This window comes from Polypterus senegalus, chromosome 7 (genome assembly GCF_016835505.1).
Source record: "Polypterus senegalus isolate Bchr_013 chromosome 7, ASM1683550v1, whole genome shotgun sequence".
NCBI classification, from domain to species: Eukaryota; Metazoa; Chordata; class Cladistia; order Polypteriformes; family Polypteridae; genus Polypterus; species Polypterus senegalus.
Genome location: NC_053160.1, coordinates 133,973,751 through 134,045,839, shown reverse-complemented (window position 1 = coordinate 134,045,839; position 72,089 = coordinate 133,973,751). Strand labels below are relative to the sequence as shown.

Here is a 72,089-nt window from a genome sequence, read left to right as displayed (position 1 = left end):
CTGAACACCAGCAAGACCAAGGAACTGGTAGTGGATTTTAGGAGGCCCAGGCCCCTCATGGACCCTGGGATCACCAGAGGTGACTGTGTGCAGAGGGTGCAGACCTATAAATATCTGGGAGTGCAGCTGGATGTCAAATTGGACTGGAGCACTTACAGGGTTTGTAATTCAATTTCCCACTTTTATTAATGACTTTTAAGTTTTACTGAATGGAGCTACGCATCAGCTTGAACAGAACCCGTGGCGGTGGCCTAAGTTGTCACACTTCCAGAAAATCACAGCTCTGCTTGCACCCCCTGTCTCCTCTTCCACCATACAGACACAAGTTATTCCAGCCAAAGCATAGCGGGCATCAAGGTCATGACTGCTTACTTGGCTTGTTGAGGATTCATCCTGACAAACCAATTCAAATTCAGTTGGGCCACCACTAATGCTTCCTCTAAGGTGGACAGTTGGGCAGGATGGACATGACAGCACAGCTGTATGGGAGTCACCCCATCCATAAAAGCATCTCTAGCAGGCTTGGTCTGCACCAGTCTTGGAGAGTACAGATATAAGCAACTCATCAAACCTTGAATTTTGAATGCAAAGGTCCCCAGTTGCACTGCTGCATGTCTAACCTATTCATGTAGTTGTACTGAGGAGAGACTCGCTACGTCTGAACCCCTGCTCGATTGCCTGGAAAATACATCAGATCTACTCATGGTACATTCTCCAACACTTTAAGTGCTCTCCCTCTAAGGCTGCCATCAACCATACTGCACCATTCCTAGGTGTCCCGTTGTTGGTGTTCCCTATAATTAAAAAACTTTCCCAATATGTTCCATATGTTCCAGTTCATCAAACCAGCTTGGCTTCATTTTGAGCAAAGTCACCATCTCAGGGACTTGTTGAGTCACTTTGTATATTTTCCATTGTTCATCTCCCACAAATGCCATTGTTCCCCTCCCGGCCTCAGATGCCCCTCCACTCTAGACATTCTCTTCTTTCAAAAGGACCAAGGGTGTTTTGGAATCTGGCCAGTCTTCCATCCTCTGAACATTCACCAAATAAGGACAATCACACTCCTAACACCAGTGTAGTGACCTCTTCATGGCTACATGAAAAACAAGTGAGTCAACAAATACATGAACCCAATGGAACAGTTTATCAGGGTGGGAGACTCAAAATGAGAGAGAAATAGGGATAGTGCAAGGAAGACATGCTTAAAAGACACAATGTTGTGAACTATGTATAATCTACCCCAACTGTTCTGGCCATGGGGGATACCCTTACAGAACTGTGCTGGTGTTAAGCTGAACAAAGCAAGCAGCCACTTCCAGTTTTTCTTGGACCAAAAACACAAAGTGTACTTGGCTGTTTCTCTCTTCCTTTCAATTCCTGGCGAAGTAAGCATTAGTTGACGCCAACCTTCGTACTCCCAACTCATCAATCCTGCTGGCAGTCTTCACTTGCATAGCCAGCTTGCACCGTCTTTCTCTGAGTCCTGCCTCAGCGCTGTGCTGACCACATAAGTGGCACACACAGCAGTCTAGCAGACTCACTGCAATATTATTGTTATACAATTTAGTGTTTATAGCTAGAAAAAAATGAATCACCTATCTTAAAATATCTTTTAGGTTTTATATTGACTTTGATTCCTGCATGTCTAAATATTTTCCTATGATGATGACACCTGGTAGGTTTTGAAAGGTCAGAAATAAAAGCCTATTTTAAGTTACATTATTCATTTTTTGATTTCTTGTTATAAATATGCAAAACTTTGTTTCTACTATTTACCATGTATAAAGCATGTGTGCATTTAAGTCTATTATTTTACATTGGATGTTGCCAAAGAAACACATTGACATGTGTAATACATATTAAAACAATCATGTCTGCATGGAAAAGCAGCACAATTTCACTGTCTCTCTACTTTCCTGGTTGCAGCTTTCAGTTAACTTCACTGCTAACAATGCTCTACACCCTGGAAGGTGTTACAGTTGCTCAAAATACCCCCATTACCTCTCCATATCCATTAATTCCATCATTCATTTTTTTTGAACAGTGGAGGGGTGGAGCCTCTCTCAGCTGCAGTTTTCAGAAGACTGGAATCAATAATGGATGACAAGCCAGAGCATCCTAGAGTAAACTCAGTTAGCTATTCATGAGCATGCTATTTCACACCGGTGCAAGTTAGAGTCACCAATTCATTTACTAATGCGCCTGGGATTGGTGGAGGAAAGCACAAAATATGTTATGTGGAATCAGTCAGGGCAGTGAATTTTAAGTCACATTTTTGCTCCTTCCAGGCTCTGAATCAAAGTGTGACTGTTAAACTCTGTATGGTCCAACTGTAACATATGAATAGCATTTGAAGAAATTCTCCTAATGGTTGTGAGTAGTATATGTCAGGCACCTTCTGTCAAACTGGCGATCAATTTTGATTGATTACCTTAAGAGCTGTATTTTTTTTTAATTTGGACGGTGATTTCTTTTTGCAAAAGTGTGCCCCAGCATCATTTTAATACCACTTACATTGACCACTGGAAGATATGAACTTATGTTAAAAGGCCTATATGTGTGATCCTGTTTCTTGTGTCAGCTGCCCAATTACACGTATCAGCAAAATGCTTGAGCAGTACCCACAGCTAAAGTGGAGGCTGCCCCTCTGACCTCCCGTATCGAAAGAGGAATCTCCAACTGTTTTTGAAGGAGCTGAAAGAATCCTTAGGTCAGCTGAAAATAAATATATTTGATTATTTAAAATGGGAGGTATTTGATAGAAATGGCCTAGTTTTAGATTGATTTTTATACAAATTATAATTATATCAATTATTATAATTACAAATTATACAGTAGAGGCTAGATTTTTATAAGTCTCATACGTGCTTTAAAAGGGCTCTGTTGCATATTATTTAACTGTGTTTGATTTTTAAAAACTTTAAAAGTTAAGTACAACCTTTACATTTCATGGACAGAAGGTCTGGGAGCTCACGAGCAGGCAGGGTTGGAGGGTGGGAGATTACACACAGTTGTTTGCAGGCGAGCTCGCAGAGGCCTCCCCCCAGCAGGATACCTAACATCTTCCAGCTACAAACGCTTGCCGGCTAGTAGGCACGTAGAAGTGCGCCTGCGCAGAACCAAGGCACTGAACAGCTCATACTTGAGGGCGCGCAAAGAGGCTGTCAGCTCCGAACATATGGTGACTCGCTATCGCTCAGAGCCTGTCAGCTCCTTGCTGTGATCTTCAAGCTACATGCCCTTACCTGCGTGTACGCGCGCCCGCGATCAGGCGCTGGGATGTGTGAGTGAGAGGATTTTTTTCAGCGAGCGAGAGATCCGACACACTGAGATATGCTCCCGGGGTGTTCATTTGGTCTTTCAGTGAGATGGAAAAAGGCTGTTTTGACTTAGATAAAAAAGCGGTTTACAAATGATAAAGCAAAGATTAGATAGATATTTTAAAAATAATAGATAGATACAGGGGGTTTACCCAAAGCAATATAGGCATGAATGGCTATAAGGTACTTCGGCCCGGCTGGAACATGTGTGGGTATGTCCTCGGGAGAAGTGGGCAAGAAAGTGGAAGGGGCCAGCCAACAGGTGCTGCCTGACTGGGGACCGAGGCAGAGGTCTTCATGCCCTGGACATGTCGAGGGGGCCAGCTGGAACTTGTCTAAACATGTCCTCAGGAGAAGGGGGGCCAACCAACAGGGGCGGTCAGACCGGGCGCAGAGGCAGAGGCCTCATTCATTCATGTCCAGACATGTTGCTTGGGGTGGCTGGAACATGTCTGAACATGTCCTCGGGAGATGAGGCCAGGAAGTGGGGGGCCACCCCACAAAACAGGTGTTGACAGACAGGTGGCCAAGCAGGTGGATGGAGGGCTGGGGGCGGGGCAGACATCCATCAAAATGCCCCTGACACTTTCCTCGGGCAAACAGGTGGTTGGGGGTGGGGTGGGGTCGGGATTAAGGAGGGGGGCAGACATCCGTCAAAATGCTCTTAAGAGAAAGAAGAACCAATAAATGTCTGGGCAGGGACGCGTTGTCCTTCACCAATCTACCGCCAGTGGACGGGGCACTCCTTCACCTCCACCAATCAGGTGGAGGGGTGGCCCAGCATTCAAATCCACCAATCAGAGAAAAGGGGGTGGGACTTAAGGAAATCAATCAAATTTGATTGACAGTTTGACAGAAGGTGCCTTACATATACTACTGTTGTGATTCACCTTGAGTAATTATCTCATAGTCTTAATAAGATTATTATTTAGAAAAAAACTGTTACCATACAACTTAAACCCTTTCAGTCCATCCCAGTCACAACAGATACTTTATAATATGTTGCAAATAATAATAAACTGTAGCTTCATGCTCCAATGCATGATATTCTGTTATTATGCTGTATCGCACACGTGCGAGTAGGAATCAACTAAAGGGCCTGAATAATGGCAATTCCACATCCGACCAGGGGGCGACGGGGTGCACTAACTGTCTTTCTCAATCCATTGCAGACCATTCTCGGGAAATCCCACAGGGTTCTGGCGCTGTTGATGATGTCACTTTCGAGACCAGCGCCTCTGATGACATCTCTTCCGGCCCCGCCTCTGATGATGGCACTTCTGGCCCCCCCGCCTCTGACGATGTCACTTCCGGGCCCCACCTCTTATGACGTCACTTCCGCTTCCAGCCTCTTATGACATCACTTCCTACATTGGCCTTTAAATCCTCCATCTTGATTCAGTACCAGCAGATCTGTTTTGGACTCAGTCTTGTGAACAACTCACTATCTTTAAATACATTTTATGCAGCCAAGGAACATTATACGGGTGTCTACCCCAAACCTATTTATTTATTTATTTATTTCTATTTGTCATTCTTGTGACAGCTGTTAGACTTAAGTGATTGAAATTATTGGCATACTATTGATATGTAGTTGTAGACGGGTGAATAATTGCAGGGAGTGGCCCAAAAGTATTGGGGTGCCAATGGGGTCACCCCTTTTAATTTTGCAATATCATAACTCAAAATCAGTGTGCGAAGGCACAAAATATGACCAAAATAAAGCAACCTTCGTGGTTTCTTGGAAATGTTTGGCCCTTGGGAGCAGGTCAGTCATGCATACACCAACCCCGAGTCCAAATGAGACGCCGACATCAGGAGGCATCAGATCTTTACAGCCCTATAGCTGAAAGGGGCGGGGTTATCATTCCTCAAGTGGCATCTTCACTGCTGCAGAAGAGGAGAAAAAAGATGAGGCTGTTAGAGACCGCACCCCCTCTCGCTCCAAAAGGGTTTTGCATTCCTTGGATGAGCCGAGGATGTGTTCTCCAGAAGCGCAGGTGTGCATAGGTGCAGAAGCAGTAGTATTTTGTACTACTGGTAATATTAAATTTATTCTACTACACAGGCTTGACAATGTAGCTTGCCTATCATGCACTTTTTGTAGTTGACTTCCTCCATATTTATGAAATCCTTTTCAATAAATGCAGATATCTCAGGGCAGTGCTGCCTCATTCCTCTCTGCAGATGGTCATTGTGTGCTTCAGGGTTCAATGCTGGGATCAATTTTGTTTTCTTGTTACATGTTGCTGTTACAAGGTGTCATTTATACATACAATATAATCTCTTTTGTATGCTGAGGATTACACCCATTTTTTTTCAATTAAGATATTAACAAACTGCTTCATTGATGACATTATGAAAACAGCGAATAAGTGACTATTACAACAAAAAGGTCTAAAACCTGCTTAATCCAATTCAGGGTCTTGGAGGGTGGAGCTTTTCCCTGTAACACTAAGTGCAAAATATTCTAAAATGCTTAGATTTCCATTACATATAAGCTTTACTCAATACCAAAATTATGGATATTTCTTGTCTTATTTGTAAAACCTTGCACACAGCATGTCTGAAATAATGTTAAAAAAAAAAAATAAATATAGTATAAAGCCTCTACTTCTGCAATAAGGCAGCTCAAAAGCTATATCGAAACATCTGATAAGCATTTTTGAATGAACAGATTATTGAATCATTGAGAAACAGCCGATTTCAATTTTGTAAAGGAGACCAACCACAGCCAATTCCAGTCTCAACTGGAGACACATCCAGGTATTGAAGTTCTTTCATTTAGATGGAAATATAAAAAGGGGGCTTTTTGAATTGTTTTTGTTCATTGTGAATATGGAACAATCCAGCGGAACACACACACACACACACATACACAGAGAGATAGAGAGAGAGAGAGAGAGAGAGAAATAAAAATGTTTGGACAAGTGTGAGGAAAAGGAGCAGGGAGAAGAGCAGTTGGATCAAGACAAGGGAGAAGAAGAGGTAGGAGGAGAGTAGTGGCAGTGCTAAAAGGAGAGACAGAGCTATTGTCACTGATGAAATAAGAGTCATCATCATAGACCATGTGATAAACCATGGTCTTAACATTGAGAGAGACTAGTGAAGGAGCCTAGCCTAATCTCAAACGGTTAATCATTGTCTCCATTAACCAAAATTTTCAACACACTAACAGGTAAGTGATGCATTTCACAAGGCCTTCTTCTGCCATTTCTGTCACTATGTCCTGCAGTAACAGTAGGCCACCTGTCCCACTATTTTGTTCATCTAAAGGATACATTTTCTTCCCTTTGGGGTAAAAGAAAAGCTATACCATGAAGACTGAGAGCATGCAATTGTAGGAATTGTTATTATTGACAATGCAATAAAACTGAAAGAAATGTAGACCACAATTGTAGCTTGACTACCATTTCTCAGACTCTGATCAAACATTTCAAATGAAATTGTTGTACACAGTTCCCTTAGAAAGGAACAGAGAGCAGGTCAAGGAGCTCCAGCACCGATATGATTGTCTATCCAATACATCTGTTATGTCTTGCTCTACACTATGCCACTCTACATGTAAACATGGTTTACAGTATGTGGAGTAGGACATACTGAAAAGCATTTACACATACCGTGTTTAACCTGACAAAAACATGTCAGCAGTGAAGAAAAGTCATTGGGAAAAGGGCCTTTGCTAATGTGCTGTGTCAGACAGAAGCAAATATCACAATATGTGCTGGTTTGGTCCTATAGAAATGCCAGATTGCACCCTACAACACTGGGTGCCTTCTTTTGTTTTAGATGACCTCCACCAACAACTGGTGCCATAAGAAAAAGGGAACAGGTGGGTGGAAACATGAGGACCTTTGACAATGCTGTAGCATTCAAAAACTCACATGCATTCACAAACTGGTTTGCAGTCAATCAAAGAATGGTTTCCCTCAACCCATCCCAACCCCCTACTGGCTTTTCCACGGCCACATTGATTTTTTTTCATTCTCCTGCCGGCCGTCTTACCAATATGATGGGCCCTCGGCCAAAGTAGTGTGCTGGGTCCCCTGTTTGATAGCAAAACAGAAGCATACATAGGCATCAGAAACATCGTTGACCCCTGTGCTCCTGGGGCCCCCGGCCAGTGCCCATATGTTAAGAGGGCCCTGAATATCTTTCCTTGAAGCAATGGATGCCAGTTGCAGAGGCGTCTCAGCTGAAGATTTCCAGGGGTGGATTAGGCATGCCAAGTGCTTTTATCTAAGACACATAGTCGGAGACAAGGTAAGATGTTATGTGGATGAAAACCTACAGCCAAATGTTGAATATCGGAATAATTGTTTTTTCTCCCATCTGTGCATTTTATTTTTACACATTTGGAACCAAAGGTCTTGTATGTTAGGTTTCTTTGTTGATCACTGGCAGTAATTTCATGTTGTTAATAAAGCTCTTACTACAGCAGTTCTGTCATTTACTAAATGCACATATTCGATGCTCAAGCAAAAACTATAGAATGGATTACAGTAAAAGGAAACTGAATTATAAAAAAGACAATGGATTTCATATTGTCTGTTGTATGCAGGTACAACTGAAACATGAAAAGTAATAGTTTCTGTAGTACCATCCTCTATTAGTATTTTGAGTCATTTTGCTATGGTTTCACTATATGTTCTTCTTGAAGAGAAAATGTGCTAATGTAAGGAAAGAATGATTTGATATAGAGTTGGGATTTGATTGAGTTAGTGTACAATGGATATCGAAAAAAAGAACCATTCCCTTTGAAAAAAATCACATTTTGTTGCTTTGCAGTCTAAAATGAAAACGCACATATTTTTTTTTACTTACATGCAACCTATAACATCCAAGTGAAATATTTAATAGCAACAGTTTGGAAATATAACAAAAAACAAGAATAACTGAGATTGAAAAAGGATTACTCCACTCCCAAACAATACTTGTAAACTCAATCTGGTAGAATTATTCACTTTCTTCATTGCATACCAAGGTAATTGGCTTCCACTGGTGATCAGTTGAAATCACTGTGATTTTTTAGCATAAAGTTATTCCTGGAGCATTCCAGTGCTTGGTAGTGGAACTGAAAGCAAACAATTGATTATCGGTGGCAAGGAACTTTCAAAAGATCTCAGGAATATAGTTGCTAGTTGTTAGGCACAAGTCAGGAGATGAATACAAAAAGATTTCAAAATCTGTATCAATCTAGGAGCACAGTAAAGAAGGTGAAAGTGTTGGATATTACTAAGACACTTCCACGATCTGGCCGGGCCTTCAAACTGGTTAGAAGAGTGAAGAGAAAACTGGTCAGAGAGGCTACCTAGAGGCCAATGGCAACTTTGAAGGAGTTACAGGATTTTATGGCAGAGTGGTCGATGCGTACTTGTGATAATATCACAAGTACTCCACAAATGTGGCTTGCATGGGAGGGTTGCAAAACAAAAGCAGCTCTTCAAGAAATGCCAATTTAAGTCTCATTTGAGCTTTTCCAAAAGATACATTGAAGATTCTCGGGCCAAGTGTAAAAAGTTATTAAGATCAAACTATATGGCATCAACACCAAATGGTACACCAGGTGGAAAGCCAATAGAGCTCACCATCCAAAACATCTCATACCTACAGTAAAGCATGGAGGTGGTACCATCCTGTTGTGGTGGTGTTTCTCTGCAGCAGGGACTGAGGCACTTGTTGGGATAGAAGGAAAAATGAATGGGGCAAAATACCAGCAAAGTACTGAAGAAAATCTGCTACCCTCTGCTAGAAAGTTGAAGAAGGTTCAGCTTTCTACATGACAATGACCTAAAGCACACAGCAAAACTGACTACACAGTGGCTGAAGGAGAAAAAAAAGTGAATGTCCTTAGGTGGTCCAGTCAGATCTCAGACAAAGATAGTTTTCTATTCCCACTGTATGTTGAAAAAAAAAATTGTTTTGCATCTTGAAAAGTAGAGTTAGTATTTAATAAACAAAATGTGATTTTAAGCAGAAAATTGAACTATTTGGCTAACCGTGTAATTTAGGTGTTGCTCTGTTAAGAGTTTAGAAAAAAAAAGTATCTTCAAGGTAAAACACTTGTTAGCAATTGTAAAAAATTGGTATGATATATACTGTTTTAACAAAAAGGAATAACAGAACCATTCAGAATGCAGAACAAACAAAATCACATACTTCACTGCTAAATATGAATCTGCAAACACTGAATGTGTCACTTATTTGGTTTTTAAAGGCACAAGGAAATGTTTATTATATCCCATAAGTTAAAGAACATCATAGACTTTAATGGTACATTGATAACGCTGTCTCACTGCTGACAAATTTATTGAGTATAGGTAATAACAGTGCAGTTAAATTTTCAAATTCTGGATAAGCACACAAGCATAATCAATAAAGTGTGATCACTGGTGCAAGAAACCTTGAAAGCACCACAACAAAGGCTTTTTAACACACATTCTAAAATAAAGGATGAATGAAAAACTGACATGATTTCGAAGAGGGAGTTTTAAAATTGGGACAGATTTGGTTGGGAAGCACCATCACTTTGTGACATTTTGAGGTTTGAATTAATTTGACTCCTCCATTAAATATTACTCCTTAGTAATATTCTTTAAATCAGCTGAGGATGCAAATATAAATTTTAAAATAGCAAATGTTATAAACCAAACAAAGTGGATCTTTGAATATCCAGACTTTAAAAGCTTACTTACAAAACCAACTTTAAAGAGATTGTTTAAATGGAAATATCCGGAATTATCTAGAAATTCACTAATTTAACTGTCCAGATACACTATTTGAATTATTTTTAGTATTCATTTTAAGTGTATACAGCTACTAGAGAGTAAATGTCAGAATGTAAAATGTGTAAATGCTATGCTAAAGTCAGGTAGCTGATGATGTCACCCTTTATAAGGTTAAACCCCCAACATTAGGAACCTTCCATTAGCGGTTATACTGGTAGATCCCCATCTCTGCCATACATGAAAATTCAAACCCATTGTTGTATTTTGATATTTATGAATGCCAATATTAATTTACAGGATACTTGGGTAACTACTTGATACATATATCAGCATTTTAAAGCTGTTTTTCTGTAATCACTTAATATACATTTCTCTTCTGGTTCGTCCTGCTTCCATTTCAAAACCAGTCACGCCCACATGCAGCCGACATGGCATTTCTCAATTCCTATTCGTCCACTTCCAAACCCTTCCCCACGCTGCCAGCGGCTCCTCTTCAAAACTAGTCCCACCCAAACACAGCCGACGCGGCATTTCTCGACAAGCTACTGAAGTACGCTTACAAAATAAAGCAAACTCTGCATGCAGCGAAAATGTACTTCTCCAGCCAGATTCCATGCTCAGAACCATCAACCCCTTCACTAAATCATACAAACACATGCATGAAATCACTCAGTCCAATCCAACAGCATCTGTATGAATGATTTTCAAGGAGCACCCTAGGCAGGATTTACGAGGATACAATGCCCCGACATGTCACACCAATGTTGCTGCAATTTTCATCGGAGTTGGCAAACCGCCTGCCAAAAGGGACATTTGCATCTATCCCATAGGCAACTCCTGTAAACAGATTTCTGTGCTCAATACGATCCTATGGTTTACCCACTTTTATTCCCTTAGAGACATTGGCTGGCACAAAGACTTACAACATGTTCCCGATAAAAGAACAGCCAAGCGAGTAAGGCTTACTCAAAGCCAATTTTACGTGTACAGATTAGCAATAAGGAATACATTTAGTATTTTGCACTCCAGCAGCAAACTATTTCAACAGTACATCATAGATGCGTATGTTAAAACAGAGGGCGCCCGTCTCAACTATCTCAGATTAGATTATCAACAAGTCTGTGTGTGAAACAATACATATGACTATCAGACACACTGCAAGCAAATGCTGAAAATAACATACGTGTTGGCAAAATGATCAAATTGCCGTCCACATTTCCAGTAAGTCCAAGATACGTGCAACAAAACTATCAGGATGCAGCAGCCACAGTACATAGCCTCATTTATTTATCACTTTCACATGTAATCCTGCTTGGCCAGAAATTCTACATGCACTGTCTATGACACCAAAAGACCAGAGCACAGTCCTGATATTGTAGTACAAGTCTTTTGGATTAAGCTGCAGAAATTTCTTAGACATTCTACAACTACATCTTTTTGGGGTTGTTATCGATTATATTTACGCAACTGAATTTTGGAAGCTCGGCATTCCTCATGCCCACATGCTGCTTACTCTTGACAGTAATTCTAACAACCAGTCTTCAGCCATGTTCAGTTGTACGTTAGAGAGACAGAGATAGATACTTTATTAATCGCAAGGGGAAATTCATATACTCCAGCAGCAGCACATTGATAAAGAACAATATTAAAGAGTACTAACAATGCAGGTATAACGGACAGACAATATATTTGTATAATGTTAACGTTTACCCCCCAAAGAGTCACATAGTGTGGGGGAGGAACGATCTCCTCAGTCTGTCAGTGGAGCAGGACAGTGACATCAGTCTGTCGCTGAAGCTGCTCCTTTGTCTGGAGAGGATACTGTTCAGTGGACAACTATCATTCACTTCAGTAATGGAGGTATATACAAATACATATCTGTATATACAAAAAATGAATGGCATATCTGTTTTTGGCATGGTATCGAATGGTATTTAGCACCGTAAAATTTCACTGGTACTGAATACAAGTCTGGTATTGTAATATCCATAGTTAATTCACTCCTAATATATTTGGTACACCAATGTCCAGGTCTTAAGGATAGAATGTAATACTGAAATACATATTATAAATGAATAAAAAAGACAAAGCAAGTTATGTCCATAAACAGCTTTATTTACAGGTTGACAAGTGCAACAAATTTTCATCCATTTTCGGTCATGATGGCCATGTTCCAATGCAGAAATATGGTCAGCAGTATAGTGAACCTAAAAAAATTATATAAAAATTGTCAGAATTGACAGATGGACATTAAATAGCTAAAATCATAAGCAATTTTAAATTTACACAACATAACATTTTCCAGCCTACTTCAGACTGAGACCAAATCTTTGAGAATGTTATTTATAAATTTGAAAAACATTTTAGCACAAGTGAAAGAAAACAAAAATGCATCAACTTTTATTTCCTTTCATACAACAGCTATCCCAAAAACTAATTTATTACTGACTTGTATGTGAACTGTGTGCAATAAATAATCCTGGGTAAGGAAATTACCTAGAGTGCCATGTGGTTCAAACTGATTGGTGAGTCAATGCAAAAATAAGAAGGCAGAAAGACGCCTGTTTTATTGTGTCTGCCTGGCAGCACTGGCATTTGAGTCAGAATCTATTTGGGTATCACAACATTACAAAGTGTTTTGATGGATGGTAACATGTTGATTACTTAGTAATTTAATTTATTTTAAACCAAAGGATTATAGAAATGCATTACTCTGGTATCTAATGAAACTGTCAATTATACAGTGAAATGGAATTTACACTATAATGGCCAAGCCATCCAGAGTTCCCAATTAACCCAACAAGAGAAAAGGGATAAAAAAAAAAGGAAACAACCAGAACACCACCTCAAATAGATGAGGAACAGCAAGACTTTATGGGTCAGTGCTTCAGTATTTCCACAATGACCATTCGCATAACTGCTTCCATAATGCTGCATTTAAGTATGAGGCGGACAGCTCTATTAATATGAAATCTAATTCACAAGCAGAAGTGCAGAACCATAGACACTTGCAGTTACTGGCACCACTAGAACATAAATTGCAAAAATGAATTAGCAAACAAATGGCACTAGTTGGACTTTCAAAGTAAAAATACCTATTGGTACAAAAATGTACATGTGAGAAAAGCAGTGAAGGGACATACAGCATATATTGTAGTAATACGACAGCACCCAGAATCAAGTTACACTGAAGGATTACGTAAGTCGACAAGTCCTGTGCCTAGTTATGACGAGAATCCAAAAAATTATACTATGGATCTACAATGCAAGGCATTTTATAGTGACTCTGAAATAAAGTAAACTTCATTTTGCAAATTTTTGCTTTTACTAAGTCTAGCTTAAAAGGAGATATATGGAAAAGTAAACCACCAGTATGACATCTGAAATGTAATTTGATTTGTCTAGGATTTCATTATGTTCAGACACATTCATTTTACCCTCTAACTCCACAAACCTCCCATGCTGCTACAAAAAAGCATCCCCACCACATGATGCTACCATCCCTTATTCTTGATGGGAGGGATGGTGCAGTTTTAAAAATAAACATATTTAGTATGACAGCCAATATTTTGGTCTCTGACCACAGAACTGTCATCCACTTGATTTTAGAGTATGCCATATTCCTTCTGAAAAACTCTAGCAGTGAAGTCACGCAAGATTCTCTCGCCCCACCAGAAGAGCAGCTTTTTCTTTGGCAATTTAGCCAAAACGTTGCGACTAGAAAATCACCCAGGAAATTATGGCTATATGTCCCTCCCATACCAGACAGACATGCTTGTGCTTAACAGGGGTTAATAATTTTTATAAGCATTGTGCATGTGTACATATACACACACACAGAGCTGTGTGTGCATCTCTCTCTCACTTTATACGTACATTTAAAGGAGGTTTCACCATGTACATAAATAAAAGTGATAGCATGCATCTAAAAAAAAAAAAAAAAATAACGTAAAGATTAAAATAAATGAATCACCTTTTTGTGGTTCCTGGAAGAAAAATTAAATTCTTCATTTCTTGAGCATCTGGTGACGGACAACAATGAAAGGAGCTGCAAATCCACTACCAAAGAATACAACCATTAGCCCCAGCAATCTCCACTTATTTTCCACTGAAAATGGGATATTCTGTCATTAAGAGGAAAAACATTACCGATGAATATCGGACATATATAAGTGGTGAAAAATCTCAACATTTCAACATAACAAATATATACCCATTTTTTAAGGCTGTATTCTTTGTTATCTCCAATGCAAGTTGTAAAAATTCAAGGAGTTTGCAAGGTGAGAATATTGACCTATATCAAATCACTCTCAAGTGTCTCAATTATAAGCATTTAATAAGTGATTAGCAAACATTACAAATATAAAGACTACAAACCAAATCATTTCCCAATTTTTCTGGTTGGCAAAAAAGAAATATCCTTATTAGAATAAATGATTTGTCCTCTTAATCATATCTTATTGCTGTTACAAGAATGCATTCCAGCCATTATTAATGGCAACTATAGCATCTTTCAGACTCTCACCTTAAACCAGTGTTATGCACTTTCAAGTTTAGAGTACCCCTTCCTTGGAAAGGCAGCAATTAACTCAGACATTGGTTTACCCAGATAATTTACATGACGTGGACTTGTTGATGCTTCACATTCTCTTGCACAGTACGTTTGCTACCTCACAAATTCTGATTCTGGCATGTCACAGTAGCTGCAGGATTTCATTTAACCACATTGTTAACTAGAGGACAGTTATTGCTATTACTGGAGCATGTCAATGAATATGATCCTACTTTTCCTCTACCACAGTAAAAATTCTCCCATAGGAGTGGATCCATTTCAAGTTTTAGAAAACATTCACGACTGAACATCTCCGATTTGCTTCCGATTTGCTGAAAATAATTTCATTGTACTCAATACATAAAATTTTAGGCTTCTATATTCATCAGTTTCTGAGATATGAAAGCTTTAAATGGGGGATGTTGCCCTAATTTTATTGTGAAAACATGTGCTACAAAAAAAAAAAAAAAAATTCCATATGTCCAACTTTTGAGCAGTTAATGGTAGATGTAGAATATTTGCCAGGATTGTTTAGTATTATGTCATGAATCTAACATAGATGGTCAACAGTTGCTCATTTTCCAAGTTATAGTTGCTGAAAACTATTACAATAAAACATCTTGCTTAAGACCAACTTTGTGACCCTGTAACTCCACATTAAAATTGCATCTGTCCTCTGCCTCTGTTGATTTCATTAAGGTTGACCTAGTATGAATTCATTTGCTACTAAAATATAAAACCTTTCATCAGAAGCAAGAAATTCTGATTCCAGCATGTCACAATAGCTGCTAAGTTTAATCAATTTCTTAATAAGCAGCTAGTTATTGGCGTTACTGGGCAGGTCAAATTATCCAATCCTACTTTTGCTTTGCTACAACAGAAAAATATTCCACAATGTATTTTCTGAGGAAAAAAGGAGCAGAAAGGTTTAAAAAAATACCACAATCCTTACTTTGCCGTTTTTATTGGCAACTCATTTTTAATTTGGCACCTTCATAGGCAAAAGGCCAAGAATTTTAAGTCAGTTAATATAAGGTTAATAAGGAGTGATATAAATCTTTACAGATTAAAAAAAATTAACATCTTAATTTCAAGGGGAAATTTAAAAAAAAAAATCACATACTGGAAGCAATTAAGAATTGAACGCATGAAAAGACTCCTAATGAAGAAATCGCAGGTACAAATCGATCTAAATCAGATGTCTGTGGATACTTCACAAAACTGTTAAGACTGATTTCTGTTTTTAAAAAATTAAACAAAAAAATCAGAGGAGCATCTCAAGGTTAAGCACGTGGCTTTGAAATGAACAAGGCTCTGGGACCAAAAAGGAAACCTGTATAAAACCTCAAGAGCTATTCCTGATGTTACACAATCAATTACACGATTTCAACTTTAAAAATTAGGACATTACCACCAGTAACTAAAGTACTACTAAACCAAAGATTTAGAATTGTACTATGCTTACTTTTCGGCATTATAGCGCCACTGACAATGACACATTCCATTTTATAATGCAATTTATTGCAATTTCAGTTCACCCGTCTCGATTAAACGTCTTCTCGTTTACTAACGCCTGGTTCATAAACAAAACAATAAAATAACTAATATGTTTTCTTTATACTAATTAAGCCGCTGTTTCTTGGTATATAACATGAAGTAAACATAAGGCAGGAACAAAATGTAAATTCGAATTTCTGAAAGTAATAGCACCTCATCGAACGATTAAACTCCGGCCACCACTAGCATTAATACAAACAAAATTAAGACTTTAGAGAGATGAAAAACCGGTCTTAACACAAAACCTAGGCTCCCTCTACTTTAATATAGCCCACACAACGAAACAAAAAAAAAGTGTGACTGTATTAAAAGAGAAAGAAAAAATGCAGAAAAAAATATCAAAAAGCCGTCATTCAACCTTTCTCGCTGTCGACCTTAACATACACAGGCCAGTGCACACAGAAAAAGACGAGACAGCAAGAAAATAAAATTTTTTCTCAATCAAGCATAATTTTTTTACCTTCCCTGGGCCTTCCTCATAATGTGACCTACGAATAGCAGAAGTAGCAAACCTACGAACAGCTTGTCCAAACATTATTCAAAAATTAATTTCTGCAAACGACTACTGCCTTCCCTGTCTGTAAGAATGACCTTCCTTCTAGAAGAGCGGAATCGTAAAGACTTCTGGGTAGAATTGCCCGTTGTTCTTCCGTCTTAAATGAGCACTTCGGGGGATGTAGTTTCTGATACACTCACATTGGCCTTTTAGACTTCTGTTATGTTGTCAATAGGCCTCCAATTCCCAGAATACTTTGCTGTTTAAAGTTTATTTACAACATCCGCCGTGTTAAATGATTTCTTGCCTCTATAGTTAAAGCGTACATTCACTCTAATACAATACATGCCTTATAACGGATATATACAACAAAGTATGTAATTAATTCAAACTAGTGGAGTAGAATGAAGAAGGAAAAAAAATGCAAAAATGAGAAGTAAAGAGTAGAAGTAAGTAAATGTTTCCCAAAGTCAGTCCTGGGGACTGTGGCTGCAGGTTTTTGTTCCAACCAGATTCCTAATCAGTGACAACACCTGATAACACTGATATCATTTAATTAGCTGGTATTTTTTTTTCTTTTATTCTTCATTTAGAAAATCACAGCAGCATGATTTTTACATTTATAATACATTTAGAAATATTTCAGATTTTGCTTTAGATTTACATGCTTAACTCTCTTTTGTTGATTTCATTATAGTTTTCCCCATTCGTTGTATCTTATTAATGACAATTAGAAACGAGCAGGGCAGACACCCAGGCAAACAACACCGGATAATCAAAGGCTGCAGCTGCTTTAGCGTCAGATACACTAGTTAGTAAATAATGGATTAATTAAACAATTAGAACATCTGGAAAAGTGGAATGAAAATCCAGATGAAAATATTGATAAAAAATACATTATTCCCATATAACTGCTTGGTACATTTTTACTTTTTTATTTATTTATTTTTTTTACTAAACTTAGTTTTCTAATTTCTATAATGTTCCCAAAACACAGAACTTGTGAAATAACAGAATTTAATTAGCCCAGGAGTTCAATTAAAAACAGAAACTGCTTGGAACAAAAACCTGCAGCCACAGTGGGTCTCCAGGACCGAGTTTGGGAAGCACTGCAATGACTTTTGTGCCTTTTAATTAACTCTGGAGACTTTAAATATATTAAACAGTCAGAAAGGAAATGTTAAAATAGGGGTTACTTCTGATCCATTTACATTTATCCCTCCATTCTCCAAAAGCTGGAGCCTTTTCCACCAAGCATCAGGCACAAGGCAGAAACAATCCCAGGATGGAGTGCCAGGGTGGACATGCTAACATAAAAATATGCAAATTTAACAACACCAGTTTATTTAAGATGTATGGCTTTGGGAGGAAACCCACACCGACACGAGGAGAACATGCAAGCTTCTTGCACAGAACCCCAGTTGTGAGGCAGCAGCACTGCCACTGGTCCACCATGCATATCTGAGAAAACTGGCAGATGAGACTCTTCAGGGGTTTGGACATAGGCAGCGCAGGCAGCAGCGCTACCCACTGCACCACTGTGCCGCCTATGTTCTTTATTTGTCAAGTTAAAGTAATTTCTTCACAAACATGGTACATATGCGTTTGCCACCCAAAATTGTGTTCTAAAGTTGAGCGTTTTCTGTAAATTTAAAAAAACAGTTTGCCCCTCTGGTGCTTTACAATATAAGCTAATGGGGCATGGGGCACATAAAATAAAACAAATAAAAGCTTAAAAACTTAATGATGAAGCAGCAAAAGTTTTGATATAAGAAAACATGCCTTCAGGGTTTCAGACATATATCTGTGATAGCAAAAAGGATTTGGAAGTAATCATTTTATTGCATATTCCTGGCACTATTTTTCTTGAGATAAGAGTACATTTTCTATTTGCTTCTGTGATAGCAGTGATCTTCATATACAGAATTCTCTACACAAATACAGAAGTAAATCAGCATGATATCAAGCATGTGTCAGAAACAGTTTAGTGTTATTTTGCCTTTTGTGAGGCAACAAGATTTTAAAATCATGGATGGATGGACATGGTCAGGAACAATACTCACTACTGTCCAGTGTCACTACTACATAGGACATCAGGAGTGATGAGCCGGGCGGAGCCCTCCTCACACATGCGCCAGCTTCTGCTCTAGTCTGTCTAATTCTCGCGACATGCTGGAGCATACCCTGCCTCTGCTTACCTAGTGATACCTGTTTTTTTATTGATTTTTAAAGTTTGTCCTGTTTCACTACTATGCGGGCAGAACCGCGGGGGACAGCTAGTTTAATAATAATAAGCTTGACAATAATAGAATTTTGTTCGAATATTGCCAATTTTTGTTTTATTCTCTAATATTATTGAATATCATGCCAGAGAAATGCTTATAGATTAGCTTTTTACCATTTAACATTGTTGTACTGTTAAAGGTGACCTGCAGAATCATTAATCTAAGACTTTGCATTACCTTCTGCAATTGGATTTTGGCAGCATTACATTTTCCATACTGATCTTCAACACTGGAATTCCACAAGGTATTGTGTTGAGTCTCCTTCTGTATGATTTCACCTCTGGCTGTGTGACCAGACACAGCTCTAACTCCATCATTAAATTTGCTAATGACATTACCATCACAAGCCAAATCACCAACAATGATGAGACAGTCTGCCCGCTGACTGTGTAATGCCAGGACAATAATTTTGCCCTTAATGACAGTGAAACCAAGGAGTTTCAAGAAACATTGACTTCAAGAAACAGAAGGCAGGCAACACTTCCATCTACATCAGGGGGGATGCTGCTGAAAGAGTGAGTAGATTTAAATGTCTCAGAGAGGCTCTCAGTGACAAACTGAAGTGGACACAATACATTTCAGCTCATATCAAAAAGGCTCACCAACGTACTTCCACTAATGTTATAAGATGTGCATTTCTACATCTGTTGTTGCAAACTTCTACCGGTGCATAGTGTAGCCCTTTCTCACTGGGTGCATCACAGCCTGGTAGAGCACCTACTTGGCTCAAAATCATAAGGCACTACAGAGAATGGTGAAGGTGGCAAAGAATATTACTGGCATCTAGCTGCCTTCTCTTCAGGACCAACAATATAAAACACTAACTGCTATAGAAAAGCAAACATGATAATTAAAGACCTCAGCCATCCTACACAGTTGCTTTGCTCACACCTTTTGGTAAACATTACAGGACCACTGGCATTCACAACTATAGACTCAGGGATAGCTTCTACCCACAAGTCATAAGGTTGCTGAACAGTCAATCATAAGAATGCAAATTCTGTATTGTAAGATAATCAACTGTGCATAAAATATGTAATACTTGGAAATCCATGCTGTATTGTATATAGCTGTTGTGACACTAGAGGGCGCTGTCGCTCCTCAAACTCCACAGACAAACGTTCAAAACACCATGTAAAAATAATTAGAAATATTTTAATTTCTTCTTTTTCATATTGTGCCACAGTAGACAACACTAACACCACCATAAAGAAATAAATCAATAATCAAATAAAATAACACATTCCTCTTCTCCCAACAGCTACATCACTCTACCACCCAACTCCAGCTCAGCTTGCTGGGTCTCGCATAGTCCTTTATATAGTCCTTGAGCAGGAAGTGCTTCTGTCCTTCAGTCCATGTAATTCACTAGCACTTCCGGGTCAGTTGAAGATTTATATTTTTCTTCAGCCCGGAAGTACTTCCAAGTCACGGGGACGGAAGAACAGGGCTATAGGGAAAATAAAAATCCCTGTGTCTCCCTGTAGCATCACACGGTGGCACGCACAGTCCCCAGCAGGGTTGTGAATCCAAACTCCATCTCCCATGATGCCCTCCCTGTGGAGTTTGCATTTTCTCCCCATGTCTGCATGGGTTTCCTCCAGGTACTCTGGTTTCCTCCCACAGTCCAAAGAATGCAGGTTAGGTGCATTGGCGATTCTAAATTGTCCCTAGTGTGTGCTTGGTGTGTGTGTGTGTGTGTGTGTGTGTGTGCGTGCCCTGCGGTGGGCTGGTGCACTGCCCGGGGTTTGTTTCCAGCCTTGCACCCTGTGTTGGCCAGGATTGGCTCCAGCAGACCCCTGTGACCCTGTAGTTAGGATATAGCGGGTTGGATAATGATTGGATGGATGGATTAGTGTTTTTGTCAACTGTTCTGAGGAGATATTCAAGTACAAATTTCATTGTATTATGTACACATGTCATTAAACATACTACAGTATGTTTATTTTATTGAATGTGTTCTCAGTTCTTAGTGTTTTCTTTGCTTTATGAAATAATTTTAGCTTTGTTAGTGTATGTTAATTGGCAACATTAACACCAACTGCCCACGATCCTGCATTAGATAAGTGGATTAGGAAATTGAAGGCATGGTTTGGATATTGTATTATATGCTAAAACAGTATTACATTAAAACATAGCAACGTAGTGCCATTGCCTTACAGCTCCAGGACATCCTGGTCCAATCACCTTCTGTTGAAAGTTTGCTCTCTCAATGTTTACATTGATTTTTTGTTTGTGTTATCACCACTTCCCAGGAGGGTTAATTGTTGATTGTGATTTGATCATGGTGTGTGTGAGAATGGGTTGTATGTTTAAATGTTTGAGTGAACCTTGCAATGAACAACCTTGCCTTTTGGCCATGTCCGAAGCAACTAGCAACCCAGGGTTTGGATAAAGTAGGTTCGGAGAATGAATGCATGCATGTAAATTTCATTATAAAGAAAAGGCTATTTATAGTAATAATAAATAATAATTCTTTGCATTTATATAGCGCTTTTCTCACTAATCAAAGCACTCAGCAATTGCAGGTTAAGGGCCTTACTCAAGGGCCCAACAGAGCAGAGTCCCTTTTAGCATTTACAGGATCCAGCAATTCAGGTTGATTGTGTTTAACATTCTTCAGAGATCGTTTTGGATAATTCATGATGTCAAATAATGTATTGTGTTGTGTTGTGGTTCCAGCACAATTTGTTTTAGTTAGGAGAAACTAATGCACTGTCTGCATATCATAAATTTCACTGGTTTCAGTGACATTTATGACAGAAATAAATGAATAGTCTAATAAATTGTACTGACTGAGTACAATTTTGTCACCTAACCCTGAACTGGAATTCAGATAAATGATGAACGAAAAAATAGAACTCAGTTATGTGATCTAAAGAAACAAAGCCCATTACATTAAAATATTTCTGACTTCAGTTTTTATTTGAAATTGTTACCTTCACAGCAAGAATACTTCCAAAGATTCAAATATCAATAAACAGAACAATTAAAGTAACAAAAGATAAAAAGTTGATTAACAGTACTAATTTAAATTTAAAGAAAGTCATAGGAAAATATATGCATAGAGCTGGCTATTTTTTGCTGTCAAAGTAGAATAAAAAAATGAATCCACAGTACATAAAATCTGATGGTAATGGACAGACAACACAAGTGGTCAGCTTTGATAGCTAGTTACAGCAGAGTCAGTTTTAAAAAACAAAAGCACATAGAGGAATATGGTATTTCAGAGCCATTTTGAAACATAAATTAATATGGTGTGATTTGAATGTTATGATTGGTGGATCTTCATGAACAGATTGAAACATTGAGTTGCAGAGTGTAGCAGCCACAAAGACAAATGAGCATTAGCCAGGCGTTGCATTGTAGAGTTTAGCAGAGTGAGAAACCTGGAAAGTATGGCTGTCACCTGCATTATGGGATTGTTGAAAGGTTGATAGTTAAGTACTCTGGGATTTCTGGAATTTATTGTAAGCAGGTTTTTATAAAAGGTTTTTTTAACCTACAGGAAGATTATAGTCATGCTACCCTAAGAGTAATGTGATCATTGCCTTTGCTCATGAACAGAGCTTCTGCAACAGCATTTTAAATCTGATGTTGTCTGCTGCTTTTTCTGATATATTATAATGAAAGACCTTTGAAAAGAGAAGCAGAGTAATTGAAAGCTAGAGCTAATAAAGGCATGACAAAGTAATTGCAAATCTAAAATTGGCAGTTGTTTTATCAAGTTAAAATGAGATCGAAGGGAAAGCAGTTCTGTTTTTTTTTTAGTATTTGGTTTTAAGAAGTTATCAGTTATTCTTGATTTGATATATTCTACTCTTGTTGATAGAGGCTTGGCATGGTACATATTGTGAATGGTGTTATATGCAACAAGTGCCAATTTATTGCCAGTTGCATAGGCATTGCGTTTGTGCATAGCTAAAATGATGCTCATGCCATGACTCCTGTGATAATCAGGAGTTCCTCCAGTGCTCCACTGTAGTGTGAACACTGAAACCTTACTCTGGTACAATGGAATATAAAATAAATTAGCTACAGAGAATGCTGCCACAAATGAAATGCCTCTCTTATGTAGATGTGTCACATAATACTAAGATACTGTGAAATAAGTTAGCAAGGTAAGAGTACACGCTTGTAAAATTTTGGGTATCCATCTGGGAGATCCCTGTTTAATGTGTTTTTAAGCAAAAAAAAAAAAGATAAATACAAGAAAAAATCCCAGTTGGGAAAAAGGACATATGGCACCCTCTGGTGGGTAAATGAAAGTATTGCAGCAGCACATGCACTGCTCACACTATTTGGCTGAAATGACACCTGCTGTTATGAGTTGCATGCACTTATTCTGGTCGGATAGAAGAGAATTAGCTTGACGTGGAATTGGAGGCAGGGTGAAAGTGATGCCAGGCTTGCTCTGGCTGGTGTTCGTCCATTCTAGACAGGGAAATGGACACTGTGTGAATAAATGTTCCATCCCTTTGGTACACACCAGGCATTCCCATTCTGCATAAAAGACTTACCATTCCTGCATGTGCGATGATACTTATTCTGGGAACAAAAGTCATTCTACCTTGTAATTCTGATCAGCATCATGCAGAATAGCAACTTTTTGTGACACCATCCATCCATCCATCCTCTTCCGCTTATCCAAGGTCGGGCCGCGGGGGCAGCAGCTTGAGCAGCGATGCCCAGACTTCCCTCTCCCTGGCCTCTACTTCAAGCTCTTCCAGGGTAATCCCGAGGTGTTCCCAGGCCAGCCGGGAGACATAGTCCCTCCAGTGTGTCCTGGGTCTTCCCCAGGGCCTCCTTCTGGTTGGATGTGCCCGGAACACCTCACCAGGGAGGTGTCCAGGAGGTATCATGATCAGATGCCCGAGCCACCTCATCTGACTCCTCTCGATGTAGAAGAGCAGCGGCTTGTGACGATGCGGGTTCAGCTCCATGCTCCCATCACTATTCGGGAGCCCTTGAACCCAACACTGTTGATAATATCACCAAGATGAGCTAGACAGTGGAGGCAACAATAGCAAGGGGATGATGTAAAAAGTGTAAAAGTACTTTTATTTACAATCCAACAAATCGAAAACAAAGTGTCCACAACGTGCAGTGCTTCAAAACTGTTCAAATAAATAATCCAATAAAAGAAACGTGGAGATAAAAAAAATGAATAAATAGAACAATCCTTAAAAACCAGAGGTTAAAACGTTCACCAGGAAGCAGTCTTTAAAATCAATAAGAAGCCCAGTGCTCTTCTACGCTAGCGTCTCACCTGCTTCTCCCGGTTGGGCTTTGCAACAGGCAAGACGCTCTCTGCAGCTGCCCTTTTCCACTCACACACACAGGTCTGGAGACCTCCCAATCCTGGCTTCGGTCTGGCACTCATCCCAGGCCTAAGACTTGGACTCCTTGGTTTCCAGGACGCCCACAACAAGGACTGCAACTCCATGCCTCCCGACTCCCGCTGCCTTTCTGGTCTTCTACGGCCAGTCGCCCTTCACTGGTCACACCCGCTACATGCTCGCTCAGCGGGAGCGACTTCTACTTCAACTCCCGGGTGTCGGCCTAACACCCAGGCTTCCATACAGCTGCCTGCGAGCGCTCATTCGCAACACGCTCCGTGTCTCTCTCTCTTGCACCGACTTGCTCTCTCTCCTCACTGCTTCCTGCGTTTCCTTCTCTTTTCGTTTTTTTCTGATCTCCTTTCCTAACCGACTCGCGCTTCTTTTATATTGAGCTGCCATAGCAGCTGCAGCACATTAGCCACAGGAACAATTATGGATGTGGGCAGTCCCTCACCTGTGCACTAGGTGAGAAACGCCCACACCGCAGATCACCCCGTGGCTTGCTACGGCCACCATGCCCCCTCACTAAGCCGCCGCGAGTGCGGTGATTATTTATTTAAATAAATGTCCTTTGCTGAGCGAGCTGTGGACCCATAGCACCACACGGCTTTACTCTGAGCCCCTCCTGGATGACTGAGCTTCTCACCTTATCTTTAAGGAAAGCCCAGACACCCTGCAAAGGAAACTCATTTCAGCCACTTGTATTTGTGATCTCGTTCTTTCGGTCACTACCCATAGCTCATGACCATAGGTGAGGGTAGGAACGTAGATCGACTGGTAAACTGAGAGCTTTGCCTTACGGCTCAGCTCCTTTTTCACCACAACAGACCGATGCAGAGCCTGCATCACTGCGGATGCTGCACCAATCCGCCTGTTGATCTCACACTCCATTCTTCCCTCATACATGAACAAGACCCCAAGATACTTGAACTCCTCCACTTGGGGCAGGATCTTGCTCCCAACCCTGAGAGGACACTCCACCCTTTTCCGGCTGAAGACCATGGTCTTGGATTTGGAGGTGCTGATTCCCATCCCAGCCGCTTCACACTCAGCTGTGAACCGATCCAGAGAGAGCTGAAGATCACAGCCTGATGAAGCAAACAGGACAACATCATCTGCAAAAAGCTGTGACACATAACACTTATATGCTGTATATAGAACACTGCTGCAACTCTCCTCTGATCTGTTCACTCTGAATGTTGACTCACTTTAAATTGTATTGATTAAGGCCTCCTCCCATTTGCACCTACACACTCTTGCTGGCTGATGAGAATTGAAATTCCCTTGGTAGAACTGCCATAGGTTCAGACCAATAAAAGGCTTGTTTACTGTATACCAATAAACAGCAACAATGTACCCTAAGAATCTAACAAGATATTTGACTTCAATTTCCTGATTTTATAGGCAACAAGCACCAAAAAAGCAACAAATATGTGCCAAGCTGACACCAGCAACTCTGTAAGTAAATGATTGTTGTCATAGCAACAAATAGTTAAACGTAACAGCAATTTCTTAGTGGGGAAAAAGTCAAGGCATATAAAGGATAATTGGATAGAACACCCTATACCTCTCTTAAAGTTAGGCATTTACACTAGTAAAAAAAGTTAAGTTACACACGTTCATAAGAAAAGCATTAGAAAGCATTCATTTTAAGTACAGGTAGCAGCTGACATTAAAGCGGTAAAGAGAAGGGCTCCACAGTACATAAACAGGTGACTACTGCTAAGGTTCCGATCAGGCACAAGCTTCTGTAGAAATGGACAAGATAATAAGAAACTAACTAGCAGTGTGTATTCACTTTCAGAAAATATTTGATAAGGTGCCTTATGAAAGGTTGGTCATTAGACCAACAAAATTGGTAGTTCAGGGTTTTTTGAGTAGATGGGTGCAAAATGGCTCAGATACAGGAAGTACAGTAGAATGTTATGGTGTGTGGAGCCCTATCATAATTGGCTGATGTGGTGGTGTTCCATAGGGGTCAGTGCTAGGTCTGCTGCTATTTTTAATATATATAAATGATTTGAATAGGAATATAAATAACAAGCTGGTTAAATTTGCAGATAATGCCAAGCTATGTGGATTGGCAGATAATCTTGAGAATCTGTTAGATCATTACAGAGGGGATTGGACAGTATACAGGTTTGGGCAAGTTAAATTTAATGTAAGTGAATGTAAAGTACTACATGTAAGAAGTACAAATGTTAAGTTTGAATCTACAATGCGAGGTCTGCAAATCAAAAGTATGCCTTATGAGCAGGATTTAGGAGTCATAGTGGACTCAACTGCCAGACAGTGTTCAGAAGCCATTAAGAAGGCTAACAGAATGTTAGTTATATAGCACAATATGTAGAGTACATGTACAAAGAGGTTATGCTCAAGCTTTATAATGCACTGGTTAGACCTCACCTGGAGTACTGTGTGCAGTTTTGGTCTCCAGGCTACAAAAAAGGAAAAGTCAAGAAAAGAGAGACTAGGCTGATTCCAGGGCTACAGGGGATTGATAATGACGAAAGATTAAAAGAGGTGAACCTTTTCAGTTTAAGTAAAAGAAGAATAAGAAGAGATGATTGAAGTGTTTAAAATTATGAGGGGAATTAGTACATTGGATTAAGACTTATTTTAAAATGAGTTCATCAAATACATGGGGACACAGTTGGAAACTTGTTAAGGGTAAATTTCACAGAAACATTAGGAAGTTTTTCTTGACACAGAGAACCGTAGACAAATGGAAGTGTGGTGGATAGTAGAAATTTTGTTACTTTTAAAGCTAGAATTGATGTAATTTTAGAAGAATTAAGTGGATAGGACTGGCAAGCTTTGTTGGGTTGAATGGCCTGTGCTCATCTAGATTGTACAACAGCAGGTCTGCATTGTCCACTTAATCCAGCCTACTGTTCAAGCAGTGTCTCACGTGTAATGACTGGAGACTTTGTCAGGTGCAGTTCCCTTTTAAAATCTAGCTTAATATGTTTAAAATTTTCAGGTTCACTTCTGGACAAGCTCGTGAATTACCTTTAGGGCTGGAGGAGGCTCTTTCTTGTACCGAGATAAAAGGCTAGTATTCCTTCTAGTGGCTCCAAGTTTTCCTGCACTCCTGCATTATGAGTAGCCCTTAAATTTCTTTCTTCGTGTATACCCTCCAGCTCTCTGTTCTCTATAGAGACAACTGCATGCTCACTTCTAGTGACTGGGTAATAACATACAGCAGTCCTCACAACCAACCTTGCATCTTGAATGGCCACATGGCACCAGCTTTACAAGATGTAGATACTATACTACCAACTGTGTGTCAGGAGATCTTGTGATCCCATGTTAGCCCTTTATGATCTTTTTTCTCCCTTTTGGTAGATAGACAGATGCCCCTTACATCTTCCATCCAGAAGGAGTTTCCTCCAATTCCTTCCAAGTCACCAATCTTGCCCTTTCAAAAGGCAGCATAATTTGAACCCCAGCTGTTTGAGAGGCTGCAAGAAATATAAACAGGAAATGTACACAGGTAATAAAACCACTAAGAGTTGTCATATAGGATGCTTTTAGGCAACTTTGATTTTAAATGTTTGAGATTTAAAAATTTGTTTTATAATAAATGATAATGTCAAATGTATTTTTATGCAAACATGTTATATAATTTTCTTTTTAAGAAGAGTCAAAAAAAGCTGAAATGGCCATGCTGAATCACATCTATCACAAATGCTATTGAAATTTTAGTAAACAAGAATAAATCAGGGGTTTAAAATGGATTAAATTGACACCAAAAGCTCCCTGTTTTGACAAGAATTATTAAAATTCCCAAAACTGTAATCTGCCTGCTAAATCTTGAACCATTTCAATCGACACCTGCATCAGAAAAAGATGAACTAATTTAACACTATAGTGAAAGATGTATTGCTTAGTGGTTGAAATTTCTTTTTGTTCATGTTCATGCATTTTATTTGCAATAAACAAACAGTTGTGCTGTTGCCTTAAGGATCCAATGTCATGGGGTCATAGTCTAGTCCATATGATGTTACATGTATAAAGTACATTGGAATTTTTATTTGCTCCTATTCTTCAATAACATAAAAACATGAAGAAAAACATTTATCAAACCCACTGTAAAAGAACGAGTCTCAACACTTTCAAAAGGTTTGGGGCAGCCACCCCTATATTGTTCCTAGCTGCAAAGGATTATCTTGGGTACAGTGATGTTGCTTATTCGAGTTCCACATTGAACTATTTGAGTTAGCCACGATGGAGGCTTTTATGTCTTGTAACACAGAAGTGATTTCAGTCTGGGTACCGGGACAGGAAGTGACGTCAGTCTGGGTGCCAGGACAGGAAGTGACGTCCGTCTAGGTGCAGGGACAGGAAGTGGCGTCAGGTCAGGTAGGTTTTTCCGTATTTGATCTGCAGAAATAACAAAGGTTTAGAGCACCCTGCCACCCTCTGGCCTGGCGGGTAATTACCTTCACTTGGTCCCTTCAGCTTGCTCCTAGTCACACGTGTGTGACACCACTTAAGCCAAAACAGTGTCAAATGGGGCTGACAACACTGAGCACAAGACAGAAAACAGCCCTGTATAAGGCACCTGTCCATTGCAGGACTTCACAAATCCCTACTCACACTTGTACATTGGCAGTTTTGGTATCTGCGGTCAACTTAAGCTACATGAATGTGTGAATGATAATGCAGTACTCAAAGAAAACCCCACAAAGACATACAGAGAATGTGCAAACTCCACATGGATGATGACCAAGTGTAGGATATTGCACCAACCATTGCTAAATTCTGTATTATAAATGTAATCTAAAAATATATCAAAAATGTTACAGTTGTTATTGTTGCTGTAGCTGTGCTTACCCAAAATTACCAAAGTTCTGCAGCTTTAATTTGCTTCATGGGATTCTGGCAGTAGCTTGACATGTTGAAATGAATCTACAGACAAAATATCTTTAGCTTTTTAAAGCTTTAGTAAAAATTCAAAGTAAAACAGTTCACACAAAAATGGAAAAAAATGATATAGTAAAGAAATTAAAAGTACTGTTTAAAGCTTGTATATCTTGTTTTATTCTTGAATTTTGTTCATGTAGTCGAACCATTTCTAAATAACCAGAAAACTGTATGTCTTGTTTTTCAGTCCATGATAGTAATGTTCCTATTCCAAAACATACTGACTTAATTAACACACTGTATTACAGATATAGCTAAGAAAGTTAAATCTCATATTAACTACAGGGGGTAAAAGCTATATCATATTCTTTAGCTAAGAAAGAAAATTGTTTTCTATTGTACTTAAGCAAGCACTAATATAAATTTAAGTTAAAGCTTTAACTTGGCTCTTATAGTTGGTGTCTTGCAATTTCAGAGACTTGGGTTTGTTTTTCAGAGTCAAGTGTGTGTGTTTTTTATGTAGTCAGATTTCCCATATTCCCATGTAGGTTAGGTTCATAAGACCTTTTCATACTACTGTATTTTTTCCCATTGCATCATTGAGGTGAAAGTGCTTTTCCAAAAACTACATCTTCCATATTATCACTCAATGCTCAAATTCTAAAGAAAAACATCCTTACTTAAGTTTCCACAGATTTCCCACTACTAAAGTAAATGGATCCAAACCATTAAAAATGATGAAGTACCAATTTTTGTTTCAACATGGCTGCATGTATGTTTGTAGCCAGCACTTCGAATCTCATGACTACATAGAAACAATGTTTGATGCTGTCCCAAGTGTTTTAGCTGGAACACCATTGTTGGCCTAATAATGCTGGAATCAGCTTTTAATAGAGCAATTCATCATCTCTGAGGAAATGATGACACAAAACAGCATTGTGTATCCCTTCTTAAAGGAACACGACTATACAATGGCACCAAAAACTTAAAGCAACTGTTATGCTGTTATTTTTTATTTATTTATTTTTTGTGGCCAATGATAGGAAGGGTGGCACAGTGGTGCAGTGGCAGCGCTGCTGCCTTGCAGTTAGGAGACCTGAGTTCACTTCCCGGGTCCTCCCTGCATGGAGTTTGCATGTTCTCCCTGTGTCTGTGTGGGTTTCCTGCAGGTACTCCGGTTTCCTCCCACAGTCCAAAGACATGCAGGTTAGGTGCATTGGTGATCCTAAAATTGTCCCTAGTGTGTGTGCCCTGTGGTGGGTTGGCGCCCTACCTGGGTATTTGTTCCTTCCTTGCACCCTGTGTTGGCTGGGATTGGCTCCAGCAGACCCCCATGACCCTATAGTTAGGATATAGTGGGATGGATGATGGGTAGTGTAAGTTAAAAATCACAACTTAATTTGTATGTTTGCACATTTCATGTTTGGCAGTTAACTCCTTCTAGCTTAGAGTGACTACATTTTAAATGATAAATGATTGATAAGAAAATGTATGGATGAAATTGGGGGGTGGGGGGGGGTTCAAGATATAAATTCACAATTAATTTACCTCACTTATTTTGCAGATTGTAGATTAATTTACCGCATCTTATTAAACAATGAGATGAATCTAGTACTGTATGGACATAAGAATATTAAGACACTTACCTTTGTAAGTATGAAGGAATTCCTCCACCAAAAATGTATAAGTTTTGTCCCATGTCTGATGCCTGCGTTGTGCAGTGCTTTGTAGAAATACTTCTTAAATTTTACTGTACATGAGTAAGTGTGGGTGTGTAAGTAAATGTACCCTGGAATTGACCAGTGGCTTATCCAGGTTTGACCCGTTGTATTTAGCAGGGGCCCTGGGATTGTGTTCTCATGATCCCTGGGATTGTGTTCTCTATTGAATGCAGAACAGACTCCAGCACATATATATTATACACATCTCTTTAGTAACCATGGTGGAAATAAGCAGACAAGAGAAATATGGTACAAAAAGAGATATATGTATTTAACTTGCTTTAAAATGAAGCTTCCAGTAACAAATTACAATGTAACATATTCATTTATACATACATAGCCTGGCCAACGGAACAGTACAATCACCATTCAGTTCTTCAGTGGGGAATGCTTGATGAATGCACCTCATCCAGTCCAGCAGAATGTAAGGCAAAATCAGTCCGGCTTCTGACTTTGTGATGGATCCTCGCCATTATAATTACTCACATACTGTATTTGCATACTCATTGAAGTTTTTATGAACCATGCCAGTTATGGGTAACTGTCATCTGAGTTGTCAATGTTATTTATGGACTGTGCCTGAATAACACCTTTTCCTGTTCTAATCATTCATGGCTTCTGAGGACAGTGGCTCCTGCCCACCCTGACACATCAATACTTTTAAATAGTCTACCTCTGTGTCCTTCACATGTTTCCATCCATCCCTCTGGCAAGTTTCCCTCTGTCAGCTGAATTGCATGGTTTCAGGTTTATGGCCTCATAACGTAATGTGTTTGGAATAAAACTTCACAGATCACAGTGGCACATTTCAAACCTATTGCTACACCCCTGCCTTAGACCCAATGTAGTGATTAGTTGTAGCTCACTGTAGCACTTGTAGCTCACTGTAGCACTATATAAAAAGATAGTGCGTTTAAAAAAATGAATGAATGGTTGATTTAACTGTAGATACAACATTTATATGAGCATGATGCAGAGTTATAAATATAGCTACACATTTCTAAGGAATGATTCTTCCAGAAGGAGGCTTGTAGTTGCTTTCAATATACAATATTTGCTAACAGATACCCAAGAAGTTTGTGAAAATACGAGGTGCTTTAAAGCAGTCCCTGTATCCAGTAAGACATCAAAGTAGCCTTGCAACTTTTAGGAAGGCTAATTCTATTAAACCACACAAAATTTACCTGTACAGTACAAGAAAGAGTAAAATGAAAGGGAAATGAACTGAAGAAAATAGAATAGTAAAGATTATTCTCTTTTCCAGATCTTACTGAACACTCCTAACTGACTAGTCAACTACCAAATAGAACAGGGATCTTTATACTTCTTAACCATCCTTTTCTTCAACTCAAGTCAGGTCAAGTTAGGGAGCATGCATTGGTACAGTGTGTTGCCGCACCCACCACACAATGAAACAACTCGGGATCCCGGTTGGCAACCCCCAAGGCAGACATGCGGTCCAGTTCCACCCTCCGGAAATGAGCCTCTATCTGCCACAGCCAGGTGTTACGTGGGCAACCCCTTGGCCTAGTCCAGCCACAGTCCCCAACAATGAGGATCCTAAGAGCTGGATCACTCACTGGGAAATCCACCACATGGCCGTAGTGTCCAAACTGATGCTCCTTCCCAATGCAGGTAATGTGCCTCATTCGGGACTCCATGAGCAACCACTCATTCGACACAAAGTCAAACCAACGGTACCAAGAATTTTCAAGAGAGACACAGTACCAAAGGAGTCCAGTCTTTATCTCAGGTCACTGGATAGCATCCATGTCTCACAACCATATAGCAAGACAGGAAGCACCAGGACTCTAAAGACTTGGACCTTCGTCCTTTTGCATAGATATTGGGAGTGCCACACACCCCCTTCCAGCGACCTCATGACCCCCAATGCTCTCCCAATCCGTCTACTGACTTCATAGGAAGAGTCACCAGAGATATGAATGTCACTGCAGAAGTAAGTAAACCTCTCCACAAGATCGACACTCTCTCCACAAACAGACGGACTGCTGATGGCTAGGCTCAAGAGGTCATTAAAGGGCTGCATCTTGATTTTCATCCAGGACACTCGCAAGCCCAGACAAGGACGAGGAGTCTTCAACTCACTGGTCATTTTTTTACTTCTCACCAACCAAACCTTTGCCGATGCTCCACTCCCTGCTCCAAGCACTTCCCACTGAGAAGGTGGAGGTCCTTATCAGACTACATCCTGGAGAAACATCTGTGTCACTCATGCCTCCAAGAAAGGATTTCTGGTTTACCCCCATACCACAGAAGCTGTTGCAAAAACTGTATTTCTCAGGAGTTTCTTTTGTGAAGTTGTGGCATTGAAGGCAAATTTTGCTATTGCCCATTAGCGTTTAGGTGAATTGCTACCTTTCAATAATACTTTTACATTAATTTTTAATCTAATAATACCTAGGAGTTCATGCAGTTGTTTTGAATCAAACAATTAACAGGTGTTATGATGCAATTGTTCTGAAGCAAGAAATCCACAAGTGTACATTTAATTCGATTGACAGAGATGCAAAAGTGTCAAAAGTATAGTCTAAAGAATAATTGACAGAGCCAAAATTAGCAACGAGAATAAGAATAAATTTGTTTTTGCCACTGCCAAGACAAAAAACAGAATCTGAAATGCTTCAGTATTAATATATCATGCTAAGTTTGAAATTGATTTTCTATAGCCTTTCTCTTTAAATAAGTCAAAGTATGACCATGATAAAAAGTGTACAGTCATCTTTAGTAGAAGAGGCATAATGAAAGATTTGCCACAATATATCTGTATCATGTAGCTAGCAATGTACATACAATATGTTTTAGCCTATAAAAAAAACAACATGCAAAATTAAAATAAAATTTTACCTAAGAAAAGTAGGTTATTTAAATTCACGAAAAAATATCCAGTCAGCTGAGGACAATTTAATTTTTCATACCAGCGAGGTAATGATAGCCCATTCAGCCCATTATGTATCCTTTCTTGCTATTAGGAAATATTATAATATCAAGTATTCATTGTTTTTTGTTTATTTCTAAATATTATTTTGTTATTGATCATGATTTTGTTTTTAAAAACCCTTCTTAATAAATAGTTTGAATAGTTACTCTTAATATTATTTTTTCTTCTGGCTATGTTCCTTGTTTCTTGTAAATTGAGCCTAAGGTAGCAGGACAACTTGATGGTGCAGGTTGGGGACCTCTCCCAGTGCTATTTAATTTTTTAGCAGACCATAAGCAGGCTGCTGTCACACAAGTTAACACTTTTGGTAATCAGCCCTCTTCTGGATCTTTTATTTTGATTTTGCATTTGATTTTTCTTAATTTGTTGGTTTGTCGACTTTAATTTTTTTAAAGGATAAGACTTTGGGATTATAGACTGGATTTGTTTCCCTTTATGTATAACCTTTTTTTGCTTCTTTCTTACCTTTCGATTGAAAACTATTTTTATGAATACATTAAAACTTTTTTATTCTAAAGGAATTTTGTTTTGTTCTTGAGCATGGATTTTACAGTTCTGCTCTTATCATTCTGAGTTTTTAGTATTTGACAGGACCACCCCTTATTGTTGGGCCTGCTCAGGGCATTCTCCTAGAGTTTGCTGTGTGGCTCATTTTGAAATTAGGTCTCATTGGAGCTTTGAGGTGTACTCCTGGAGGTTAGGCCTGGTCACAACTCTGCAATTTTCCCTGCAAACCTGCTTCCTGATAGTGGTTATACAAGGGTTTTCTGATGTTGATGTTTGGTAAGGTCTTTAATTTGCCTGTCTTTATATCTTAATATATTGTTATGGGATTATTATGAGATGGTCTGCCAATTTTTGGGCTATCTTTTCAGAGTGATAACCAGGGGAGTCACACATAGTGCAGTGGTTTGTAATGCTGTTTCACACTGTCAGGGTCCTTGGTACAGTCACTTGGTTATGAACTATCTGTTTGGAATTTATACATTTTCTTCTGCTCAATCTGTATAATGAAATACCCATTTAAATTTTGCACACACAGCATCTAAGAGCATACTGTATATCTCATGAAAGTGGCAGTTCTGCTTGATGTTGATTAGATGTACAGGGTTGTGTGGCTTTTATTTGCAGATTTGCATGTCCATGTATGATATAGTTTCTCTGTTAACTAGAGTAAAATTTCAGTGTTCAGGTGTAAGGGAAAACTTAACATATGAATGAGTGTTTGAAACTGCCTGCCTGTTTAACTAAATCATCCTGAATCATTTTTACCAAACATATCACTATTTGGATGACAGTATATGATATTTTAACTTTTAATGTGTTTTCTGATAATAATTTACATATTTGGAGTAATATTATATGAACCAGATATTTCCCAAAGTCTGAATCTGTTTAACTATTTTGCAACCTTCAGATAATCCAGTATGCATGGATTTGGTTTCCGTGGTTTCAGTTATGTTCGCCACATTCTATGAGAAGCACATGGCAAAAACCCAGCACACACCTCTGTGTCTGATGTCCTTTTCACCACACTTACGTGTCAGGTACAGTATAACCCAGCCTTTAGCCTCTATCATTTCCGCTGTCTACAATTGTTGCCATGTTATCACAGTGTAGTTTCAAAAATAATCCTTAATTTTGCTTAATAATGGCCCCAAACTGCCAAAGTAAATTTAGTGAAGCTGGCAGTTTTTAAATCCTATGAGAAGCAAACAATGAAGAATGGAGATAGATAGCGTCCACAATAGGATAAGATATTTTTTAAGAAATAAATGTAAAAATGTAATGTAAAAATGTGTTTAAACTGTGTGTGTGTATTAGACATTATTCCATTGCTCCATCATCCTATGAGGTGTAAGTTAAAATGACAGAATCCTGTTCATTTTAAGTGGATTTGATCTTCAGTAGTTGTAACAGAAAAAGTTATTTGGTGTTGTAATATACATGCATGTGTTTTTGGAGACAGCATAAGGGTTCTGGTGATGATAGTTGTCCTCTGAATCAGGGTTTACCCCTGTTGCTTAATGTCTTCATTTCTCCTCCCTCTACATAATGGAAGAGTGACATTCATAGCATCTCTGACATCACTTCTGTTGTCCACCCTTCTGGACCCACCTCTTCCTGTCTGGATTCCAAATAACTGGCCCTCACTATACCTGGATTCATTCTTACCGTTGACTCCCTTAGATTAAGTCTGAAAAGACCTAATTGCTATTATTTACTTACATTGCAAAGTCTGCAATATACAGGGATCAAATACATGCCACTGTGATGACAGAGGTTTGTAGCATTCTTTAAATAAATAATTGAGATGCTCCAAGCGGGTGTGGATACACGTGTGAGCATGCACACACCACTATGAGGTTGGTTGGGGTATTTGGCTGATCATGCATGCAAATTCGAGTAGGTCAGTCAAGTGCTTCATTCACACCTTGGAATAGATGGAGAATAGCACCTGCAACCTATCAGGGATATAAAAGAAGTGCGTATGGCAGAATGGGGAAGAATCAAAAAAGGAGATTAGATAAAAAAAAAATCAGAAAGAAAAGAAAAAAAGAATGGAATTTAAGGAAGAAGAAAGAGGCAGGACTGGAAGGAGCCTGTGTTGTGAGAAAAGGAGGCAGGTGGTCAGCATGACCTGGGGAAGCAAGTGGCAGGCCTGTGCTAGAATGTGTGGGGCTGGAAATGGGGTGCTCCTTAGGGCAATGCAGGGCACTAGGAACGGCCCTGCCGTGTAGTGTCTCCCGGATAGATGCCGACAGACTGGCTAAGGGAAAATCAGTGGGGTTTGGAGGAGAGTCCTGTGGATGCCAAGGGATGTGCGGTAGGAACCTGAACCCAGGAATAACGGTTGACTGCACCTGTCAGCAGGTGTCTCCTCATACTGCAAGGTCCTGATGGGATAAGATGAGTAGATGCCAGATTTTAGAAAGAGGCATTGATGCTTGCAACTGTTTTATTGAAGAAACATGCCTGGGATTTCAACCATGTTTTATTAGATATTTATTGTTTGATTATTTATTTGGATTTTAACCTCCATATGGCACCTTCGTATTAATGGATTATTTATTTATTGGCTACTTTTGATGCACTGAACTGTGGGCACTTTGTTTGGTTTTAAATAAAAGCAGTATTTCAATCACTTTGAGCCAGCCCCTTGCTGACTGTGTTTCCTAATTTACCTAGCTCACCCTCTGAAACGTTATCGATACTTGAGGGTTCAAGTTGCTTCCGGAAGCAAGGTGCATGGACCCAACCCAGCCCATTCTTTATGATCTGTTTTGTCTCATTCTTATAGTGTTTCGAACTGAAATACTGTATGTGAACTGATTTTTTTGTCATAGTACAGCACTATGCTTATACTATACAAAGTATTAATCTTATATGTCCACTATTGCACGTTATAAGGTAATTAAGATCCACGTTTACAAAGACATCAGGTAAGGTATTTACTATGGTATACATTTTGACTTACCTTTGATAATTAGGTGATTGTGATACTGCATAGAATATGGATACACTGGATGCCCACAGATCTAATGTTAATGTTGCTGGACAATGTGGTGTAATGGTTAAAGCTTTCAACTTGAGCCCCTGAGGTTGTGGTTTCAAATCCTGCTGCTAACACTGTGTGATTATGAGCACTTCACTTGCATGAGGTCCAACTGGAAAAAACAAAAGAAGTGTAATCAATTGTATCTCTCAATTTGTTATAAATTGCCTTGGTTGAAGGTGTCAGCCAAATCAGTTAATATTAGTAACAATGTGGTAATTTATGCTTAATTTATAGTGTCAAGAAACTGGGTCTTAAATCTTGACCACCATATAAAGAGACATCTCTTTTTTTGCAGAAAACACAAATAAAAAGATAAAAAGATTTAAAAAACGTAATATTTAGAAGAATGCTTTTATGCATAAATTTTTGATTTTCAGCCGTATGAGTCTACATTTTCCCACCTGTAACCTAATTAAGCTCATTTAATAATTGCATTTGCCAAGTTTCATTTTGTTCTGTTACAGCCCTAAAGAATGGTGCCAGCTTTGTTTGAGACTTGGCATTTTTATTAAGAACATCACATCTGTCACATTCATTTTTTGTATTTTTTTCTTTGCTGTAAAACTCCTCACGTTTCAATGTTAGATAAATGCTAAAATCAGTCATTACTTTATTATTGCAATATATTTGTAAAGAAAATACATTAGCCAAAATGTTTATATTAGTGATTTGATCCTATTTAAACTACAATTTTTGTCCAGAAAATGATTGCTTCAACCATGTCTGTAGAAGAGTAATTTCACACATTGCAATTAACTCTAAGGGTAAAAATAGTTATATAAGCAATATAGATCATTTTCAATAAAGAAACATATCTGTTGGAATAGACCTCTACATCCATGCAATTAATTCTTTCCATGTTTTTCCTTTTTTTCCTGAAAGATATTTGTAAGTGTCATGGCAGTCAGTCACTGCCTATTGACATTACTTGCTTGATAGCCAAATCATGAATGAAGATTGTTGTACCAATCTTCATAAATTTGTTTAAGAAAACATATTTATGTGTAAGCCTTGGCAGGGGCTTAGAAAGATACTTCACTATATGAGCAGTGAACTGATTTACAATTCATCTGAGGCACTATTTATGGGTGGATATATGCAGATAGCCTTCAGATGAGCCCCTCAGAGTTTATATTGAATACAAATATTCTCTTTCTTGTTGCTGTTTCAGGTGCTTCCAAGCTGCTCCAGTCATCACCATGCTAATGTTTTAAAATTCTAAACACAATTGCCTCTCACCCAGGAAGTATGTGTTGTAATGTTCTCTAGTCTTACCAGTCCCCTAGCAAAATGAGAGAAGCAGCCAAAAGTATGGCGTTATTTCAGTGCCACTATTCTGAGCGCACGTAAAAAAATATTGCAAGTGCAAGTGTTGCATTTTGAGGAGAAATTTATTTTGAGCGTACAAAAGCTGAATTTGAGTGAACAAAATTCATTGCTGCGTGCAAAAAATGTATTTCAGTGTTTGCACTTATCCATATACACACACACAATAGCACCCCTCTCGCTCAGTTTTTCATTTGCGCTTGCTCAATGTGTTGCTTGCGCACAACATTCTCTGCTGCAAGCGCTCAACTCTCTGTACACGGTTATAAGTGTGCCACAAAACCAACCAATCACAGACTTGGTTTCAAAAATTCTGATTGGCTCTTACGGTCTCCAATCAGCTCGCTAGCTGCTGCATTCCGGAAACAGTCCGAAATGTAGCTAAATCCAGCTAAACTCAATTAAACCCCAATTTGCGGATAATATCTTTAATTATTTTATTTTAAAATATATTATTTGTTAAGACTATCGTTGGTGTAGTATAATGTAGTTGCATTATACAACCATGCCAACTGACTCTCCAAATTATATTTGAGTAGCTCTCTTTTATGTCGTCGAATACTGAACAGCAGCACGAAAACAACATGTCCCGGCCACATGTAAGTAATATAAAATCATTTTGTACATTATTATTCGCTTGATAACTGACGTTAGCTAATTTTCAAACTATGCAAACTTGCAAAATGATGTACCTCATGTAGTTCGTTTTATGGGTTGTTTATTTTTGTCTGAGATACGTCATTTCATTGTATTTTTCTAACTACTTGTCCATGTTTGCTGCTTTTAACAGGACATACTGACAGCAAATGATGCATAGACTCCTCTCTAAACTGGAAGCTGCTTTAAACCAACAACCACTAAATCTGGATTATTTGGAGTTCTTGACTCGTCATGAGCTTGTTCTGTTTGAATCTTTCTCTCAGCAAATAGGTGGTCTGTCAGAGGTTACAGAGGCTCTACAAAATGTTCATCATCTGGTTCAGTGTGAAATTAACATCACCTCTGTGGGAATTATTGAACTGGAAACAGAAGTTGGTCTGGGACCTGGCCACCCCAAAATCGTACTAGAGAGAGAAAACTGAAGAACTTGTTGGACACTCAGCTGCCAGTCAGCTGCATCGCTAAATGTCTTGGTGTTTCAAGAAGAACAATCTTCAGGAGGATGCAAGAATTTGACTTGTCTGTGAGAGGAACATACAGCACAATGAATGACCAAGAGCTGGACAACATCATATCGGCTATCAAAAATCAGATGCCAAATGCTGGCTATCGAATGGTTCAAGGACATTTGGTTTCTATGGGTCTCCGTGTTCAGTGGTGGAGAATGATGGCCTCCATGCATCGAGTTGATGCTGTTGGGATCTTCACACGGATTACAGAACTAGGCTGTGTTGTGCGAAGAAGCTACTCGGTGCGAGGCCCTCTCTCCCTTGTCCACATAGACACAAATCACAAGCTAATAAGGTAAAATACCCACTTATATAGCTCTAATAAAAGTTGGGCAGAAAGATGCACGTTATACTTTAAATCTGTTTTAATCAACCTTATCTGATAGGTCTTTCAGTGTGTTTATAATATTTTAAAAGCACTTCATAGAGTAATATTAAGTAAAAGGATTACAGGATGTGTAACAAAAGCAGTAATATTGTTAATTGTAAATTTTCTTGAGCAATTATTTACACTTTGTATATCGATATTTTCCATGATAACAAGCCTATCAACACATAATATGGTAAGTGCTCCTGAAAACTTAAAAAAAATCATGACAAGGGAACTAAAATATTAAGTCTCATTGAACTTATCCACTTTCACATATAAAAATGTTGGTATTATTTTCAGCACACCTGACAAGTGTCCAGTTTAAATCAGTGGCAAGTTTGCATACTGAAAAATGTATTTTCAATGTCTTACATGTTCTGCAAATCAAGCCTTAGTGAGATTGTTTTCCCTCTGAAACAGGTACAATGTTGTGATCTTTGGTGGAGTGGATGGCTACTCAAGGAAGGTAAAATTTAAACTGTTATGTAGAATATTTGGTAGTTTTGAAATGAGAGCTGTATTAGGTTATTTCTTTATGAACATCAATTATTCAGCAAGCCAACATAGTGGACGATTTGCAATTTAAAAAAATTATAATCAGTTCTTTACAAAAAAGGTTCAACTAAAAGGCCATTTTTATTTTTGATAAGTACTACCAATATTGATGTATAGACTACTCAAGCTTTGAATTATGGTTTTGAACATAGAACCGTACAATGTTCCTTGAACACTTATTATGGAACTGCATTATTAACTGAAAAACTATACATGATCTGAAACCAGATCTTTAATTTTCCATTTGTTTTTACTGCAGGTCCTGTACTTGGATGCAGCAACTAACAACAGGGCAAAACTGCATTCTCATTTTTCCTGAGATCAGCCCAGCTTCACGGCTTGCCATCAAGGTTTAATGCCCTGATCAAATTTATATGCTAGCAACAAGTTTCATTAAAGACAACTTCCTTAAAATGTATTTTTATCATAGGGTTAGGGCAGATCAAGGAGTAGAAAACCTGGACATTGCACATTTCATGTTTGCCACAAGAGGAACAGGGAGAGCGAGTTTCATATCTGGAAAGAGTGTCCACAATCAGAGGTTAGTCTTTTGATGTTTTTTTTATATTATTATTGACTGCATGGGTAGATTGTTGTAGCAGTTCTGATATTGATTTAAAGCATATAATACCATAAATCCAAATTCAAATGTATTTACAGAGTAGAACGACTTTGGCGTGATGTCTGGATTGCAGTCACTAGCAAGTACCATGATGTTCTTCACTCACTTGAGGAGGATGGCCTGCTTGACATTTCAGATGTCATTCATCTCTTTGGTGTCCACTACATCTTTGTCCCTCGACTCCGAGCAGATCTTGTCACCTTTGTTGGAGGATGGAATAATCATCCCCTCAGGACAGAAGGTGGTCTCACTCCTGAACAGCTCTGGTGTATGGGACATCTACAAGAGCTGGATGAGGGCGAGAGACTTGAGGTACCAGATCATAATTTTTTGCTCTTCTGAAACTCTGCTCTTCTGAAATTAACATATTAAACACTTGTGGCACATCTGCGAGATGCTTCTGGTGATTTTATACATTCTTGCCTATCAATTACCACTAATGTAAATCACAGTAAGAAGAACATGAAAACAAAGGCATTCTTTTTAAATTGTTGTATTTATTGGAAAAAACGCTTACACAAAATAACATTACTCCCAAAAGTACCTATTCTGGAATAATGACTATTATATATGTTTGTGGATTTGAAGGAGCTTCAGGATCCAGGCATTGACTGGGAGAGTGCTGTACTGCAAGAAGAATCTAACAGCACAGTTGTGGTTCCTGAAATTGAATGCCCACTGGATGAGGAAACCCTGGAGGGACTTCAGAGAACAATTAATCCCTTGGAACATTCAGAATCTTACGGTCGTGACCTGTATATACAATTCTTGCTACTGGTGTCAAACCAACAGTGACACTTAAGATGGACGTGAAAGTCAACGCTCTTTTGTTCTCAAATACTGGATTTCTTTGCTGAAAGATTACAGATTACAATTCAGATTACAAGTAGACAATCAAACAAAGCACTTGCTTAATATCTATCAACGTAGGACCCTACACAAAGTTTTGAAGTCTTATCATTTTCATGAAACAGCTACGAACATCTTAACAGCTAATGTTTAGAAACATTTTTACTCATTTAGTTTCCAAATTACAAGACAACAATGTGTTAAACTCTGTGGAATCCACCACCATATCTAACTGCTGCACTCATTATGGTTTTAAACATTGTGTACGTGTCCAGATGCTGCACTGGAAAAGTCACAGTACAAGTGCATGCACTCACAACTGGGTAACAAATTGAGTGATCTCCCAGCCGCTCCTTACATTCGTGGTCAAACTTGCATGTTATTTTGAAATGTCTCTTTTCATCAGGAAGGATGGGAACATGGGACTGGCCGGTCATCCACTGGAGCACATGCTGGACAGCAAGAGACTCTGATTTTTCACCACCTGCACCGCCTGTGTTTCCATCTGTGATGTTTGAAAATGTTTCTGAAGTCTTTTCTAAATAAAAAGCAATCTGGATTACAATGTTTTAAATTAACAACTAAGAATACTTCCTAGTGCCCTGTATGTTAAAGCAAAAATATTTAACAGATGCATACGGTATATATACACAATACTATAGGTATATACAGCTAATACTATATAGTACCTGATGCTTCAATCTCCTGCAAGAAATCTTGCAAAAAATTTATGATCTTCCTCTCAGTTCTCTCCCTAGATGTCCCCTTTTCACTGAAATGTGGTTGGCAGCTCATCATAATGAAATCAGCGTCTGGCTGTAAATAAGGAAATAAAGTAGATTATATTATAGATATATTGTTCATTCAAAACTAATAAATAAATACAGGATAACTACAGTACAGATAAGTGGACTGTCTTCGGATCAGACTGAAGCTGCTATGTTAATACTTACTTTGAGGATTTTCCCAGGCACAAACAAACTGTGGCAAGCTTCAGGATTTACAGCCATCAGGTTCACAAGACCATACAGTTCCATGCCCTTTCTGAGCTGCTGTAGCATTGGAATCAGTCTTGTTGTAGAGTGTAAGACAATGGCACTTAAAGAAAACAAAACAAAATGAAAAACTAGTTGGGGATGGGTTAATGATCTCTCTGACTTTTTCTCTTACACGTATCATGCTTTCCTTACTATCCATCTTTATCTGGTTTGTGTATCCACAGGTGACAATTTCATCAGCCCACAACATCAGAGACTGTATGTCTGCTGCATCTTCAACCTGGAAATGTATAATGTGAAAGAGGAAATACAGAAGGTTAAAAGTGTTTAAAAACACCATACTCATAATATATCATGTGCCAGAGCTAAACCAGGTGCTCACTTTGCTGATGAGCAGGGAAGATTCCACATCTGCAACATCCTCCTTAGACAGACAGCTGAAATCAACCTCTCCTGAGCAGAGGAAATTGTAGCACCATTCTTTGAAAAGGCAGGAGATGGGCCTCCTTGGGCGAGGCTGACTGCAATTATTTCACCAACAGTTCTGTGAAGACAAATGATTATAATTCATTTTCAGGTAACATTTACAAAAATATCGGATGCGTATTAAATGTAATACACAAAGCTCGTATGTAACCAACCTGAAGTTTTCATTATCAAGATCGGTCAGAGAATACTTGGGGTTTTTGCCCTTGTTCTCAGGTCCTTCAAAGAATCTGCTTTCAATACCTGAAATCATGTCTTTCATACAAAAAATATCCGCATTTTTAAGTTATCCATTATTTTTTGACACTAGGACAAAACAGGTAATAGGCAACTCACCACTCAAAAACTCTTTCCTAAGTGCTCCTGTATCCACGCCTGCCTCTCCAATGAAAACCACCCTAAGAACACTGGTGGGAGATGCAGATTTTTTTCTCTGCCACTGGAGAATGCCTCTGTCTGGAAGGTCTTCTCTGTCCACACACAACTTAAATTCTGTTGTGGTGTCGACTTGTTGTTCAAGGCAACGCAATACATCTTCCATGCTTAACAAAAACAGGGTAGAAAACATCCTAAGTTCTCAAAGAAAAATAATCATCTTTAGATTAAAAGAGGCTACCACATTAAACTTGATTAGAACTTATCGCAGCATGTTCTGTGCAACAATCTTTAACCATAATTTAAAGTAGTGTGATCATAAAATGTTTTATATGAAATTAAAACCCAGCTATTGTTTAAAAGATCTTACACATAATTTTAACAAATGGTTCTGCATAATAGTGTGTATATGAACTATAATAGAGCAAAGATTACCTGTCTGTTGTGCATACTGAAGTTTGAGTTGGTGTGCATGTAGTTTGGTCATTTTCTTCAGGCACCATGCATTGAAAGCTGTTGACGAAACAAAGTAAAAAAAAAAAAAAATACATATGTTTGCGTGGACTGTTACTGATTAACATTTTTTCATAAATGGCTGAAAAAAGATTACCTATCCACACACAGACTTGCGTGGACTGTGATCTCATCTTCAGGAAAGTCCTTAGTGCATATTGGACAAATAACCTACAATTTCAAAAAGGGGGTACATGTTATGCATAGTGGGAAAAAGATCATTACCGATACAAAATTTATTGTAGTTACTATGGTTTTTAGTAATTTGCTAGGTTTACCTTGCATTTGCTTTTCACAATGCATAACTCAGATTCCTGCAGAATTAAAAAACAGTAATTGTGATACTATATTATTTAATTAAAATTGCTCATTTTGACTTCATCAAAATTGTCTCACCTCATCATCAGTCTCATCAGGAGAGAATTTTCCTTTGCACGTATTAATGTGTACTGCAAGCATCTGCAGAGGCATAACTTCATTACACTGGTAACATAACTTCTTTGGCATCTTTGAAAAGTGCTGTGAGTCGGGAGGTAGAGGAGATGTGTCTAATGTTTCCTGAAGAGGTACAATGTAAAAGTGGATTTGCCACCTCCTGACACAGCTTTCAGTGTTTTGACAGAATATCCTTCTGTTTCAGGTGGAATTACAGTGAGCTTTCGTCGACCACTGCCACCTTTATTGACAGAAAGATAGCACATACAATCAAGCAGCAAAAGTATCAACTACATAATTCTAATGCAGTATGAGCACGCAAGAATGCCAAAACACACATAAAAACTGAATTTACAACAAACCTGTTGCCTTATGCAAGAGCCATCCTCCACAAAGATATTCCATTTTGGAAAGGTTTCTTCCAGAAGTCTTGAAATCTTAGTTAAAAACACAGTTAAGCAGAATGGAACACTAAATGGACTGTGGCATATGATTCAGGCTAAATGCGTCTGCCAATGACTTATTTTAATACTGACTATACAACCTTACCTCTGCATGGTCACCATCTTCTGGAAGAGACACGGTTTGTCTCCCCATGCCAGCTTGTAGGAGTTCAAGCTCCTCAGCTGGCAAAGGAGTGTAGGATGTGTTTTTTGACAGCAAATAAAAACTGAGGCCTGTGGTCTTACTGCCTGCCTTAGCAAGCTGTTTAGTAGATGTAAAACATCTCTTTTTACCACGGCTCAAGTTTGATTTGAAATGTCCTGGAAATGATCTGTGTGATGAAAATGCATGAGTTTAAAAAAATGCAGTGTTGCATAACATAAGGGTTATTGTTTAATAAAGTTATTAAATATGACACCAGTCCTTAATAGCACATTTTAATTTAGAAATCAATGTTGATAAATTGATAAAACAAATAACTGTAACAGAAAAGATTGCAAAACATTTAGAAAAAAAAAACACACACACAAAAAAAGCTAACACCTTGTCATCTCTTGCTGGATAGTCAGAGTTCTAGGCTCCGGCTGCCCACTCTCTGTTGGCCTCCCTGAAGGATTTGTGGATATGTTGTTAAGCAGCAAAGACACCAGATTTCTTACTGCTGATTCAACTGCACCATTACCCTAAAAAGCATGATTGGGATACACTGCCTCAGTAAGACAACTACACTGGTAATTACCCATTAGGCTAGCTTAAACTCTACAGCTGCACCTGTAACTACAATTTCACGGCATATTAAACAGAAAGGACAGCAAATTACTAAATTCACACAAAAAAAATTAAACTCACCTGATACTGTGGTGTAGTATTATTGGAGCCATTATTTGATTCTGCCATCTCTTCTTTGGCTGCAGAGTAAATCAAAACTCCCTCTATCTGCAAGAAGCGAGGCTGAGTGGACAGTGTTTCCGGTGTCCGGAATGCAGCAGCTAGCGAGCTGATTGGAGACCGTAAGAGCCAATCAGAATTTTTGAAACCAAGTCTGTGATTGGTTGGTTTTGTGGCACACTTATAACGGTGTACAGAGAGTTGAGCGCTCGCAGCAGAGAATGTTGTGAGCGCAAGCAACACATTGCGAGCAAGCGCAAATGAAAAAACTGAGCGAGAGGGGTGCTATTGTGTGTGTGTATATGGATAAGCGCAAACACTGAAATACATTTTTTGCACGCAGCAATGAATTTTGTTCACTCAAATTCAGCTTTTGTATGCTCAAAATAAATTTCTCTTCAAGATGCAACACTTGCACTTGCAATCTTTTTTTACGTGCGCTCAATATTTTTTTACGTGTGCTCAGAATAGTGGCACTGAAATAACGCCATACAAAAGTTGTCTCTGTTTTATCTCTTTTTTATTATCAAAATTTCATTAATGTAATAAAAATATGCAACAGAGAGAATGAAACCTGAAAGGACTAGGAAAATAAAAAATTGTGGTAAAGAGGAAATTGTAACTGACAACATCAAATAAAGTGAAAGAGAAATGATAGATTTAAAAGTCATTAGTAAAGAACAAAACCAGAATATTTAAATGAAAATTCCAGTAACAACAATAGGTCAAAAATTACAGAAAGGATCTTAGGCAAAGACCTAGTAAATGTATTTTATACTGACAAGAAATCTTAATGGTTAGTGTTGAACTCGGTTATAGGCAGAAGAAGAAAGAGAAACGAATTTCAAACTTTGACTGAAGATCCTGAGAATACTTTTGGCCAGAACTACCAAACAGATCATCCAATGTGCAAATGCCTAACCACATCCAGGAACAGAGAATACTGGGGGTGACCAAATCTCAGTAATGTATGATTATTAAATTTAATTCAATGCATGTGTCATTTCGGTAGAGAGTCTAACTGCCTTTCTGTTTTGTGCCAAATTTGTAGTGTATGCTATAATGGGCCTTACTGACAGGTCTTCAGCTTCAAAATGGCTCAAACAATATTATTTAATTTATAGGGAGTAATACTGAAGACTTGATGAGAAACAGGGCTGGAGAGACAGAGGGATTTTATCCATTTAAGGGAAATTTTAGAAGTTTTGAATTTGAGTTTGAGAACAACATCTAGTTTGAAAATAGCCAATTAGGACTGAAAAGACAAAAGAATAATTGACCCTGGATGGTTTCATGTTTGAATGCTAGACGTTTGATGATGTTATCTTATGTACAGAGGGGAATATGTCTATGCTCAAATATTTCAACCAGTCAGTATAAAAGTAGCAGACTAGATGGTATGTCTGAGAGGTAGAAGGTAAGAGTTTGGCCATTTCATTTTATAGCTTGGCATGTGGGAGATCCTTATAAGCATTACCTCAACAAAAAGATGTGGTCAGCACAGAGAGATTCTATGGTTTGTATTTTATGAGGAAATATCAGTGAGGAGCTTAGGTGTGTGGATAGTAAAGGCTCAAGTCATGTTAATGATCATGTGTACTTAATACAATGACATGTCTCTTCAGTTCTTCAGGACAGTTGACAAAATACAAAAAATATATGGTGAATAACATAAATACATATACTGTATATAAACTTGTATGTATGCCTGACAATGTCGGAGCATGGTCCTAATGAGGCGACGGATGGTGTCCTGGGGGATCTCCTACCAGATCTGGACCAGGGCATCACTAAGCTCCTGGACAGTGTGAGGTGTTCAACTGGATTTACGTCAGGTGAGCATGGAAGCTAGTTAATGGTATCAATTCCTTCATCCTCCAGGAACTGCCTGCATACTCTTGCCACATGAGGCCGGGCATTGTCACACCAGGAGGAACCCGGGACTCACTGCAACAGCATAGGGTCAGACAATGAGTCCAAGGATATCATCTTAATACCTAATGGCAGTCAAGGTGCCGTTGTCTAGCCTGTACAGGTCTGTGCGTCCCTGCATAGATATGCCTTCCCAGACCATAAGTGACCCACCACCAAACTGGTCATGCTAAACGATTTTACAGGCAGTATAATGCTCTTCACATCTGTCACATGTGCTCAGGGTGAATCTGCTCTCAACTGTGAAAAGCACTGAGTGCCAGTGGTGGACCTTCCAGATTCTGGTATTCTATGGCAAATGCCAATCAATCTCCATGGTGCCGGGCAGTGAGCACAGGGCCCACAAGAGGATGTTGGGCCCTCAGGCCACCCTCATGAAGTCTGTTTGTGATTGTTTGGTCAGAGACATTCACACCAGTGGCCTGCTGGAGGTCATTTTATAGGGCTCTGGCAGTGCTCATCCTGTTCCTTGTTGCCCAAACAACCCTGCTGATGGGTTAAAGACCTTCTATGACACTGTCCAGCTCTCCTAGAGTAACTGCCTGTCTCCTGGAATCTCCTTCATGCCCTTGAGACTGTGCTGGGAGACACAGCAAACCTTCTGGCAATAGCACGTATTGATGTGCCATCCTGTAAAATTTGGACTACCTGTGCAACCTCTGTAGGGTCTAAGTATCACCTCATGCTACCAGTAGTGACACTGACCATAGCTAAATGCAAAACTAGTGAAAAAACAGTCAGAAAAGATGAGGAGGGGAAAATGTCAGTGGTCTACACCTGTTAAACCATTCCTGTTTTGGGGTCGTCTCATTGTTACCCCTCTCATACACATCTTGTTAATTTCATTAACACCAAAGCAACAGAAACTGATTAACAACCCCCTCTGCTACTTAACTGACCAGATTAAAAAGTGTTCCTTTAATATTTTGAGCAGTATATATTTGGGTTTTTTTTTGTTGTTATTTAACTGCAATTTATTAAGTATCCATTTGCTGGCATAGTTTGGCAAGTGATGATGATGGATTTTGAGAATACGCCTATGACTGGACATGTATGAGCATAGAAGCAAGAACAATAAGTAGAAATACTGAACAGTAAATAAATATATAATCAGGTTAGGACTAGAGTTAATGGTTTGGAGAAAAGAAAAATAATTCTCTAGATATACTTATAAGATAAAGCTATCAACTAGTCCATCGTATTCACAGAATTCCAGAGAATGGGTTGAGTAATGAAAGTGGTTGCAGATTAGTAGAGGAGGCTTAACAATAAATAGATCAAGAATTGTGTTCTCATCAACACCTATATATGGACCATAGTCCTGAAAGTTAAGCAGCTGGATGCCTATATTAGAGAAGAAAAAAAAGCCAGAGTATGGTGTGGGTGCTTACATGTACGTTAACATAATCTTCTTTTCTTCTATTGCACAGAAATAAAAGAAGCAGCCTATCTAGTTATCCATGGGGCAATGAACTTAGCCTGCAGATTCATACTAATGATAATAAGGAATCCACATTCCTCCATAGGAGCTGACATTGTAATGTCTATTTTCACACCTACTGATGTCAGCCTCTTAAATGCATTTCCAGTAATAGCACAAAATAAACACAGTGTCTTAGACATGAATGGTGAGTTTTAAAAGTCACGCCCCATCAAATAATAGAAATTAGCCACGTTTATCACAGACATAAGAAAAAAGAACTGAAAGGAATGGGCTACTGAGAATGGAGCAGCAGTGCTAATTGGTACCACTACCTTGGAACCTAGAAGCACATTACAGGATTCCTCCCACATATCCCATAAATACCTAGGTATTAAAAAAAATCAAAGAAAAGCTAAATAACGAAGAGGTAACCTGTAGAATCCCCAACCTTCAATCTACCCTCACTCTCCACAGCTATCAAAGCGAATGCAAAGCTTAAAAGATAAAAGCATCTTGGCAGTGCAGTAGCACTTTAATAGTAGACTTATGGAAGAGAAACAAAACTGACATTGTCACTTGGCACCAACAATGTAGTGGCAGGCAAAGTATGCCAAATGAAGTAGGCTTCAGGATCAGAAATATGTTTAATGTTAGGCAAAGCATGCCAAATGAAACAGAATTTGGAAAAATGAAAATGTTTTTCAAACTAAAGAAAGACTCATGGAAGAAATATTAACTAGTGATGGAACTTGACAAAAAGTCTCATGCTAAATGCCCTGTTATTAAAGAAGTCCAATCAAAAATACCCTGGAAACTATTAGCGATATTAGCGACATGTTTCAAGGGCAGTGATTAACAAATAAAGTCAGTATGACATTTCTTCATGTAGAGCTTTGCAATGTTCAGACAAAACAATTTGAGTAACCATTAAATGGGAAAGACCCAGTACTGTTAAATGCCTCAGCTGCTGGATCCCCTTCTGAACAACTGAATAAACAGTGGAAGCCCCAGGCTAACTAAAACAATAATGGTTGCAATCCAACTTCTTTCACCCTTGCAATAACAAGATTTATCGCCTTACTCAATGGAGAATCCTTGGCATTTTTTTGGTTCTGGCGAGGAAATGTTGTCCATCTGCATATCATAAACCACAGGACAATGAGAAAATGAAGCTTGACCAAGCTTGTTTAGTCCAGCAAGATTCTGTGGACCCTTTCAGTCTTCAAAATGGTGTCATTCAGACAGTTAAACATCTCAGCCATGCTTTGGACAGAGAAGAACTCTATCATTCTCCTCTGAGCATTATGGAAGGCCAAGAATTCATAATTTGTTTCTGTTGCCACTATGTTTAGTTTTAAGTACTGCAGTTTCAAAGTGCAAGGTTTCACCACCATCACTGTATTGGGGAAATGCTGGAGTGTAACAAGTATACCTTTTTTTAAATCAAAGATTTAAACAAAATGTTACTGACAATTTCTGATCTTGAATCACCAAAGTGATTCTGCACATTGCAATTCAGAGCATTTGTTTGTTCCATAGTACAACTTTTTTATCATCTCCCAATTCAGGATATGGATTTATCAGGCATTGAGTTCCTCTGCAAAATACTTCTGAATGTGTTTTATTGACTGACTTTAATCCGTACTTTGGCTGGATAAATGAATTATTAAAAGCATTCAAACAAAATAATTGGCAGTAGGAGTTATATACCTAGATTGGTTCAAAGCCCTGAGATGGTTGGAGCTCATGCAATAAGCTGCCACCACTGACAAGATGTCACTGGTTCCCCATTCTATTCATTTCAATTCAATTCTTTATTGTCATGTGTAAAAGTACCATGTACAATAAAATGCTTGCTTGCATGTGCCCCCGCAGACAGTGAACATAGACACAAAAAAAAACACACACACAATAAATAAATGAATATAAGTAAGTAAATAAATAAAACCAGAATCCTAGGAATAAATAGAGACTGTGGCAGAAGTATATGTGCATGTAGCAGTGGAGGTGACACAAGGTTACTGATTGTTAATGAGTCTGATTGCAGTTGGGTAGAAACTGTTCCTGAACCTGGAGGTGCGCGTTCGCATAGACTTTAGTCGCTTCCCAGATGGGAGGAGGGTGAAAAGAGACAGTGCAGGGTGGCTTTCCTGAGACAGCGTGTAGTGTGGATGTCATGGATCACATGGAGCTGTGTGCCCATGATGTGCTGAGCTGTATTCACCACACGCTGCAGAGCTCTGCAGTCCTGAACTGAACAGTTGCTGTACTAGGATGTGATGCATCCTGTCAGGATGGATTCCATAGTATGCCTGTAGAATCTGCGCAGGGTTGTGGGGGCATCCGGGCTTTACACATTCTCCTGAGAAAGTAGAGGGATTATTGGGCTTTCTTGACTACTGCCGCAGTGTGACTTGACCATTTAAGGTCATCAGTGAGGGTGACTCCAAGGAACCTAAAGCTGCTGACCTGCTCCACAGCCTCACCTCCGATGTAGATGGGAGGACTGTGCTCTGTTGCCTGTTTGTGGAAATCCACAATCATCTCCTTAGTTTTGCTAACGTTGAGGGTGAGGTTGTTGTCCTGACACCATTCTTCCAGGAGTCTGACCTCCTCCCTGTAGGCTGTCTCATCGTCCTCACTGATCAGACCTATTACAGTGGTATCGTCAGGAAACCTGAGAATGGTATTAGAGCTGTACTTAGCTACACAGTCATGGGTATAGAGAGAGTAAAGCAGGGGAGCTCAGCACACTGCCCTGCGGGGTGCCAGTGTTGATTGTCATAATGGAGGTGGTTTTTCCATCAATACGCACTTGTTGATGTCTGCCAGTGAGGAAGTCCAGTACCCAGTTGCACAGTGAAGAGCTAAGCCCCAGATCCAGGAGTTTAGAGATGAGCTGGGATGGAATGATGGTTTTAAATGCAGAGCTGTAGTCCACAAACCGCAGCCTGGCATAACAGTTCTTGTTCTCCAGATGAGACAGGGTGGTATGAAGTGTTATGGAGATGGCATCCTCAGTGGACCTGTTGCAATGGTAGGCAAACTGGAGGGGGTCCAGAGTGTCAGGGATGATGTGTTTGATGTGTTCTAGCACCAGCTTCTCAAAGCACTTCATGGCTATGAGAGTAAGTGCTACTGGGCGGTAATCATTAGGGCAGTCTACTTTATTTTTCTTTGGGATACGGATGATGGCTGTGTGCTTGAAGCAGGGGGGACAGATGAAACTCTCAGACATGTGAAAAAGATCCATGAAGACAGCTGGTAGTTGGTCGCAACATGGTTTTAAAACACGACCTGAGACTCTAGGCCAGGTGCTTTGCGGATACTGAGTTGGGAAAAAGTCTTCTTCACGAGATCCTCAGGCTGGTGTCTTGCAGCACTGCAGGGGGGTTGCACAGGCCTGTCCGTGCTAGTGAACTCGAAGCGTGCGAAAAACACGTTCAACTAGCCCGGGAGTAAAGCAGCTGTAGCTGTGGCTGCATGTGTCCGGAGTTTGTAGTCCATAATCAGCTGAATACCCTGCCACATCCGACGAGCGTCTGCTGTGCTGTTAAACTGAGAGTCCAGTTTGTGGGCGTAATGGTGCTTTGCGTATTTAATGGCTTTTCGGAGATCATACCTGCTCTTTTTGTATGCCTCTGTATCTCCGGAGTGAAACACACTGCTGTGCTCATAGATCCACCAGCGTACTTCAGCGCACATCCAGGGCTTCTGGTTGGGAAATACACGTACAGACTTTGTGGGTATGCAGTCATCCATGCATTTCCCAATAAAGCCTGTGATAACTGCGGCATACTCGTTTAGATTCTCAGAGGACTCTTTGAAAACATCCCAATCCACAGATTCAAAGCAGTCCCTAAGTTTCTTGTCCACTTCTGGGGTCCAACAGTGCACCTCTCGCAAGACCGGCTCTGTGCGCTTCAACTGCTGAGTGTAAACAGGGAGGAGCAGCACAGAGCAGTGGTCTGTCTGCCTGAGGTTCGGCTGCGGGAGCGAGTTTTACGCGTTTTTGTATGTGGTGTAGCAGTGGTACAACATATTAGTACCCCTGGTGGAACAGGAGACATGCTGGTAGTATTTGAGGTAAACAGACCTGAAGCTTGTTTTGCTGAAGTCCCCGGCGATAATAACTATACCTTCAGGGTGTGTGTTTTTACAGTCCGTAATGAGGCAGTACAGTTCCTTAAGTGTGGCGCTGGTGTTTGCTTGCGGGGGATTATAAACAGCCGCCATGTGTACAGCTGTAAACTCCCTAGGCGTTTACAGTTTGAACAGTTTTGTGAAATGACTTCCACATCCATATGTGACAGGTGTCTGGTCACACTTACAGGTAATCTAACTTAGACACCATTTAAATATCCAACTACGCCACAAAATCAATAACTAAATAAAAATGATTTTTAAAAAATGCCTAGTACTTCCAAGTGTGTTACTCACAAGCCCAATCCTGCCGACTACTGCCAAAATTATGTAACAGGTGTCTCGTCACACTTACAGGTAATCTAACTTAGACACCATTTAAATATCTGACTACGCCACCCAGTTTTATCAAGAGACTGGGAACTCCTGAAATTTACCAATAATAGCACACAGGTTTCTTTAAATTTGGCGGTGAGTAAACACACAATGAAAGACACAACAGTAATTTCAGGAAAAGCAACAGTAACTTCTATTACACCAGACAATAATAAGTACATTAAAAAGATAAATGAACATAAACCAAATCTAACAGTATCATGAAGAACATTTCTTTTTTAGAAAGGAAAGCACACAGTCCACACTCTAAAAGTCCATTAAAAACAGAATTGGATGATACAACCTGTAGTGGTGCAAAGTCCAGTTTGTTCTCAGTGTGCCCCCAACACTTAATTGTTCAACTGACCACGGATGCACTCTGTTCACCGGACACTCGTTTCCCAAGAGAAGTTTTGTCAAAATCGTGGAATCCCTGTCGGCGTCTCTTTGTTGTTCCTTTTTTTTCCACCCTGGGCTCCTTGTATTGCTGTGAATTAGGCATGCCTTATTTCTTGTCTGCCAGCTTTGCTCGGTCCTATCATGCGGCTTCCCTCTCTCGCTGGACCCACAACCGGCGTCTCCTTGTAGAGCTGTCTCTTCCTCCCTGGAAGTATTGCCGTCCTTGTGCCTCACGTCGTGCCAGCCACGTACCCTTGTCAGCCTGCGAGACCCTGTGCTCTGTCCGAGTCCTTGGCAGCGTTTTCTGTGGACTGTTCCTCCTGCCTTCTCCTGGCCAGAGATTAAATCTCCTTCAGTCCCTGCAATTATCAATTCTGAACAACCAGATTAAACGATGGTACATCTAAATTTCCTGGGTTTAACAAATGGAAACACAAGTTAACAAAATGTATTGTTACCAACCATTAATGAGTACAGATCTGCTGTTTAGAAACCAATATTTCCAAGTCAGGTAAATACAGACATCCTCCAAGGCCAGACTTCAAAGCGGCGACTCCTTTGCAAGACAGCAAATACTTACACAAACAATCCTGACACAATCAGTAACTGGATTATCCAGGATCCTCCAAGGAAGCAGCAGTTCTGTTATCACACGGGGTATTGTTTGTAAATCTCAACCAGCCATAAACTTCAAAGTGGTGACTCCTTTGCAATACAGCAAATACCTACAATCTGCAGACAGCCTTTTAACTTCTCACCCCCACTGTCAACAATGAGTGCCTATTGCCTGTTCATCTGCTGGGCTTTAAATGTAATATTTGCATGTTTCTTTTCCTAAGAGAGAAATGGAATGACACAGTGTACAAAAATGTCCCCCCTCTGACACATACAACATGTATTGTTGATGAGGAAGCATACCCCGCCACCTCTCTTTTTCCCGGAGGAGACTGACCTATCAGAGTGGTGGATAGAGAAGCCATCTGGGTGGACAGCCAAATCTGCGGAGATTGTTTAGTTTGTTGTCCAGAGACTGGGCTTTGGCCAGGAAAATGCTAGGCATTAGAAGTCGTAGTCCTCAGCATTTAATCCTCGCTTGGATCCTGGCACACCGGCCACGTTTTCTCCTCCGCATCCTCCGGGCATGGTTGGGTGGGTCATGTCCTACACCTTGGTCTCGAGTTATTGTGACAAGCAGCTCCAGGTTGATAACTTCAAAAGTAGTGACTTGTGCCTTTGTTGCTCCGATGTTTACCAATGTTGTATGGTTGTACTTAATAAAACAGTGAACAGACAGTACAAACAGCGACAATAACAAAAATACAGACACAAAAACAAAAAGTCTGCGAGGAGCAGCACATAACACATCACCTCTCTTCGGTGCCATGATCTTACAATGTATATAATAGTGAGCTCCCATTACCAGCATCTCCTGCCATCTGTGGAAAGAAGAGTATAATCCAGGATGTGTGCACAGTGCATTCATCTGCAAATTCAAAAGAAGGAAGTGAAAATCAATAAAAAAACATGTATGCTTACATGTGTCTATGTACCCATGTAAATATAATGGTCATTTATTATTTATACATTTTTTTCCATTTAAATAATTCAAATATTTTTACAAAAAAAAAAAGAAAATATATTCTGGACAAAACATATTTTAGTATATACTAACCAAAACTTTGTACCCATGTAAATGTAATCTGTAAGCACTGGGTTAGTGTGACAGCATATAACTGTTAGAAAGTTTTAAAAATATTTGTCAAATGTATTTTGTTCATCACCTGTAAAGTGACATTTTTACTACTGATAGATTCAGATGACATTGCATTTACTCCCTTCATTTAATTTCAAGCTAGCTGAAACCTCCCTTTTTTTTCAATTTTTTTCAGCTATTACACCCACAGATTAAATATACAGCATTGCTGGTTTTGATTTGAGTGCTAGACGGTGATGGCTACTAGAAAAAAGGCAAGAAGCACATTGCTTCAGACCATTAGTTTGCATATACCCAAGGCATCATCAGGCAAATGTATTATGTTTAGGCTCTGTGATTAACATTTTTAGTAGATTATGACTCATAAATCTAGCTCAAACTGATACCTGTAGAATAAAATGATAAATAAAATGAACTGAAGCAGAAAAAGTAAAAATTGCTTCCTAAAACTCTTAAGTCTTGAAAGTTATAAGTTTTAGGCAATTTTAAATAGCGTTCACCTTTCCCAGCTTTTAACAATTTCTGTTCTTATAATATAAAGCATAAAAGTATGCATTAGGAATGTTTTACTACTGCCTGACATAAAAATGACAAAATTTTACAGATCCTTAAAATATAAATACTGTATATAATTTTAGTGTTCACTATGTTTAAATAGGCTCTGATACAATGGCTTTCAGAGTCATATGAGTGGATGAATGGAAATGCATTTAAGACATGAAGTTGGATTAAATACATCTATCTTCAGGAAATGCCATAGGTGGTCAGTCTGGGACAAAACAAGTTGTGATGTGAAATTTTGCATACAAGTTGATAAATATTTTGTATGTCTTTATTTGTAACTTAGACAAAGCAATGTAATATTATATATTATATATGATATATTATATATTATATAACAGCAATGGTTTGATGGTTTAAGAATCCCTTCCCCCCTTTTAGGAATGAGTCTCTTTGTAATTTTACAACAGGGTTGGGGGAAGTGCCTCAAATAAGTTTGGCTAATATTTCTCTGCTAAATTCTCTCAGTCAACCCCCACAGGAAAGCTAGGCTGCCTAACTGCCAAGCTTTACCTTAACACATGGTTTGGAGGGCAGGTGTGAAGGTGTTCTATCCCCTCATTGGTCTGAACTATGGCTGTTTGGAACTGGCTTGTATCAAAAGCTTTTAAGTACCATGACGCCCTATTGGCTCTAGGGGTTGGACAGGAAACATATAAATTTGCTTACTTTACCCAGCTCTCTCTCTCTTACCAAGCTGATGAAAAACCATCTCACACAATGAACTGAAAAGGACAACACAATGAAGAGCACAGCTCAGCAGCCATATTGAGACAGGCATGCGGCCTGTTCTGAAGAAAGCTGAGCACAAAATGATGCCTTAACTAGAGATATTTTAAGTAACTAACAAGTCTGTGTGCCACCTGAAACTACACATCAGCATTTATCAGGTTGTATGGTTGCCAATATTCAAATGTACTTTGAATATTGTCATTATTTATGAATATTATCGATTATACATTGTTTAAATTGTAACTTAACTCCTGCTTGTCATTTACTATACCTAATTTCCTGAGGTTGTAAATGTAGAAGGGAAGGTGGGGAGAAGTTATAAAGTACAATACCTTATAAACAGTGGTAAGTCTGGGAGATTTGAGGCTACATATTAATAATAAAAAGGGGGAAAGTAGAGTAATTTATTACTCTACCAAGACAAAACAATCACAATGACAATTTAACATTAAAATAAAAATTAAGACAATGATATTGAAAGGCAGGAAAGGGTGAAGTACATTAACAAGACATTAAGCATCTGTTAAAGCACAAAGACAAAAAGAAAATAAGGCACAACAGTGCATCAGTGTAGAGCCGTTTTTCCACAAAAACTGAGTGCAGTGTCCCAGCAAGGGAGCACTAGAGGACAGAAGCCAACAATAAGCCTACTGTACAATGAAGAAGACTTTTATACCAAGTTAAACACAAATGAGAATTGACTGTTTGACCTCATCACAAAGACCAATGGCTGACACACTCTTGTGCAAACACAAATCTGCAGAGAAGCATGATGGTGACCATGGTTTAATAATTGTGACGACAGAAGCTGTGAGATATACAACAGCACACTGATGTCTCTGATTACTGATATAAATCAATTACATTCCATCTACATTAGGTTTCTTTTTATATGCAGTGTTCAACACCTTTTTTTTTTGTTGGTCCATACTGGGTAGGATTTCCAGATACGTGTAAACCCAAAGGAGGACAACAAAGGTCATAAAGGACGACAAAGCCATGATAAAGGATTACAAAGGAGAACAAGACCCATTCTGTTCACAAAACACAGTGTGAACTATGTGTTACGATGAAATTTTTAAAAACAACTAATTTGACAGGTCACAAAACGACTCATCAAAATTAAAAGTTATAGTATAACTACAGTTTCAGATTTTTCAGACGAAGCGAAATTCGCAGCAGTTCATCATTCCTGGGAACATAGGCATGGAATTCCAGACAAGAAACATTCTTAAAATTGTACTTTGTAAGAAGAATTCCTCTGAAAGAGTCAACAGGCAATCTATCTCTTTCTTTTGTCCACTGTACATGATCAAGGAAAATGCTCTTTCAACCTTGGCATTGTGCCAGGAAATACAGAAGAAAAATTTGCAGATTTTAAGCAGCTCTGAGTAGTTGGCTTCATTCACTGTGTGAGTAAGAGTGGCTTCCTTTATACTGGACCTGGGAGTACTTCCAGTACTACCACACAGCATCCAGGAAGCACTTCCAGGTCAAGAAGAACTTCTAAAATAAGAAAACCTCCTCCCCACAGCTCCCTCTGGCAGCTCCTATGAAACCCAGCAGGGCTGCCTATTGGAACTCTAATTTCCATGAAGCCCTTCGGGGGTGTGTATATAGGAGACCTACTAGAGTCTCCTTCCTCCCTTCCATTACCAAGCAGACCTACTAGAGTCTCTTTCCACCCTTCCATTACCAAGGTGTCCCAGCTAAGTTGTGAACCATCCATCCCACCCAGGATGCCACCCAACCCTTGTCTTCTATTACATGGCATATGCAAAGAATGCAATATTAACATTCATTAAATCCACATCATCACAATTTTTCCAAGGAGAAACCAATAAAGTAAAATTTAGCAAGTCAGAAAATTATATGAAGAACGTCATCAAACATGATAGTTACAAACATAGGATGATGTTTTCCAAGTTTTAATTCATTATAATGTAAGCTGATTTGGTAGATGCATATTCTTTGTATTAAATCAGTCTGTAGCAATGCATTCAAAGCAAAAAACTGCACTCCTGTTGTTGTATTGATCCTGTACTTTTATAGTGCTACTTGAGTTGAAGGATTATTATTATTGTTGTAGTTGCTGTTCTATGAAAAAATGAAACACTAGAAATACAAGTTTCAAGAAAAGACTTGACATCAATATTGTCATTATTCCAAAGAGCATGAAGGTCCCCTGTAACTTAAAATGTAAAAAAAACAAAGTAGCATATTATACCTATCAACAATTATTCAAAACCTATGCTGTGTCATACATCAAATATATCACATGATGTATTGTAGAAAACACACTTTTCAAATAATTCATCAGTTTGTTTAGCCATCTTTCACACACTCCCATTTAAGCATTATAGTGCATATGAAACATCTTTCTGAATTTCTCTGAAAGACAAGAGCCACAATGAATATTTCAAATCCTGCCTGAATGCCTGTTAGTTTTGTACATTTTTTTTCTTTTTTCTGCTTTGTTTGAAGTATTCCAACTTCTCTACCACTGTGGCGAACAGCCGGGACCCATTTCCAGCCAGAACACCTCTTTCACACTAGAGCTGGGGGAGCAGCCATGGGATCCACACTACGTCTCCTGGAATATTTGCTGGCAGCCCCCCTGGGTTGCATCGGGGCCACAGGCATGGGACTCCGGAGCTCATCCCTGTTGGGTTTAGTGGCCACCGCCAGGGGTAGCTGCAAGACTTTCTGAGCCCGGGTGGGTGGTAATGCACCTGAAGCACTACCAGGTGGGCTATAAAGGGAGCCTACAACCACTGCTGAGGGCGCCAGAGTCAGGAGGAGGAGGACGAAGCTGCCTGGGAGGAGTAGTGGAGGAAGAAGAGTGGGTTGTGGTGACTTTATTTTGGGGTCTGTTTTGGGACTGTATTGTGGCTGAGGAACACGGGGAAGACGTCCCCCAGCTGAAGAAAAATAAAAGTTCTTCTGGTTTATTTTAACATGCCTCCGATGTGAGTCTGTGTCAGCTCAGACACCTATATAGCGCCTTTGTTACACTTTGTTATTTGTAACTGCATAGGTGTTTTACTGTCCTGGGTGGAGGTGGTGGGTCTTAGTTTATAGGGGTATGGGAGGGGTGAATTTACCTGTTTTCCCTTAGATGATTCTCTCTCCATCTCAATTTTCTCTCCCTCTCTCTGTCATTCTCTTTGTCTTTTGGTCTGTAGTTACCTTTTTTCTGCTAAGGTGCTGCTACCTCTTACTTCCCATTTCTTAACTTACCTGTTCCCAGAAGTTAGTAGGCATTAACATCCAACCCTAGGTTAACTTGCAAAACATAATCAGAGCAATATTTGGATTCAGGACTCATCCAAATATCTCCAAGTGGCAATACCATCATCCACAAAGACAATTATCCAAAATATGCATTTAAAGTGCCAGGCAAAGTTGACTACTCATGAGATAAATATCATTGCCAGTAACCATCACTTGGGCATCTCCACTCACACCTAATAAGGAGCTATATTAGGTATTTTGTGATGTAACTAAATGCTACCCCAAAGCCACTTAAAAAGATTGTCACAAATATTCATTTACATTTCAGCTTATATTTCATCTTTTGTGGAGTTTCTGGTATAATTAGCAGGTGTTTGGACTGTCACACTGAACAGCAGGGTCAATGGTGTTTATTCTACAGTACTGATTAAAGCAGATCTTAAATAAAAGACAGCCAAGTCAAGAATAAATGAAGAATGGGAGTCATGAAAAGAGAAAGGAGCCAAAAAATCAAATAGCAAGATTATATTATATTCAAATGACATTAGTAACTTCCTACAACAAGGGTCAGAATTAAGTTTAATGATGAATGAGTCTCAGTTGAGCATTTTATGCAGGTTACCACCAAATAACAACTGAGATGAGACCAGTGAAGGCCAAGAGACAAGAGGCATGGCGTGCCTTAGTTTTTGTAATGGTTTAGGACCCATTTGTGCCTCCCAAAGAGAGACTCTTTTTTCAAAAAAAATCTTTACTCAGAAATTGTGCTACAAACTGTTGATCAGATAGACAGATACAGTGGAGTGTCATCTGTATATAAATGAATGTCAATATTATGTTCTTAAACAATATCTTGCAGAGGTAGCATATAAAGTGGATATAGTAACAGATTACAGTACTGATCATTGAGGGACACCATATCAAAACATAATACAGTAGTATCAGTACTATCATTATATTCTGTGAATACTGAAAAGGATTTCTTATGTATAATTTTCCAAAGTTTGTAAGAGATATTATTTATGGTGGAATATTTCAAACAAAATTAAATAAATAAATAAATGCGTAAATAAATAAAAGTACTGTGAAATGTGAGCCTAAATAAATAAATCTGTCATGAAATGAGAGCATAAATAAATAAATGTGTCACAAAATATGTTTTTTGTTGCTTATTTATTTATTTCATTTTGTCCGTAACATTCCTGCAAACCATCATGAAATACGACTTGAAATAAAACTGTCACTTTCCTTCACTCACTTTCACTCATCGAAGTTGAATCGATAGCACAAGAATTAATTAGAAAAATGATTACTACTGCCGATTAAATAGATTCTGCTATTACGTATTTCAGAATTATAATGTTGGCAGCCCTTTTAGACTCCAATGTAGATGAAACTATTTTAGAAATGATCAAAGAACAGGTGGAACAGACTCTACTAAACTCCAGTTCAGGTGACACAGTTCCCTGCTCTGGACGTCCATCCTTTGACATTCCAGCTGAGTCAATAGAACACCTTCTGTTATGCGGTTTAAAAGTACGACAGGTACTTTTTCAAACAACTGTACAGCTCTGATAAGTAGCAAAGTTGTTTGAAAAAGTAGCTGTGAATATGCACCTGACTTTATACTCGTAAAACAAGGGCCAAATACTCAGTTCAAAATATTAGTCGGAGCTGCTTTGGACATTCCATGTCAAAGTGCCTAAACTAATACAGGCGTTGCAGCTTACCGTATATCAAACTGGCTCATTCGCCTTGTGATCGTCTTCTCCGATACACCATATAGATCTGCAATCTGTCTGAACTGGAGTGTAGTAGAGTCCGTTCCACCTGTTTTTCGATAATTTCAAAAATAGTTTAATCTTTATCGGAGTCTAAAAGGGCCGCCAACATTGTAATTTCTTCCGATAAATCTTCAATTTTCTCTCTGAAATACATAATATCTTTGGCAGAATCCATTTCATCGGCAGTAGTAAGCATTTTTCTAATTAATTCTTGTGCTATCGATTCACCAATCAGTAACTAGAGGGCGTGTTAGAGCCCACCCACTCAACTTTGACGAGTGAAAGTGACAGTTTTATTTCATGTCGTATTTCATGACGGTTTGCAGGAATGTTATGGACAAAATGAAATAAATAAATAAGCAACAAATAACATTTCGTGACATATTTATTTATTTAGGCTCTCATTTCATGACAGATTTATTTATTTATGCTCACATTTCACAGTACTTTTATTTATTTACGCATTTATTTATTTATTTAATTTTGTCCAAAATATTTCTCCATAATTATTGTGTATAATGTCAAAAGCATTAGTTAAATTGAGCTGTGTAATTAGTATGACGTGTTATTATTAGATGTTATTAGAATCCTAGCAACACGTTTCTGCACCTTGTCTGGTGAAAAACTGTATAGATCTTGTCATAGACGCCCAGGGACTTTGCCCCGCTGGGACGCCGGAAGAAGCAAGGGACCGGAAATGGGACAATATTTTCCATGAAGCGCATGTGGGTGGCCACACTGGAATGCATGGGGGTCACGGAGCTGCAAAGCTCAGCCCTTTGCGAAGATGGATTCACTGCCAGGGGGCGCCTAGACGTGGTTGGAACCTTGGATGGCAGCACTTCCGCCTCACCAGGAAGTCCTGCCGGAAGAAATTCCAGGGACACCCGGAGTGCTTCTGGGTGCTCTCAAGACAATTCCGCCACACCAGGAAGTGACGTCAGATGGAGCACCTGGAGCCCATCCAGGTTATTATAAAAGGGGCCGCCTCTCTCCAGAAGCTGAGCCAGAGTTCAGAGGAAGGAGACGAAGCTTGTGAGGAGGGGAATGGAGGTCATTGAGAGTGAAGAGAAAGAGACTGAGACTGAGACTGTGACTGGTGGAGAATAAGGTATCATGGTGCTGTGATTAATAAAACGTGTGCATTTTGGAAATTCTGGTGTCTGTCTGGCTTGCTTTTCACAATCCACAGTAGATTTAGGTTTAGATCTGTTTTCCTCAACAAGTGATTGACAATAGCCACTTTTAAATCCTAATAAACTTTTCTTGTCGATAAAGATTCATAGATAACTTTACGAATGTGTGCTGCAAGTAAAGTAACTGTGTATTTGTCTGACTTTTCAGTGCCTGTAAGACAGGCAGTCCATTCCTGTGTTTTTCAGGGGATCCCTGCTCCTTGAAAGATTGGTTCTTTTATCTCAAGGCTAAAACTAGATAATAAACATCAAACATAGACATCAAAACAGGTGAACTATAAAGGAAAAAATATGCAGCTTAGACGTTAATGGTAGTTTACCGTGAAACAGACAAACGGGTTTATCAGAACAAGAGTTCTGTCACAACAGAACCATCTGCAAGTTTTTGGCTTGTTTCTAAGATTTATTTGCTTTTCAGCTGTTGCCAGATGGCTTGGTTCAAATAAAAGATCCAAAAGCTGGAAGGATTGAAGGATTTGTACAAGGCAACATGGACATGCCACCTTTGGAGAACACAACAGAAAGTTGCAGCAAGCTTTAAGGCTTCCCCTTTGAAATCCTTGTATTCAAATATTATTGGAAACATCTGGGAAACAAGTGATACTGATCCTCTATATACACTGCTCTTCCCCACTATAATTAGAAATTCTAGTAATTTTCAGGCCTGCAGGTTTTGTTTGTTTTCTAATTTCTCTCTGGATGGCTAGATTTCATAAAAGGAACTTGTTCTGTAGCTCATAAAACATACTGTATCATATTCACAGTATAAGCTAAGATACCTTCATAATGTGTGTATATATGAATGCTAAATCTGCAGTATTTGTAAAAACATGGAAATGTAGCAAAAATGCAGATATATATTTGCATAACAAATTAAAACATGAGTCACAGTGATCTACTAATTAATGATAATTAATTTTGAAACATAAATGAAATTTCCCAGAATGTTATTAAGGTCAATACATGCAAAGATGGATTTAATTTAACTGTGTGCTGCTAAATTTCGGTGCTAATTTTGAAATCAGTAGTATAATACACTCCAGTTTATCATTAGCAGACTACTAAAATCGGTGCAACTAATGGTGAGAGGAATTTCAAATGACAGGTTAGACTTACTATTTGTGAGATTAGACACTTTTCTAAATAACACATAACTGTTAATTAAAGTAATGCTGAAAGTAGGTTAAATAAAGAGCCTACTTATATACTTTTTTAATATTGCCACTCCATGTTCTTATGTTTAGTTAATATTCGTCTGTATTCATCTATATGCTACACAGATCCCTCTCCCACTTGGACAAAGGCAGTGGTGCTATTAGAATTATGTTTTTGGACTTCTCTAGCACCTTCAACACCATCCAACCTCTGCTCCTTTGGGACAAGCTGACAGAGATGGGAGTAGATCCACACTTGGTGGCATGGATCGTGGACTGTCTTACAGACCAACCTCAGGTCTGATATTGTGGTCAGCAACACAGGAGCACCGCAAGGGACTGTACTTTCACCGGTCTTGTTCAGCCTATATACATCAGACTTCCAATATGACTCGGAGTCCTGCCACGTGCAAATGTTCGCTGATGACACTGCTATTGTGGGCTGCATTCGGAGTGGGCAGGAGGAGGAGTATAGGAAGCTAATCAAAGACTTTGTTAAATGGTGTGACTTAAGCCACTTACACCTGAACACCAGCAAGACCAAGGAACTGGTAGTGGATTTTAGGAGGCCCAGGCCCCTCATGGACCCATCAGAGGAGACTGTATGCAGAGGGTGAAAACCTGTTAATACTTGGGAGTGCAGCTGGATAATAAATTGGACTGGACTGCCAATACTAATGTACTGTGTAAGAAAGGTCAGAGCCGACTATACTTTCTTAGAAGGTTGGCGTCTTTCAACATCTGCAATAAGATGCTGCAGATGTTCTACCAGACGGTTGTGACGAATGCCCTCTTCTACGCAGTGATGTGCTGGAGAGGCAGCATAAAGATGAAGGACGCCTCACACCTGGACAAACTTGTTAGGAAGGCAGGCTCTATTGTAGGAATGAAGCTGGACAGTTTAACATCTGTGGCAGAGCAACGGGCGCTAAGCAAGCTCCTGTCAATCATGGAGAATCCACTGCATTAACTGAACAGTGTCATCTCCAGGCAGAGGGGTACCTTCAGTGACAGACTGCTGTCACTGTCCTGCTCCACTGACAGACTGAGGAGATCGTTCCTCCCCCACACTATGCGATTCAATTCCACCCGGGGGGGTAAACACTAACATTATTTAAAGTTATTGTCTGTTTTTACATGCATTTTTATTATTCTTTAATATTTTTTTTTGTATCAGTATACTGCTGCTGGATTATGTAAATTTCCCCTTGGGATTAATAAAGTATCTATCTATCTATTCCATTTTTTCAACATTTGCAGTTAAGTTCTTGTATGTGAACCTTAAAACATGTCAAGTTTGTTTGTGCTCTGACTTATTTGTTTTTGCAAGTAGCTGCTGTAAGTAAAACTTATTTCTAAGACAAGATGTAGTCAATTGACAACTTCTATATAAAATATTTTTCGCTGTAATAAGCTGTAGAGAAAAGCCAAGCAAAATGACATCTTTTATTGGCTAACTAAAAAGATTACAATATTCAAGCTTTTGAGGCAACTCAGGTCCCTTCTTCAGGCAAGATGTAATACAGAAACTGAAGTTTCCTGTGTTTATATCCACACACTAGGAAAGAAACAACAATGGTAAATCTTTAAATTAAAAATCTTAAATGTAAAAAATTAATAGGTTCATTCAGGCAAAGATTAATTAAACAGGAGAGAGAGGAACAATGTATGGTCAAGATCTTTAGATAAGATAACTGTCCAACAAAGTCCTTTGAAGTTTGTGATGTTTTTCAAAACAATATGGGTCTGTAGACAGGTTGTCTGTGTCATTCTGAGAGATGCAAACAGTCCTCATACCTGGCTATAAAACTTGTCTCTATTCATCCCATGTTGTAATGTATTAAATTTTAACATGAGTTTAACTTCCCATTCTTTTCTCTCTTGCTGTGTTTTGAAGTTGCCCATAAGCACTGTGACTTTAAAGTCCCTCTCACAGTGTCCATGGCTATTGAAGTGGGCCGCTACAGGAACATCTGTGTTGCCACGTTTAATGTGGAACCTGTGTAAATTCATTTTCTGGCAGAGTGTTTGTCCAGTTTCTCCCACATAGAGTGCAGTGTCAGGACATTTCATGCAGAGAATTAGGTAGACCACATTAGATGATCTGCAGGAAAATGATCCCTTTATGTGATGTTCAAGTCGGCAGTTTGGTATAACTATATGGTCTGTATTGTAGATGTGGGCACACGTTTTACATCTTTTCTGTAGGCAGGGAGATGTGTCATTGTCTGTCGGTTCATTTAGAGAGCTTCGGAAAAATAGTTGCTGAAGGTTTGGTGGTTGTCTGTGTTTGGTTGTTGTTTAGCATTGGCTGAAGTTCTTTTAAAATTTTTCAAAGTGTTTCAAGATATGGGTTGTAGGTGACAACAAGGGGGATGCGGTTCTTGTTGTCTTTGTTTTTACATTCCAGAAGGTTATCTCTGGGTATGACAGTAGCTCTTCTCATTTGAGTGTCTGTTGTTTTGGGGGTATAACCTTGTCTAATGAAATCTTGTCTGAACTCCTGCAGTTGTTGATCCCGGTCTGTCGGGTCTGAGCAAATACGATTGTAAAAAAAATAATGGAGCGCTTTATCGTATTCTGTACGGTGGAAGCTGTCACTTCTTAGGTAGGTCGGTCTGTCTGTTGGTTTGTGAAAAACAGAAGTTATGTTGGGGTGAAAAGAATTATATTCGTTATGAAAATGGAGGAGGTCCTTCTCACTGGCAGTCCAGATTATGAAGATGTTATCTATGTAACGGAGATATAACATTGGTTTTAAGATGCACATTGACATGAAATCTTCCTCCAATTTTGCCATAAATAGGTTTGCATAATGAGGCGCAAACCGACAGCCCATTGCAGTCCCCATTTGTTGCAAGTAGCAATCTTGTCCAAAAGAGAATGTGTCAGAGTGAATTTTATCATTTCTATTACTGACTTTGTGGGTAAATCATGTTGTTTGAGGTACATTTCACATGCCAATATGCCATCATCATAGGGGATGTTTGTGTACAGGGCCTCAACATCCATTGTGGCCAGTAAGGTTCCCTCAGGTAAGGGGCCTAAAGCAGACAGTTTTTTTAAGAAGTCAATAGTGTCCTGGATGTAGCTGGTTGTAATAAGCTGAAATCTTTTTAAAATAACAAGTTTTCATTGAATTGTCTAAACTGTGAATATACCAACAAGGGCATGAGCACATACAAATGAACTTAAATTACTTTAATTAGAAAAAAATCATATACCATAGGCCTCAATTTTTGGCTATTTGCCAATTGAGAATTCATAGTATGTGAAATACAAATGGTCAGTGATTCACAACACCTTCAATACATAATAACAATCTGGGCAATATGATTAACATGGTTGATCATGTATCATTTATGGCTTGACTAAAAATGGTGTCCTAGTTGAAAATCTAAATACAATTAATTTCCCTGAGCATCCTTAAATTTCTTTTCCAGGTATATGGTAATAGAGTTTGACATGTGTAGTCTCCACAAGGCATCTCTGTCCCTCAAGCCTTCCTTTGTTAGTTGTCTTGGTATTGTAGTTGGACATGTCAACCTGTCCTCCTTAGTTTGTGAGAAATGGCCAGCACAGCACAAGGCTGGAACATCTTTACCTTTCACTTTGATGCCCCAGAATAGTTAAACAGAATAGAATAGTTGCTCTTCTAAAGATTACAACACATAAGATTAATTTGCAATGCTCAGAGAAATTAGTTTTAGTATTCAAAATGAAGTATTTTTGTGAATACTAATATTGTCAGATATTTTGTGACCATTTAGGGATAAAGCAATTAACATCAGGACAGACCTCATACAATTTCAGCCATCCAATATCATTTGAGCACATTTCAAGATCCATAAACTTATCGTTGGGACATCATAAAAACAATAAGTAAAGAAATGCGTAAGTACAGTAGCTTGCACTCTTTAATTGTACATTTTAATTGCATTACCTTTTCTTCTTCTGATATATATATATATATATATATATATATATATATATATATATATATATATATATATATATATATATATATATATATATATATATATCACCAACCAGCATATGTTTAATTATATTTTCTATTATTTACAACACCACACACAACCCAGTGCCCCTGCACCAAGCACTCTCAGTCCAGGCCTTTCAACAATGATGCCTCTCTTTGTGGCCGCCTCTACTCCTCTCCTCCAGGCTTCATCCTCTTCCACCTGACTCCAGCTATCACATGGAGGGAGGCGGCCCCTTTTATCCTCACCTGGACGTGCTCCAGGTGCCTCCCAGTGAGCTTCAGCTGGCACTCCCTTTTGTGGCGAAAGTGTTGAAGACCCGGGCTCTTCAGGCATCTGGGCACCCCCTGGTGGTGACCACGGCCCCTATAGGGTTGAGCTTCCATGCTCTTTTTCCATGGTCCCCATAGCAACCAGGGCAGTCACCCCCTCGTGGTCCGGAGGAGGCATAATCCCTCCTTCGGTCCTTCCAGGCATCCCAGACATTTCATAAAACACGTAGAACCTGTTTTTTGTATTTCACATTTCTGTAATATGTATTGAGTTTGTGTCACAAGTGAAAATAAATTACATCAAACTGAAATAGTAATACACATACTTACAGTATGTTGTTGGGTAATTTAGTATTTAACCCACCAGTGTGCAAGGTGATAGCACCATTATAATCATTTTTTTTTTTTACTTTGCAACCTTATAACCTGTAACCATTTAAATCATATTTAGGCCCTTGAACTGAACTGACTAGCCTAATATCATCAAAAATTCAATTCAATCAAAGTATAATTATTATTTCTTTTTCCGTATGTAGTACTGAATGTGTGTTTTAGTGAATGTTTGTGTTCGTTATGTTCGTGCGGGTGTTTGAGTGAGTTCAAGCGTAGTCAACTGACAATGTTGATTATAAGATACTGTCTCCATTGCCTTTTAAGACACAAAACAAAACATCACATCTTGGACCAGAGAGTTACTGAGATGCTTCAGGGCCTGGGACTTCTCCACCGGACTATTACATCACCAGTCTCGTCTGCTGTATCTTACCCAAAGAGTAGGCACCAGAAGCGGTGTGAGAGAAAATGGAAGCGGGGCAAACGTGGCGGCATCCGGGCTAGGCTAGCCGCTAGACTGTACAGACCTGCGATACCATCTCTTGTCCTGGCCAATGTACGTTCACTAGACAATAAAATAAATCACATTCAGCTTCTCAGATGTGCATGGCATGACGTGAGGAACTGCTGTGTTTTTATTTTTACGGAACCTTGGCTTAATGACAAAATCCCAGACTCTGTTATCCAGCTAGCTGGGCTAACATGCTATCGAGCCGACCGAGTCTTTATGGAAGGAGGTAAGACGCGGCAGGGGAGTGTGTGTTTACATTGGTGCAAAAATACTATCATTGTGCAAAGACACTGTTCTCCACTGGCAGAGTTTATTATTATTAAGTGCTGACCCTTCTACTTACTGAGGGAGTATGCATCGATTCTGCTTGTCGCTGTATACATCCCTCCAACCAATAACACCAGCGATAGGAGCGAGGCGCTTAATGAACTCTACCAGGCCATTCCTGGATGGATTCCTCATCACAGCAGGAGACTTGAACCACGCAGATTTAAAAGCTTTATTGCCTAAATTACACCAACATGTGGACTTTCTTACAAGAGGAGACAACTCACTGGATTTGGTGTACACAACCTGCAAGGGAGCCTACAAGGCCTCCCCCCTAACCCACTTAGGTCTCTCTGATCACTTTACCATCGTGCTGAGACCTGTATACAGACCCAAAGTGAGAACTATTCGACCAACACAAAAGCAGATAAGTGTGTGGCCAGAGGGCGCCTCCAGTGATCTGAGGGACTGTTTTAGTCCTACAGACTGGGACATTTTCAAACAAGCAGCCACTTACAATGACCACACAGACATTGAGGAGTACTCTGAGGTGGTTACAGCATATATTGCAAAATGTACTGATGATGTCACCCATTACAAAAATATCACTGTTCGTGCTAACCAGGAGCCATGGCTGCCAGTAGAGGTCCACAGGCTTCTGAGGATCCGTGACGCAGCCTTTAGGGCCAGTGACACTGCAGGACTAGCAACAGCCAGAGTCAACCTGTCATGTGGCATCAAGGAAGCAAAAAGCAGTACAGCAAGAAAATATCTGGACACTTTAGCAACACCAGAGATGCACAGTCTCTCTGGTGTGGCATCCAAACCCTCACTAATTACAGACCCCCACCACAGACGTGTGAAGGTGACATCACACTGCTTAACTGCCTAAATGACTTCTTTGGTGGGTTCGAGACACAAAAGAGAACACCAGCACAAAAAACCATCCCCCAGGGCGAGCAGGCCATATGTCTGGCCCCACCCAGCGTGAAGAGAAACATTTCTAGGATCAACCCAGGGAAAGCAGCCGGACAAGACAACATACCTGGTCGTGCTTTGAAGGATTGTGTTGAGGAGCTCAAGAATGTCCTTGCTGAAATCTTCAGCATCCCCCTGGATCAAGCTGTTGCTCCCACATGTTTGAAAGTCACAACCATAATTCTTGTCCCTAAGAAGCCCCTCCCATCTAGCTATAATGGCTATCAGCCTGTAACACTGACTTCTACCATCATGAAATGCTTTGACCGGCTGGTTATACAGAGCATTAAGTCCATTCTTCCCCCCTCCCATGACCCATTTCAGTTTGCATACAGGTCAAACAAATAGAGGATGCTATTTCTGCTGCTCTCCATCCAGCCATCATCCACCTGGACTCAAAGAACTCCTATGTGCGAATGTTGTTCTTAGATTTTTGTTCAGCATTCAATACAATCATTCCCCAGCAGCTAATACAAAAACTCAGCCATTTCGGACTCAAGACCTCTCTCTGCAACTGGGTGTTGGACTTTCTTACAGGGAGGCCACAAAATGTGCGAGTCGGCAATAACACCTCTAAGACCATCACGCTGAGCACAGGGGCCCCGCAAGAGTGTGTGATCAGCCCGTTGCTCTTCACCCTGCTGACCCAAGACTGTGTA

The 72,089-nt window shown here is 39.2% G+C and overlaps 3 protein-coding genes across 4 annotated transcripts; all 3 read right to left on the bottom strand.

The window, feature by feature from the left end:
- Window positions 1-12,145: 12,145 nt before the first annotated feature.
- LOC120532862 (cytochrome c oxidase subunit 7C, mitochondrial) lies at window positions 12,146-16,980 on the bottom strand. The gene is made up of 3 exons (XM_039759307.1): window positions 16,621-16,980; window positions 14,025-14,175; window positions 12,146-12,258 (listed from the first exon to the last, which is right to left on the bottom strand). Exons 1-2 carry the CDS (start codon window positions 16,693-16,695, stop codon window positions 14,059-14,061), a joined length of 192 nt encoding a protein of 63 aa, XP_039615241.1. The 5' UTR covers window positions 16,696-16,980; the 3' UTR covers window positions 12,146-12,258; window positions 14,025-14,058.
- Window positions 16,981-41,910: 24,930 nt separating this feature from the next.
- On the bottom strand, window positions 41,911-43,529 carry LOC120532861. 2 transcript variants are annotated; one of them, XM_039759304.1, is made up of 4 exons: window positions 43,455-43,529; window positions 43,236-43,381; window positions 42,972-43,098; window positions 41,911-42,820 (listed from the first exon to the last, which is right to left on the bottom strand). In XM_039759304.1, exons 1-4 carry the CDS (start codon window positions 43,477-43,479, stop codon window positions 42,483-42,485), a joined length of 636 nt encoding a protein of 211 aa, XP_039615238.1. In that variant the 5' UTR covers window positions 43,480-43,529; the 3' UTR covers window positions 41,911-42,482. The 2 variants fall into 2 exon arrangements, with proteins under 2 accessions (XP_039615238.1, XP_039615239.1); XM_039759305.1 differs by having other exon boundaries at window positions 41,911-42,787.
- LOC120532860 lies at window positions 43,458-46,568 on the bottom strand. The gene is made up of 9 exons (XM_039759303.1): window positions 46,383-46,568; window positions 45,051-45,212; window positions 44,933-44,968; window positions 44,752-44,825; window positions 44,577-44,654; window positions 44,103-44,308; window positions 43,922-44,021; window positions 43,663-43,824; window positions 43,458-43,560 (listed from the first exon to the last, which is right to left on the bottom strand). Exons 1-9 carry the CDS (start codon window positions 46,428-46,430, stop codon window positions 43,530-43,532), a joined length of 897 nt encoding a protein of 298 aa, XP_039615237.1. The 5' UTR covers window positions 46,431-46,568; the 3' UTR covers window positions 43,458-43,529.
- Window positions 46,569-72,089: the final 25,521 nt, after the last annotated feature.

What these genes read in the sequence shown, in the direction of transcription:
- LOC120532861 (XM_039759304.1), bottom strand. Translation starts at nt 43,479, where the DNA reads ATGGATAGTAAGGAAAGCATGATAC. An exon ending in TGCCTGGGAAAATCCTCAAA is followed by an intron (nt 43,099 to 43,235) that starts GTAAGTATTAAC and finishes CCTTATTTACAG; the next exon opens with CCAGACGCTGATTTCATTAT. An exon ending in GCAGGAGATTGAAGCATCAG is followed by an intron (nt 42,821 to 42,971) that starts GTACTATATAGT and finishes CTTTTTATTTAG; the next exon opens with AAAAGACTTCAGAAACATTT.
- LOC120532860 (XM_039759303.1), bottom strand. Translation starts at nt 46,430, where the DNA reads ATGGCAGAATCAAATAATGGCTCCAATAATACTACACCACAGTATCAG. An exon ending in TTGTGAAAAGCAAATGCAAG is followed by an intron (nt 44,826 to 44,932) that starts GTAAACCTAGCA and finishes TTGAAATTGTAG; the next exon opens with GTTATTTGTCCAATATGCAC. An exon ending in TAGGAAAGAGTTTTTGAGTG is followed by an intron (nt 44,022 to 44,102) that starts GTGAGTTGCCTA and finishes TTTGTATGAAAG; the next exon opens with ACATGATTTCAGGTATTGAA.
- LOC120532862 (XM_039759307.1), bottom strand. Translation starts at nt 16,695, where the DNA reads ATGTTTGGACAAGCTGTTCGTAGGTTTGCTACTTCTGCTATTCGTAGG. An exon ending in ATGAGGAAGGCCCAGGGAAG is followed by an intron (nt 14,176 to 16,620) that starts GTAAAAAAATTA and finishes TCTTAATGACAG; the next exon opens with AATATCCCATTTTCAGTGGA.